Below are 72,089 nucleotides of genomic sequence, written 5' to 3'. Positions count from 1 at the left end.
TACATATTTTTTAAAACAATGTTTAACTAAAGCATATTTAGATGCACAACAAAAATTCGGGGAAAAGCTTTGCGTTTTGAAGATAGAGTACATATAGTTTGAATTGGCTAAAAATGCAGACAAAAAAGTATTCGGACAGTTAACTATTAGTTGAAACAAATGTCCTTTCTCGCTCAACTACTACCATTGTTGGACCATTGATGACCTGTTTTAATCTGTTTGGGATAAAATTAACTATTTTTCAAATATCCCTCTGTGAATTGCTGACCATTTTTGTACAAGAGCTCGGTCTAAGTCATTTTAATATGAAATCGAATGATTTCTCATTATAGAAATGAAATTATTTAAAAAGATGTTCAAAAGGGTTCAAATCTAGACAGAATACTGATGTTTTGATAGCGCTATGACAATTGTATGGTGCCTATCGCTTACAATTATCGACAGTATGTTTAGATTCAACATCCCGGTATAATATGTAACCTTTGATGGCTGTCCAGGATAGTGTGCATCTTTCATCTACCTATGTAAAGATACAGACCAGCCCTGGGACCTGATTGCAGTCAAGCAATCCTCAAGATTATGAACGTTCCCAGGGTCGATTCTCAACAGGAGTTAAGTTTCTCGGTTTCACAAAAAAACCGTATCGGTGGCAATTATACAGAGCAATTCGTAACGTTTGATTTGATTGCCTGCAATTAGCGCTTTCATTTGCATTTTTCCAAACCATCACAATGTTGGGGATGTTCGTTTCAGTTTACAATCGTGTCCCTTGTGACAATCCTTCGCACATACAGTCCAACAGCAAAAATATTGTATTAGACCGCAAGTGCGAAATTCGAAAATGTCTCAATTAGTATGATAGAACCTGGCCAGGTGAAAGAGCGTCATTACAGCATAAGGTCCCCAAAGAGACTGATTAAGCAGGCCTACCTAACGGGAATATAATTAAGTCGGAAATGTTGACATCTTCATTAGCTTAATCTGAGAATAGCATTAAAACTATGTTTCCAGCCCGGCAGGTAAGGGCCATCATAAATGGAGTTTGTCCTTGAGCATCCTTTGTATTCAGTAGTTGTCTTAGATGTGATTGAACTAAAATCTCGCACAAAAGTTGCACAATCTGCAACGCCGTTTGTTTGGATTTGAAAAGTAAGTTTCGTTTAAGCTTTTTTGTGGCTGCAGAGGATTCAAACTGCTCATTGTGTCCTTGTCATATTATCATTGGCGGATCCTATGGGCGGCCAATAAACTGGCAGTAATCCTCCCAGTGTCGCTTTGCTTCTCGGTGGAAGGGGAGCACTGTTTAAACTCAAAGCTCACGATCCACACTACGATGCATAATTTCTTGAATGCTAACCGGTCGATTGCCAATAATAGTATTTGTGATCACGCAAATGTTGACAGGTCGGCTGAATTCAAGTCTGAACCGACCAATCCCCCATTAGCATTAGAACTAGATGCAGATGCACCTTTTGCTAGATTTTGACGAATCTTTATTCGAAGTGGGCCAACACATGCTGCCGCAATACATTAATCGGAGGAATGACCAACCGGTCCAATCAGCTCGGATCACGGATTGCATCCACACAGTTCTTACTCATAGGATAAATCGTATTATTTCCGTTCCGCAACAAAAGGACACTTTCCGAACAATCATTGAATAATTTAGAGCGAGTACACCCACGAAAAAAGCTATATGCGGAGAAAAAACGCTATCCTGCTTCTGCCGGCCGGAGTTCAAGTTAAACAGACAATAATGTAATTTATTTCCGGCATTTCCGGTCTTAATAACTGACCGACCTACTTTAATAACTTTCCGACCGACCGATTAATATTGTAAACACGGAAAACTGGCGAAATCGTGCAAATGTCTTACTTCTTTATCGATTAATCGTTAACTAATCACTTTTACTAATCGATTAATAAAACTACTTTGTGTTTTCTTTGTTATTCGATTAGATAAATTAATTGATTAATCAACGTATGGTCTACAGTTTAAATAAACTATCTTCCATTGTAGTTGTAATAATTGATTAGTTAAAGATACATGAAATAATATAACAATACATAATATCAAAGTTTTATTATCTGCGTTAGTCGTTCGATCAGTAAATGGATTTGGGCTTACCTAGTCCAAGTTCAAGTTGCCGTGCGCACGTCCAAATTTTTCTGATCACGGCTTCCGGATCGGGTTCGGTCGCTTCTTCCATGGGCAGATGAATACAATCGTCTTCGCCCTCTCTGTGCTCTAAGTGCGAGTCTAAGTGCTTCCGCCTCCGTCTTTTCGTAGACTACCATTTGTAATTACATCTGATAAAAGACAAAAGTCAGTATCCAAATCCTCCCTAAAACATGAAAAGGTTGTTTTAAGACACTGATGTTCCAAGATGATTTACTGATTTTTTATATTTAATAGTAACATAAAGAAACACAACGTTTTTTCTTGTTAAATGTTTGAAAACTCACCTAATTTTTAAAGAATAATTAGCCGAACTTAAACCTGTAAACATAACACGTGTATTCTGTATTTTCCAAAATGGCGATTTTGATTGACAAAAAAAAGGTAAAACAACTATAAAATTGTCAACGCGACATATTTTCATAGTGAGTTCAAAACCACTAAACTTATCCGATTACGATAACTCCTAAAAATGTTAAAACTACCATGATATTCTTGCAGTTAGCAAATTCACCAATTTCATGGTCCTGTTGAAAATTTAATATTGTTATATCAAGCTGTAAAAATATTGTCATTAGAAGTATGAGAAAAAAGTCTATTTAACCACTGAAATAGTGAGCGGTTTGCTTGTTGTTATAGTAGTTTTAACCACGAAACTTCTCAAGTTGACAAAAATCATGGTAGGCACTACAATATTGCAATATAGTTAAGATAACCATGGGTACATGTTTCGCGTTACCATGGTTTTTTTCTCAGTGTAACCTCAACTCTGGTTTGACGTTTTTGTGTGTTTTGTTTTGATTCCCTTTGTAACCTAATATTATTGCTAGTGGGTTTATTACTTGTAATTCGTACCACTTGTTTGCGGAAACCGGAAATACCCGAATTTTCCGAAGCAGGAAAATGATAACAGTTCTGTACAACATATATTTTTGTCCTTTTTTGCAGTTTTTTGCTTCTGGGTCTTGCGAATAAGTAATCAAAACAAACCCCACAGCACTGTCAAACCTGGGAGGAAAAAAACGCACTGACATCTGCGTGCAATGCTTTAATGCGTACACGTTGAATTATTTTTAGTCATAACCTGCAAAAATATACATGTAATCGCACAAAAATTTAAAAAGCACATTTAAAATATACATTTCAACGACGCAGAAACATATTTTTTGACGTAGGACTACGTCTTACGGCAAGTTTTGAGATAGGGTGTCATTCCAAAAAATCGAAAAATGCGAGCGTCACGAAAAATGAAAGGTTTTGAGCGCTAATAGCTCAGCGGTTTTCCTATCGATTTTCAATATTCTTACACCAATCGATCGGAAAATCTTCTAAGAATTGACCCAAATGAAGAAAAGTATGGATTCTTGATGTTGAACTATTGAAAAATTGAAAATAATGAACCTATGTTTTACCAGAATTCTCGCTTCGTGATTGGTTGGAAGATTCTTTGCGATGATCTAAACCTATACCAATTTGATATCTGTGCTTGGGAAGTAAGCCAAAACAAGTGACCAAGTTTCCTCATTTCAACAAGATTTCTTAACACCGCGGTTCAACCTAGACCATTTTGATGTCCTTGCTTGGGAAGTACACCAGAAAGAGTGACAAAGCCCCCTCGTGCCAACAGATTTCTTACGAACGCGATTAAACCTAGTCCAATTTGATGTCTGTGTTAGGGAAGTGTGCCAGAAAAAATGACACAAGTTCGTTGTCCCAACAGATCGCAAATTCATTACTGCGAGACGATTAAACCTCGGCGAACTTGATATCTGTGTTGGAAAAATGTGCTACAGCTGTAGTGTTCGGTTATAATATGACTCTGTATGAAGGTGAAATTAGTCATCATCGATTCTGCCAATTTTAAAAGCAGTTTTTTTGTTTGAAACAAAAATTCGGTTTATGAAAATATATTCGCTGTGTTCAAATTGCCAAGAAGAATGCAGTATATACATTTTTATAAACACAATCCCGCTTTTGGGCCGAAAAGCTGCTTCCGAAATTGGGCTTTCCGACGAAAAGTCAATGACTGCTAGTTTCCCGTGAATACGCATGCTTACCGTTTCATTAGAAGTGTATTGAAAAGATGTGCTGTTGATAAAATAGGATTGAATTGGTAAAATAAAACAATCTTTAATTTCAGTAAGGTAGCAGGAAAGTAACAGTTTGTGTTCTTGATTTTGGTAAATTGTTTTCAAATGCACAATCTTTTGAGAATTGAACGTATGCAATGTTACTACTTTGATAAATGTTACATAAAACGCATGTAGCATGTATATATGTTGCATATAGCATGTATACATGAAGAATCGAATGATTACAAGCATGGATACATGCTACTATCACTACAAAGAGACTTACGTAGTCCTGCGTCACCTATATATGCGGTCGTGTCTTGCACACAACCCCTCTGATTTTTAGAGCTAGCAATGTAAATACGAATTATTGACATGGAAAAGGTTATAAAAAGCATCCCATTAGAATCAAACATAGAGCTGCTGTGAGCTAGACAGAGTATCTAACTAAATCATGCAGTAGTTTAAAAACCTACTCAACTCGTAGTGAACTACATGTACTTGCTACCCCTATCGGGGCTGGTGACGGTCAGTTTCATCACTGATACTAAATCTAGATAGAATTAACAAAAGGGCGAATGTCGCAAATGTAAACAAAACGGGTGAGAGTTACTTTTTGCTGGACCAGCATAGGAAAAGCAACCCTCATTCGGTTTGTTTACGCTTGCGACATTCGCCCTTTTGTTAATTCTATCTTCAAATGTCATCTTGAAAAATAGTCCCATGCGTTCTTTGTAAGTCTGACGGACTATTGTTTAGCATTTTAGATGGAAACCCTAGCAATTAGACTTTTTTAGAACGGGTCTAACTGCCAGTAGTCGAAAATAGATGTTTGACATTATTTTGAAATCCAAGATGGCGGACTATTATTTAGCATTTTTCATGAAAAACCTTGCAATACAGACTTTTTTAGATCGGAGCTAACTGCCAGTAGTCGAAAATAGATGTTTGACATTATTTTGAAATCAAAGATGGCGGACTATTATTTAGCATTTTTCATGAAAAAACCTTGCAATACAGACTTTTTTAGATCGGAGCTAACTGCTAGTAGTCGAAAATAGATGTTTGACGCCATTTTGAAATCCAAGATGGCGGACTATTATTTAGCATTTTTCATGAAAAACCTTGCAATACAGACTTTTTTAGATCGGAGCTAACTGCCAGTAGTCGAAAATAGATTTGAACCATTTTGAAATCCAAGATGGCAGACTATTATTTAGTAAGCGTTTTATACATTGAATACGGTTTTCTGGATTAACTGACGCGGCTGATCAACGCTACTCTGGAGTAAGTGATGTGCTATGTGCGCGTTTCGGGGACACCCTCGTGTCCTTTTGAATCACGCAGATGGTTGCGGCAAGCGGATGGACTGTCATGTATGTTTTTCAATATCGTTCCACAAAGAAGTAACCTCATACCGCTATTGTTTTCCTTATTCTTTAACGACGTTTGTGCTGTACTTCCACGAGGATCCAGATTGCTATACGCTGATGATCTTAAAATGTTTGTGCCGGTCAAATCAATTGAAGACTGCTGCGAACTACAAAAACTAATCGACATTTTTGCAGACTGGTGTCAAAAGAATGAGCTTTCCACTAGCGTGCGCAAGTGTTCGATCATCTCTTTTAGTCGCATGAAAGAACCTATTATATGAAACTACCGCATCAGCAACGAAATACTGGAAAGGGTAAATGCAATCAAAGAACTCCCAAGTCTTCTTGATACGAGCCTCTGTTTTCGGAAACACTACTCATATGTAATATCTAAAGGTAATCAAAATTTGGGCTTCATATTTAGGGTATCCAAAGAATTTAGATATCCATCTTGCTTACGTTCCCTGTACTTCTCTGTACTTCTATATTGTGTGTTCTATCCTAGAGTATGCTGCTGAAGTTTGGAGCCCCTCACTGGAATTTGGTCCTCCAGGTTGGAAGCAGTACAAACAATTCTTACGGTATGCTTTGAGATTTCGACCCTGGTGAAACCCTTTAGTGCTTCCGCCGTATCAAGACCACTGCAACCTACTCAACATTGAAACTCTCGACAATAGGAGAAAAACTGAAAGAGTTCTGTTAATCAGGAAAGTGGGCGAATTACACTCTCCAAACATCCTCGCTCAAATCAATTTCAATGCCACGTCACGTGCGCTTTGAGACATACAATTTCTACGCCTGGACTTCCGATGAATCCTGATTTCCTACACTAAAACCGGGTTTTCCCATTCCTTCATATTCTTTTCCAGAAGGCGTAGATATTTCTACCTACTAAATTATATCCTGCCTGGCTTCTACACTGTTTATCAGATAATTCTTTCTTAAATCCAAATCTAAAGAAGTACATAATTTTAATCTATACCTATAAAGAAGGATTTCTGTCTGTCTGTCTGTCTGTCTGTCTGTCTGTCTGTCTGTCTGTCTGTCTGTCTGTCTGTCTGTCTGTATTTTGTTCCTTATAGAATCGAAAACTACTGAACCAATCGGCGTGAAAATTTGCATGTAGAGGTTTTTGGGGCCAGGGAAGGTTTTAGTGATGGTTAGAGACCCCTCCCCCCACTAAGAGGGGGGGCTCCCATACAAATGAAACACAAATTTCTGCATAACTCGAGAACTAATCAAGCAAATAGAACCAAATTTGGCATGTGGGTGTTTTCGGTAACAAGAATTTATTCTAGGGTAATTTGAGACCCCTCCCCTCTTTATAAGGGGAATTTTAACTCCTCTCCCCTTTAAGAGGGGGGGCTTCCATACAAATTTCCTCATAACTCGAGAACTAATCAAGCAAATGGAACCAAATTTGGCATGTGTGTGTTTTTGGAGACCAAAATTTTTTCTATGATGAATTGGGACCCATCCCCACTTTAGGAGGGGGGCTCCTATACTAGCAAAATACAAATTTCCTCATAACTCGAGAACTAATCAAGCAAATGGAACCAAATTTGGCATGTGAAGGTTTTCGAAGGCAAGAATATTTTCTATGATGAATTGGGACCCCTCCCTACTTTAGGAGGGGGGGCTCATATACAAGCGAAATACAAATTTCCTCATAACTCGAGAACTAATCAAGCAAATGGAACCAAATTTGGCATGTGAAGGTTTTCGAAGGCAAGAATATTTTCTATGATGAATTAGGCCCCTCCCCACTTTAAGAGGGGGGGCTCCTGTACAAATGAAATACAAATTTCCTCATAACTCGAGAACTAATCAAGCAAATGGAACCAAATTCGGCATGTGTGTGTTTTTGGAGACCAAAATTTTTTCTATGACGAATTGGGACCCCTCCCCACTTTAGGAGGGGGGGCTCCTATACAAACGAAATACAAATTTCCTCATAACTCGAGAACTAATCAAGCAAAGAGAACCAAATTTGGCATGTGTGTGTTTTTGGAGACCAAAATTTTTTCTATGACGAATTGGGACCCCTCCCTACTTTAGGAGGGGGGGCTCCTATACAAGCGAAATACAAATTTCCTCATAACTCGAGAACTAATCAAGCAAATGGAACCAAATTTGGCATGTGAAGGTTTTCGAAGACAAGAATATTTTTTATGATGAATTGGGACACCTCCCCACTTTAGGAGGGGGAAGCTCCTATATAAGCTAAATATAAATTTCCTCATAACTCGAGAACTAATCAAGCAAATGGAACAAACTTTGGCATGTAGGTGTTTTTGGAGGCAAGATTTTTTTCTATGATGAATTAGGACCTCTCCTCACTTTAGTAGGGGGGGCTCCTATACAAATGAAATACAAATTTCCTCATAACTCGAGAACTAATCAAGCAGATAGAACCAAATTTGGCATGTGGGTGTTTTCGGTGACAAGAATTTATTCTATGGTAAATTGAGACCCCTCCCTCTTTATAAGGGGAATTATAACTCCTCTCCCCTTTAAGAGGGGGGGTTTCCATACAAATTTCCTCATAACTCGAGAACTAATCAAGCAAATGGAACCAACTTTGGCATGTGAAGGTTTTCGAGGGCAAGAAAATTTTCTACGGTGAATTAGGACCCCTCCCCACTCTAAGAGGGGGGGCTCCTGTACAAATGAAATACAAATTTCCTCCTAACTCGAGAACTAATCAAGCAAATAGAACAACATTTGGCATGTGGGTGTTTTTTTTGGTGACAAGAATTTATTCTATGGTGAATTGAGACCCCTCCCCTCTTTATAAGAGGAATTATAACTCCTCTCCCCTTTAAGAGGGGGGACTTCCATATAAATTTCCTCATAACTCGAGAACTAATCAAGTAAATGCAACCAAATTTGGCATGTGAAGGTTTTCGAGAGCAAGAAAATTTTCTATGGTGAATTAGGACCCCTCCCCACTTTAAGAGGAGGGGCTCCTGTACAAATGAAATACAAATTTCCTCATAACTCGAGAACTAATCAACCGAATTGAACCAAATTTGGCATGTGTGTGTTTTTGGAGACAATTTTTTTTTCAATGATGAATTGGGACCCCTCCCCACTTTAGGAGGGGGGGTCCTATACAAACGAAATACAAATTTCCTCATAACTCGAGAACTAATCCAGCAAATGGAACCAAATTTGGCGTGTAGGTGTTTTTGGAGGCAAGAATTTTTTCTGTGATGAATTAGGACCTCTTTCCACATTAGGAAGGGGGGCTCCCATACAAATGAAATACAAATTTCCCCATAACTCGAGAACTAATCAAGCAAATAGAACCAAATTCGGCATGTGGAGGTTTTTGGAGGCAAAAATATTTTCTACGGTGAATTAGGATCCTTCCACACTTCAAGAGGGGGGGCTTCTACACAAATGAAATACAAATTTCCTCATAATTCGAGAACTAATCAAGCAAATGGAACCATATTTGGCATGTGGGTGTTTTTGGAGGCAACCATTTTTCCCATGATGAATTAGGACTTCTTACCTTTTTAGGAGGGGGGGGGCTCCCATTCAAACGAAATACAAATTTGCTCCTAACTTTAGAACTAATCAAGCAAATGGAACCAAATTTGGCATGTGAGTTTTAGATGGCAGAATTTTTTTTCTGTGGTGTATTACGACCCCTTTCCCTTTTAAGAGGGTGGGCTCCCATACAAATAAAATACAAATTTCCTTATAATTTGAGTACTAATCAAGCAAATGGAACCAAATTTAGTATGTAGGAGATTTTTGAGTCTTGAATTTATTTTATGATAGTTAGAGACCTCTCACCCCTGTGGTAGGGGGATATGGACTCTCATACAAATAAAACAGAAATTTTTGCGAAACTCAAAAACTAATCCAACTCGAGAAATTCGAGACTCTTCCATAAAACATTAATCAATAACAAGACCACAAAAACTATCTATAGTAACACTAGATCATTCAGGACGAGCCGGTCGCGAGTGTTGCCGGTGACCCGCCGTCGGAAGCGCCGCCCACTGGGGGGCTTGCAAAACTCGAGAAGTGACAAAGATCATCCGAGATTCATGATTTATGTACAACACAGGTTAATTTGTGGCAATACGAAGTTTGTCGGGTCAGCTAGTAAAATATAAATTCAACTTAGAATCTTATTTGTATGACAAAAGTTAAATATCAAAATTTGCCTCTTCTATAGACCTAGGAAAGAAAACGTGCGATGTATTAGGGAAATGTCAAAAATGTTGTTCAAATATTACGAACACGTCTACCAGTATGGCTCGTAAAAAGCTGAATAGGTACGGATTATGGGTAATTTATTTTTGGCTTACACCAAATCCAACATTCACGATTATGGGTAATTCATATTATTCACGCGTATTTTTAATTAGAAGTGTATTTCGTTTTATTGCTTCAGCTTGATATTGTGCTTTGCAGCTGTAGTTGGATTAATCCAGATTATTTTCTCTAATGCCAATGTATATGACGAAACAAAACAGCAACATTGCAGTTGTCACTCTTTCTCTTTCTCACTCACAGCATTCCCACTGTCGCACTTTTTGTGCCAGTCGCACTTTTAGACTGCGGTGTCCAGTAAGGTGCAAAATGCGGGATACTTTCCCTAAAAACTTCATAGGAAAACTTTTCATTTGGAACCAAAATCATTAAAATCGGTTCGGTTGTTTGAATGTTATAAACAAATAAATTTCGACGTGACGTTTTTGCCTTTCTACTATATAAGTATATAGTATAAAGGTATAGAAATCACTTGGAAAACCGGAAATGGAAAGAAGGTCCTGCGGGCCGAATGTTATATACCATTCGACTCAGTTTCGAAAACTGAGCATTTTCTGTGTGTGTGTATGTATGTGTGTGTGTGTGTGTGTGTGTGTGTATGTAACGCTTTTCAATCTCACTCACTTTTCTCGGAGATGGCTGGATCGATTTTAATGTTCTTAGTGTCAAATGAAAGGTCTAGGTGTCCCATTGGTCGCTATTGAATTTCATACTGATCGGACTTTTAGTTCAAAAGTTATGTATAAAAATACGAAAAATATGGGACTTCATTATCTTATAGGTCTCTTAACCGAATTGAACAAAATTGATTGCATATGAAAGAGGAGCCTTGCAAACCCTTAACTTCCAAATTTCATGACGATTGGACTTGTAGTTTGAAAGTTACATAAAGAAATGTGAAAAAATAGTATTTAAAACATGTTTATGTAACATATAAGCATTAATTTAATGAAAAACATCACACATTTTATGATTATTTGAAAATTACTGCTGAGATCTATCAAATGAAACCGAGTTATTTAAAATCGGATGCTTCATTCAAAAGTTATTCAAACTTTAACACTTAAGCACCGTATATTAAACCGTTAAAACGTGTGAAATCAAAACATATCAATCAAATGTTGATTGTATTCAATGTATGAGATATGTGTGATGTATGTGTGTATGTATGTATGTATGTATGTATGTATGTATGTATGTATGTATGTATGTATGTATGTATGTATGTATGTATGTATGTATGTATGTATGTATGTATGTATGTATGTATGTATGTATGTATGTATGTATGTATGTATGTATGTATGTATGTATGTATGTATGTATGTATGTATGTATGTATGTATGTATGTATGTATGTATGTATGTATGTATGTATGTATGTATGTATGTATGTATGTATGTATGTATGTATGTATGTATGTATGTGTATGTATGTGTGTATGTATGTGTGTATGTATGTGATGACAATTTGCAATTTTAAAATTTGCAATGAAATTCAAGAAAAGTGAGAATCATGTCAATTGTCTGAAGTTTTTGAAGCCTCTTAGTGGAATACGAACTCTAAAATTAAAGAAAAGAAAAAACTTTTACCGACTAAATTCCACTATTTAATATTTATTCGCGACAGATACGTATACGCTTTGAAATAAGACACTGATGAAGCCTGCACGTCGTAGGTGAACTACGTATCTGTTGTAAATAAATATTATATTCAATCGATCGAAAAGTTTTTTCTTCTCTTTGATTTCAGATTTCAATTGTCATTTTCTTCACTTGCTGTTACTCACAATTGTACAAGAAAAGCAAAAAGCGAAGAAAAGCAGTTTATTTAAGCATGTAGGTATAGTGGTGTATAGAATCAAAAATACTAGTGAGTTGATTTTTCCAAATAAATTTGTACAAATTCCAAACAAATTCTGCGCATCAATAGATGCTCTTTTCAACCAATAGATACTAGAGCTTAGAAATGTTATATGAAAAATAGGAAGTAAACGTTGCACGGTAGTAACTTTGTAAGATTTATTTTCGTTAGTGACATTTTAAAGGACAGATGTCTTATGTCATGTATCATGTTTTAATAAATAAATCAAAAATGACAAGCACTGGAAATCATATCGATCATATTTCCCATTCTGTTAATGTTAAGCATGTTAATGGAGCAGCTTTTGCACTATTTTTCGACCTCATTTTGTTTTCCTAACCATCTAACATTGTAAAAACGATGCGGTCATGCTAATGACTATCTTTTCATGAAGGTGCATTCAAAAGAAGCTTAAGTTTTGATTTTCATGCAAAAATAATTATGTGAAAGAGCGCCAGCTAAGAAAAAGTTCAATTTCTCTTTTTTATATCTAATGCTCTATTTAGTTATTTTTTCTAATTCAGATATATTGCAAAATTGAGGCCAAGCAAACTTATAGTAAAATTTTGAGATTAATCATTTTGTTGTCGATATCCTTTTTCTTCAAAAGCGAAGTATAATAATAATTTTTCTGAACACTTGTTTTTCAAAGATGCTAACTTTTGAACGCATAGTGTTAATATCAAAATATCAAAAAATTTGCTATGAACACATGTTTCATATTGTCAATTCAAAAAAATTCAAGTTTCGTATATGGCTCTGAAGCCCGAAAGTTAAGGCCGTCCGTAGACCCGTTAGAAGGTTAATTTCTAATTTTCTATATATATTCATTCAAGTCTGTAAAAATTATCTTTTGTGTTTACATTATTTCTCGACAAATCACGTAAATATTATATAACTAAATAAGGTGTTCATCAAGTAACATAAATGACGCTTACAAGTATTTACGCACCCAAGGAAAGAAATATAATTATTCTACGCAATACGTTGTGAATTTTACTGGCAAATAAGGATTTTGAGGAATACGGAACGCATATTTAAAAATATAGTCAAGTTAATTATAGATGTTCCTGAGAAATTAAATAGTGGCAGTAGAAAGGCTAGGTCACGCCGCTAGGTGGATTAATTCGGGTTTTTCAATATGTGAGTAAGTAAAATATGGCAATATGTGACTAGATAAACGTTTTTCTATATTTAAATGAAAAAAAAAAACAGACGTTAGTTTTTCGGAATAAAATTTTTTTGTGACGATTTGCGCGAAAATTTTATTTTTGTGCATTTCCAATTATGAGTGTATCACGTGTTATTCATAACGGCGTTTTTGTTTCAGTGTTTGAGAAGTTTGACAACTGCGAGATTGCTTCTTCGTTTTCGTTCAAAATCGCTCGATGAGAATTTTTCTCTGAACTGACAATAAACGACTGATTTACTGCTTATTTTAATGCTTATTGGTTACCTGGGTTATTTCAAAGCGTATACGTATCTATCGTGAATAAATATTGTGCTTTGCTAGAAATCTTTTCATTCTCGGAAAATTCATAGCAAGCTGTCAAAATAATTCTGTATATTGAGCGAAGCTGACGAATTTTCGTTAATTGAATATCGATATTTTTCACATATCGATACGTATACTCAGCTGAAAGCATAATCGGCAAAATTGCTCGCATCACGTGACGATCTGCATTTTACATTTATTTTATAACACTCCGTATAACGTGTTAACATTTACAGAGCTGTTGTATTTATTTATATGCATGCCGAAATTAACTATTTCGAAAAAATCTCTATCGAGATTTCGTCCACGAATATCGATACCAGTGCCATACTGCCATACTAGAGTGACTGTATACAGAGTGGCGACAATGTCAAAATTGGAATGATAATTATCTGTCAGTGTCATTCCAATCGAGCAGACGACCTATCCAACGCGTATGCAGGAAAGAGAAAGAAAAACCTTGGAAAAACCGCATTGTATACATTTGGGATGACTTGTCGCCACTCTGTTTATAGTCACTCTTTGCCATACAAATAGATTAATTTCTATTGTTTAGATATTGCGGTTATTTACATAAATTTTCATCCTGTTGCGGCGGTAGTCCGCATCGTCAATCACCGCAACGAGAACAAGGAAAGGTGGCCAAATATTTTTTGGTTTATATGTGCAACTGTTACTGATGCTTTAGCAACTAAAACTACCATAAAAAACTTCTTTTAGCCTCTTATATTAAAAAATCTGTTTTATATACATTCATTGAATATCATAAGTATAAAAATTGGTGTAAATAGCAACAAAATTTAAAAAGTATGGAATGGTGATGCAAATATCTAAACAATAGAAATTAATCTATTTGTATGGCAGCTCTGGACAAAAGCACATCCTTCAATATTTGGCGAGCTCAGCATTGGGCGATAATGTATCGATATAACTGGTATCGATATTCGTGGACGAAATCTCGATAGAGATTTTTTCGAAATAGTTAATTTCGGCATGCATATAAATAAATACAACAGCTCTGTAAATGTTAACACGTTATACGGAGTGTTATAAAATAAATGTAAAATGCAGATCGTCACGTGATGCGAGCAATTTTGCCGATTATGCTTTCAGCTGAGTATACGTATCGATATGTGAAAAATATCGATATTCAATTAACGAAAATTCGTCAGCTTCGCTCAATACAGAATTATTTTGACAGCTTGCTATGAATTTTCCGAGAATGAAAAGATTTCTAGCAAAGCACAATATTTGCATCACCATTCCATACTTTTTAAATTTTGTTGCTATTTACACCAATTTTTATACTTATGATATTCAATGAATGTATATAAAACAGATTTTTTAATATAAGAGGCTAAAAGAAGTTTTTTATGGTAGTTTTAGCACAGAGAACAGATTAACAGGCTCGAAGGAAGTAATCGATTTTTTGTGTGTAAAATCTGTCGGTAGCGCCCTCCAGAAATAGTTTGCCAAACGCATCAAAAATATCCATGTACCTTTATCAATATTTCTTTGTGCTGGAATTACATAGCAGCGACGGCAGCGACATCAAGATTTAGTTTGCCACTTACTGCTCGAGGGGTGCTCTATTGAAGGATTTCTCGTAGATTACATAAAAACCTTTTACACACTTTTTGTCAATTACCTGGTAGTCTGTTCTCTGTGGTTTTAGTTGCTAAAGCATCAGTAACAGTTGCACATATAAACCAAAAAATATTTGGCCACCTTTCCTTGTTCTCGTTGCGGTGATTGACGATGCGGACTACCGCCGCAACAGGATGAAAATTTATGTAAATAACCGCAATATTAAATAGTGGAATTTAGTCGGTAAATGTTTTGCCTTTATTACCATTCGACTCAGTTTCGAAAACAGCATTTTCTCTGTGTGTGTGTGTGTGTGTGTGTGTGTGTGTGTGTGTGTGTGTGTGTGTGTGTGTGTGTGTGTGTGTGTGTGTGTGTGTGTGTGTGTGTGTGTGTGTGTGTGTGTGTGTGTGTGTGTGTGTTACGCTTTTAATCTCACTCACTTTTCTCGAAGATGGCTGGACCGATTTTAATGTTCTTAGTGTCAAATGAAAGGTCAGTTCGAGCAAAACTAATAGCAACCGTTCGCTACCTGGCTGTGATTATTGGAACTACAAAAAAAGTGCAATTCCCAAAATGCTTGCTGGTACCTATATGGAACTCGACTTTAAATGTAATATTTTATTGAATTACCAACAGTGGGAATGATGAAAATGGATAATAAAGGTAAGAAAAAGTATTACCTTTCACTTGATATATATTGTTTCTGTTTCGGGAGATTATTAGAGCTTCGCAAGTGTATTTATGTTTACGAACTAATAGGTTATATGTTTGGTTCTTGGTGCAGATTATGCTAATCACGAAAAAAAAAATTGAAAACACTGAAGACTGGAAATAATTGGTGATTCTCTATCCAGGATATGTAAACTTTACAGCTGACTCTATGTACTTTTGTTTCATGCGGTACAAAATCAAACATTAACATTTTTCTGCCATAAAGTTAATTAATTCGAATATTTTCACTACCCAGATAACACAAAATCGTAATAGAAAGTTCACATTAAATCGTTTTCATGTCAATTTCACATTGGAATTGTATAATGATTAGAGTATGTCGAATCGAAGTGTACAATAAGTTGTTTTGCAGTCGTGCGTGCCTTCATATACAATTCATGACTGTGAATTATAAAGCAGTATAGACACATTAACAAATATACAAAGTATATTAACAAATGAACAAAAGGCTCAAAGACGTGCTCAGCAGTTTGAAAATGTTCATAATTTAAATTTGAACGTGGTGAGCTCAGTTGAAAACGATGTCTCTCAAAAATATGATCAAATTTCTACTTATAACGTCTCACCTAATGAAGTATTTGAAACTGACTTGGATGAGGTTCGTTCAATTATCAAGAAATTCAAGAATATGAAAGCTCCTGGTGACGATGGGATATTTTACATTTTAATTAAAAAACTCCCTGAAATCACTTATCAACTTTTGGTTAAAATATTTAATAACTGTTTTAAATTAGCATATTTTCCTAACTTATGGAAAACTGCTAAGATTACACCTATTTTGAAACCAGATAAAAATCCAGCGGAGGCTTCAAGCTATAGGCCAATTAGTTTACTTCCATCCATAAGTAAATTATTTGAGAGAATAATTCTTAACCGAATGATGTCACATATTACTGAACATTCCATTTTTGCAGATGAACAATTTGGTTTTCGACATGGGCATTCCACTACTCATCAATTACTCAGAGTTACTAATATGATACGAGCTAATAAAGCCGACGGCTATTCTACTGGAGTTGCTCTTCTAGACATAGAAAAAGCATTCGACAGTGTGTGGCATAAAGGTTTAATCACGAAATTGCTAAATTTTAACTTTCCAATTTACATTGTAAAAATTTTACAAAATTATTTAACTGATCGATTTTTACAGGTTGTCTATCAGAATTCTAAATCTGATAAATTTCCTGTTAAAGCAGGTGTGCCTCAAGGCTCGATCTTGGGCCCAATCCTGTATAACGTATACACATCTGATCTTCCTGAATTACCGGCTGGCTGCACAAAGTCGTTATTCTGCGACGATACAAGCATTTCCGTAAAAGGAAAAAGTCTTCGTGTCATATGTAGTCGACTGCAGAAAAGCTTGGATATTTTCTCCAAATACTTGCAAAAGTGGAAAATTTCTCCCAATGCTTGTAAAACTCAATTAATTATTTTTCCTCATAAGCCTAGAGCTTCTTCCCTTAAGCCAAATAGCAATCACATTATCAAGATGAATGGAGTTGCTTTGAGTTGGTCTGACCAAGTTAAATATTTGGGATTAATTTATGATAAAAAACTTACTTTTAAAGACCACATCGAAAGTATTCAAGCAAAATGTAATAAATATATGAAATGTTTATATCCTCTTATTAACAGAAATTCTAGACTTTGTCTGAAAAATAAACTATTGATTTACAAACAAATTTTTAGACCGGCGATGTTATATGCCGTTCCGATTTGGTCAAGTTGTTGTATTACAAGGAAGAAGAGTCTTCAGAGGATTCAAAATAAAATTTTGAAAATGATTTTGAAGCGTCCTCCTTGGTTTAGTACATTAGAATTACATAGACTTACTGGTGTTGAAACCCTAGAAACTATGTCAAACAAAATTATTTCAAATTTCCGTCAAAAATCGTTGCAATCCTCTATTGCTATGATTAGGTCTCTTTATAGATCATAAGTTAGCTAGGTTAGATATTAGGTTAAGATTTATATTTTTTTCCCTTACATTTAGGTTGTAATCCCTACTGCTAAATAATCTTAATTGTCGTAACAAATCATAAGAAATCAGAATAATAGTATATATTGCAATTCTAATAGTGTTGAAAAGTCACCACTTGTGATTGAACACACAATATGATATAGGATAGTTACTCTTAAGTATTTTATGTAATCGAATATTTGCCCCAATAAAAAAAAAAAAAAAAAAAAAAATAAAGCAGTATAGACGATTGCAATATTTGATTATATCTTAATCATATAATCAGCAGTATTTAGTTGCGTGTTATAAAAACTACGCAAAATAGAATTACAAATAATTGTCAAAGCTCTCGCACGTATATCGCCTCCACTTTGGTACATATATGTTCTTATATGGCGTGAAATATAACTTTTCCCTTCTGATATGATTTCGTATATCTCAGTTGCAATCGAGATATACAAACCAAATGGTTTACTGGGTTGCCTTAACGTAAATAAACAAATTTCTTCCAATATTTCGCTATCTAAATTCCTGACAATTGAAAGGGTTAATCAAAAACTGCATTTTATTTCAGCTTTTTTCAAAAATGTATGGAGTTTGACAGCGATTTTACTTTTCATCACTTTTTTTATGCAGCGCCTCTAAGCGGGCGATAGCTTGTCAAAAACGCCTATACACTTTATGATTGTAAATTTTAGCTAAATACAGGTAATTTAAAGTTATCCGAAAGCATTCAGGCTTAGAAAAGAATCCAAAGAATATTATTACGATATTAAACTAATCGAATTTTGAGCTGCTAGGTAAAAATGTGGCTGAATATGTTGAAAGGGTCCAATTCATGTAGGGGTCCAAATCAAGTTGGTTACCCTAGTAAATAAAAATGTCTATAGCACATTTTTATCGACAAATAGATGACCCAACAACACTTTGCCATTTAGGTAAGTTGTTCTAAAAGAGAGTCGTGCATGAATTGCATAACAAAAGAAGGTAATAAATATTTTATTTGAATAAATGTAAAATTACTTCCTCTAGGGGTCCAAATTCGGTTGGTTACCCTAGTCCCTATAGAACTACTCACAGTAAGAGATACGCGGAAACTAAAGCCAACGATTTGGCATCAGTGTACAAAAACTGCCAGCACTTGCTGCGGAGCAAAATGCTGTAGCAGTGCAAAGTAAATTGATATATACCAGGTATATGACAATGCGAGCTGTCATATACACTTTGCACTAACACGTCTACACTAGTTCTGAGATTTCGAGCATTTTGTATGGAAAATTAGTTAATTTTTTAAAAAAATCGTTGGATACGCAAGATTTGTTTTTTTTTTCTTACACCTTTTATGTTTATGCTTAGAACATTATTTCTAGTATGTATTTTCATGAATACAATGAAGTGCAACATTCCAAATTGCAAGCGGAAATTTTTTCGCCAAAGCGGTATCAAGATGTCTCAAAGAAATGTCCTTATATCGCTTTCCTACAACTAGTAAAACAAAAAAGAAATTCTTAAAAATGCTCGGACATGATTGTTCAATAAGCAGCATGAGCAACATTGTAATCCGCCCGCGATATTTTTCGTCTGATTTCTGGTAAGCTTTTAAAGTGTTAATTATCATCTAAGACTGTTTTGTAGCAATCTAAGATTACTTTTTATGGTTTTCTACGTAGTGTTGAGACAAGAGCATATATATCAAACAACGTGAGCGAACAAATTTATGATAAAAAGGTATCATCTTGGAACAGTGACTTCAACTTAAGGATTTTCAAGCAGTAGCACAAGCATCTATTCGAATAAAAGTATTTTTAAAAGAAGACATCAGAGGCAGATATTCAAGAGCATCATGCAAGCAAAATGTTGGACGGAACGTGTTTTAATTTAAGCAACCGTATACCGTATTGATCGTGAAGTATTAGAAACATTAATTCATTTTTCAATTGAACATCGAAATAGTTAGTCACCCATGTTCTCAAATTTTTTACGCATAATTCAAGAAGGCTACAAGTGCAAATGACTTTAAAATATATTCCTTACATTTCATTGTAAATGTTCAAATATTTCTCTGGAATAATATAGCTGCATTCATTAATTACAATTAATTTAGTTTTAATTTTCATGCAAGTTCCACCATATTTCAGAACTATTTCTTCTTCTCTCTACACACACTGATGCAACCCTCGATGGTCACATACCTGGTATATATCAATTTACTTTGGTAGCAGTGAAGTATTCCACCACGCACACATATAAAGATTTTTTGACATAAGCTGAGGCCCTCGCTGAGGCTGTTTGCAGTAGGAGTAATATCAACAACATCAAATTCCAAACTCCTGGATCCTCTCCTCCACTCTTTGCTCCCCTCTCACTCCTACATAAGCGATCCTCAGCAAATGTCATTCTCGTTGGTGACGAAACCGCAAATTACTTCGTGTCCAGTGTGACTTGATTGTTTTCAACATGATCCGCTTCTGTATTGTTTACATAAATTTTGGACAATAGAGCGATATACAGTACCGCCCCGCTAATCCGACAAATTTATAGCCGAATTAGCGAATTTTGACTTGATAATCCGACAGTCAAACTGACGTCAGTGTGAGTTTCAAATGTGGTTTTGTTTACATCCATACGTAAACAACACCCGAAATTTTTAAAAATATTTGTCGTAAGTACGCAATAACTATGTTTTATACGCGGTAATACTCAATTTCGTCAACAAAATACTTTGAAATTCTTAGTTAGTGTCGAAATAAGCGCAAGCATATCACCCAAGTAACAATTTCAGGCTGATCAAACGCTTTTATAGCTGATTTTATTCAACCTATGGCTGATCTATGGTTTTGGTTTAGAAATAAAAAATCTTTTTTCAGCTCTTAAACATCTAAATCTGGTGATTTTATCAAGCTTCAGGCTGATTGATAGCTGCTTTCGAAGCTGCAATGAAGCTTAATAGAAACTGTTTTGCGCTTTTTAATAGCCAATTTGCGCAATGCTGTCAATTCTATTTTTAGAACGAGAAATAGTTTTGCAATCTGCTTTGCCAGTCGCTTAATCAACGCTTCATCAACCTTTATGCAGCCAAAAAAATCTATTTTTTAATTTAAAAAAATGGAACGCGGTCTTTTTTATTTTGCTGTAACATGTTTCGAACGCGATATTTTTACTTTCGAATAACTTTAATTCGTATAATTAGCTAGCTAATTAAAAATGCATGTCTTCTTTTTCCGGGAATTGAACCCGCCATCTTTTAATCCATAAAGCACTCACCGTATGATCCGCCCCATTTGCATCTGCAGAACAGACAGTGAGAATGTCTTTACACCTGAAGCCTAGCCCGCCTAGCGTGAAGCAGTCGATAATGTCGATAACTGCCAAACTTTTGCTGTCAGCCGAATTGTGAGATTATACGCTCTGACAGTATGTGTGCTGTGAGCCGAAAGAAAACTTGGAACAAGTTTGTAAAGCCACTTTAACACCCTTAAGCAACCTTAAAGTAGTTTGAAAGCTGTGAGCCTAATGAAAACTTCCACTCTACATTTTAACACCTTTAAGCATTTATTTTGAAACGATGATTCTACAATTGATGAAGGGACGGTAAGGGAAAGTAATGAAGAAGGATTTTTTCCGGGAATGAAGGGGAAGGGTGGAAAGGAAGGGGGGGGGGGGTAATAGGTAGCTATGGTTAACAAGTTGTCGCTGTGACTCCTATCTTTTGTCCAATGCTGGAAGGTGCATGGGTCGAACCAAGCTGTAATCAGAGATTATAACCGGATTTGAACCCACAACACCTGCCAGGGCGTGTCGCTCACTGGTACCCGTGTACCTTTGAACCACAGAGGCGCTGGACAAAAGAAGTCTGCACAACCCCCCTTATTAACCATAGCGCGACATGGGTTGTTCTATTTTTAGACACACAATGTGCCTCTTCCTACACCTACTGTAGAAACCACCGACCGAGAAGTTTTAGTCTAACGTCTTTTTACTTTCAGGACGACGACACTATGCAGGCCCTTACGACTTGCAAGGTACTGCGTGTGACGCTGTTCGTCCGAAAGCGTGTTAGTCCGCGTTTCTCAGCGCGGTTATTCGGAGAAAGGCTCCGTTCCTATGAAAATTGACCAAACTCGTGACTTTAGTCATGACCTTGAAATGCGGTCAGGCATATATAAATATTTATTTTGAAACGATGATTCTACAATTGATGAAGGGACGGTAAGGGAAAGTAATGAAGAAGGATTTTTTCCGGGAATGAAGGGGAAGGGTGGAAAGGAAGGGGGGGGGGGGTAATAGGTAGCTATGGTTAACAAGTTGTCGCTGTGACTCCTATCTTTTGTCCAATGCTGGAAGGTGCATGGGTCGAACCAAGCTGTAATCAGAGATTATAACCGGATTTGAACCCACAACACCTGCCAGGGCGCCGGTAAAATCCGGTTATAATCTCTGATTACAGCTTGGTTCGACCCATGCACCTTCCAGCATTGGACAAAAGATAGGAGTCACAGCGACAACTTGTTAACCATAGCTACCTATTACCCCCCCCCCCCCTTCCTTTCCACCCTTCCCCTTCATTCCCGGAAAAAATCCTTCTTCATTACTTTCCCTTACCGTCCCTTCATCAATTGTAGAATCATCGTTTCAAAATAAATATTTATATATGCCTGACCGCATTTCAAGGTCATGACTAAAGTCACGAGTTTGGTCAATTTTCATAGGAACGGAGCCTTTCTCCGAATAACCGCGCTGAGAAACGCGGACTAACACGCTTTCGGACGAACAGCGTCACACGCAGTACCTTGCAAGTCGTAAGGGCCTGCATAGTGTCGTCGTCCTGAAAGTAAAAAGACGTTAGACTAAAACTTCTCGGTCGGTGGTTTCTACAGTAGGTGTAGGAAGAGGCACATTGTGTGTCTAAAAATAGAACAACCCATGTCGCGCTATGGTTAATAAGGGGGGTTGTGCAGACTTCTTTTGTCCAGCGCCTCTGTGGTTCAAAGGTACACGGGTACCAGTGAGCGACACGCCCTGGCAGGTGTTGTGGGTTCAAATCCGGTTATAATCTCTGATTACAGCTTGGTTCGACCCATGCACCTTCCAGCATTGGACAAAAGATAGGAGTCACAGCGACAACTTGTTAACCATAGCTACCTATTACCCCCCCCCCCCCTTCCTTTCCACCCTTCCCCTTCATTCCCGGAAAAAATCCTTCTTCATTACTTTCCCTTACCGTCCCTTCATCAATTGTAGAATCATCGTTTCAAAATAAATATTTATATATGCCTGACCGCATTTCAAGGTCATGACTAAAGTCACGAGTTTGGTCAACCTTTAAGCAGCCGTAAAACGGTTTGATGTTTATGGCTGTTTAGAAGCAGATGTTTTAGGAGAAAAATCCGCTATTAAGCTTGTTTATCAACTTTTGGGAGAGAACTGGTTTGAAAAACTTAAAGTAGCTTAAACATCGCTTATTTAAACACCATTTAAGTGCTTACTTTATACAGCTTTGATCGCCTTAAACCAACCCGTAAACAGTCATTGCTCTTGCAATTCAGCTACCGTTGTTACTTGGGCAGTCTATTGAGAATAGCAATGAAAATATTATAGCCATGGCAAAAGTGAACGTAGTTAGAAGCAACACCGTGTACCATTTCCATTTAGTTAGAAAGAGTGCCATCTTCTTCGGATTAGCGGGGGATACTGTATTTATTTATATGCATGCCGAAATTAACTATTTTGAAAAAATCTGTCGAGATTTCGTCCCCAAATGTCGATACCAGTTATATCGATACATTATCTCCCAATGCTGAGCTCGCCAAATATTGAAGGATGTGCTTTTGTCCAGAGCTACCATACAAATAGATTAATTTCTATTGTTTAGATATTTGCATCACCGTTCCGTACTTCTTAAATTTTGTTACTATTTACACCAATTTTTATACTTATGATATTCAATGAATTTATATAAAACAGATTTTTGAATGTAAAGAGGCTAAAAGAAGTTTTTTATGGTAGTTTTAGTTGCTAAAGCATCAGTATATAAACCAAAAAATATTTGGCCACCTTTCCTTGTTCTCGTTGCGGTGATTGACGATGGGGACTACTAGAGTGACTATATACAGAGTGGCGACAAGTCATCCCAAATGTATGCAATGCGGCTTTTCCAAGGTTGAAAATTTTTTTGGTGAAGGTGGGGAAGAGCGGAAAGGAAGGGGGGGGGGGTATTGGTAGCTATGCTGGACAAGTAGTCATTTTGACTCCTACCTTTTGTCCAATGCTGGAGGGTGCATGAGTCGAACCAAGCTGTAATCTAAGATTATAACCGGATTCGAACCCACAACACCCGCCAGGGCATGTGGTTCGCTGGTACTTGTACCTTTGAACCATAGAGGCGCTGGACATAGAGGCGCACCCTCCAGCATTGGACAAAAGGTAGGAGTCAAAATGACTACTTGTCAAGCATGGCTACCAAAACCCCCCTCCTTCCTTTCCGCTCTTCCCCACCTTCACCAAAAAAATTTTCATTTCTTTCCCCTACCGTCCCTTCATCAATTGTAGAACCATCGTTTCAAAAAATATTAATATATATGTATGACCGCATTTCAAGGTCAAGACTAAAAACTTGAGATTAGTCTATTAAATATCCCGCATTTTGCACCTTACTGGACACCGCAGTCTAAAAGTGCGACTGGCACAAAAAGTGCGACAATGCGAATGCTGTGAGTGAGAAAGAGAAAGAGTGACAACTGCAATGTTGCTGTTTTCTTTTGTCATATACATTGGCATTAGAGAAAATAATCTGGATTAATCCAGGTACAGCTGCAAAGCACAATATTTGATTAACAAGTATTGAAATAGTTATGAAATCTACGCTGATAAAAATAGACACGGCGTCGATTGCAACTGAGATATACGAAATCATATCTGAACGAAAAAATTATATTTCACGCCATATAAGAACATATATGTACCAAAGTGGAGGCGATATACATGCGAAAATTTTGACAACTATTTGTAATTCTATTTTGCGCAGTTTTTATAACATGCAACTAAATACTCCTGAATATATGATAAAGATATAATCAAATATTGCAATTGTCTATCCTGCTTTATAATTCACAGTCATGAATTGTATATGAAGACACGCACAACTGCAAAACAACTTATTGTTCAGTTCGATTTGACATACTCTAATCATTATACAATTCCAATGTGACATGAAAACGATTTAATGTGAACTTTCTATTACGATTTTGTGTTATCTGGGAAAAGCGTTTCCCTTCGATTTAACGTGAAATGAAATATTTCATATGGGAAACACGTTAAACAACCATGTTTTCCCAACAAACCTTCAATCAACATGGTAGTCACTGCTTTCGCACTGCAAATCCACGTGTTTTACCATTAGATCGTATCCTGTTGCAATCCACATGAAATTAAAGTGTAAGTTTTAATAGATATTTCCCTGGTTTTACACGTTTAATCAAAGGGTAATTCTTATGAAATGTCATTCTATTTGAAATTCACGTGGCTTTCACGATGAGCTGATGTGAATATCAGGTCATCTCAAAGTGTCTTACCCATGGTTTTACCATTGAATATGATTTATGTGTTATTCTTATGAAACTGTAGTGATTAGCACCAGGAGAATATCTATGTGTTCTGCACAATGAACGCACGTGTACAGTTTTTTCGGTGTACTTAAGTTATTGTTACGCACCTTGAATATTATACTCGGACACAGTGTGTATAAAGCTCTGCAATGCATTTAATCAGTGGTTGAAAGATACAGTATCCCCCCGCTAATCCGACGACTCAATAGTCCGGATCTCGCTAATCCGGAAAATTCCGAATTAAAACGTATTGTACTTGACTTCTTTCAATCGAACACTACCTTCGTTTGGCTTCTCCGTTAAAGTCAGAACGGCACTCTTTCTAACTAAATGGAAATGGTACACGGTGCTGCTTCTAACTACGTTCACTTTTGCCATGGCTATAATATTTTCATTGCTATTCTCAATAGGCTGATATGCTTGCGCTTATTTCGACACTAACTAAGAATTTCAAAGTATTTTGTTGACGAAATTGAGTATTACCGGGTATAAAATATAGTTATTGCGTACTTACGACAAATATTTTCAAAAATTTCGGGAGTTGTTTACGTATGGATGTAAACAAAACCACATTTCAAACTCACACTGACGTCAGTTTGACTGTCGGATTATCAAGTCAAAATTCGCTAATCCGGCTATAAATTTGTCGGATTAGCGGGGCGGTACTGTACAACAGCTCTGTAAATGTTAACGCGTTATACGGAGTGTTATATTGTGAATTGGGTCCTAAAATTTGTGATAAAAAGATGATTTTTTTAGAAGGAACGATAAAGCTTCCCATTATGACTACCAGAGTATAGTTTTTTTCTTTTTTAAAAAGATGCAGAGCACTAAAAAATTAAAAAACAAAAATATTGTAATTTATTCTCCCTTGACATTAGAGATCTTCCTTGAGATAACGAAAATAATACGTTTCTGGCAACAATGATAACTTTTTCTCACTGGCAACTCTGGTTTGACATTAAAGCAGCTGATCGTTTTGACAGTTACAGCTTCGCAGTTGTCTCTTGTGCTTGTCTGCGTTTTGCTGGTCGTAAGGAAGTGGAACATCAAATTTGTACTACCCAGGTAACCAATAAGCATTAGTATAAGCAGTAAATCAATCGTTTATTAGCATTCCTGGCGTTTTATACTGCAGGTTGCTGTTTACCAGCCTTTTGACTGCAGAACTGTTGTAAATCGGCATACACAATTCTATTTAAATCCTTCTTGTCGGTAACTAGCTGCAAATAAGCATTGTCAGCACTATAAGAGGGCTAGCAGTAAAGTAGCCGCATATTTTGCCAAAAAAGCATTTAAGTAGCATTTAAGGCAACTTCCGTGCTTATTGGCTTGCATTTAAATTGCATTGGAAATGCTTATTGGTTACCTGGGTAGTTATCGGATAAAAGTTTTGATTCGGGCAATGTATTCCAATCCATCGATTCACGGTGCTAGACTTTGTCCAAATCTAGTTTGCGCTAAGAATGACTAAACGATGTCAAACTGATGGCCAACAGTATAATCTCGGTACAATCGACCCCGCAGAACAGTATGAAAAAAAAAAAAACGCCAACCCAAACTGGCACCGTATTATCAATCAGATTGCCCAGATAACACAAGATCGTAATAGAAAGTTCACATTAAATCGTTTTCATGTAAATTTTACATTGAACTTGTATAATGATTAGAGTATGTCAAAACAAAGTGAACAATAAGTTGTTTTGCAATCGTGCGTGTCGTCATATAGAACTCATGACTGTAAATTATAAAGCGGTATAGATGATTGCAATATTTAGTTATATCTTAATCATATATTCAGGAGTATCAAATTGCGTGTTATAAAAACCGCTATGTAAACTGCAAGATAGAATTACAAATAATTGTCTAAATTTTCGTACGCATATTGCCTCCACTTTGGTACATATATGTTCTTATCTGGCGTGAAATATAACCACAGAGAACAGACTACCAGGTAATTGACAAAAAGTGTGTAAAAGGTTTTTATGTAATCTACGAGTAATCCTTCAATAGAGCACCCCTCGAGCAGTAAGTGGCAAACTAAATCTTGATGTCGCTGCCATCGCTGCTATGTAACTCCAGCACAAAGAAATGTTGATAAAGGTACATGGATATTTTTTGATGCGTTTGGCAAACTATTTCTGGAGGGCGCTACCGGCAGATTTTACACACAAAAAATCGATTACTTCCTTCGAGCCTGTTAATCTGTTCTCTGTGATATATTGTCAATTTCAAGGAAAATTGTACCATACAAAGTGCGATATCGCTCATAAAAGTGCTATTTTGCATTAAATCGTTTCGGTATCTTCGGCGCACTTATTGCTTGGAATATAACGAAAAAGTGCGCCGAAGATACCGAAACGATTTAATGCAAAATAACACTTTTATGAGCGATATCGCACTTTGGATGGTACAATTTTCCTTGCAATTGACAATAACTTTTTCGTTCAGATATGATGTCGTATTTCTCAGTTGCAATCGAGATATACAAACCAAATGGTTTACTGGGTCAGCAGTAGGACGAACGGCAGACCAAAAATTTCTGTGCGTTTCTAACTAAACACGGTCGCATCTCGATGTCGGGGGTTGCATCCGAAAACTGAAGCCATCCACGCTGTGACCAAGTGCAGTCATTACGCTTATTGCTGATTTTGACAAAGGCCTTAATTAAATTGAGATGACCGGAACCGGAAAATGAGCTGTAAACTCAGAAAATGTTTTAGGTCGCGATTGCCAAGCGATTTCCTGACTTTGCAACTTTTGACTTTTTGACACACATGAGCGTGAAGGTAAACAAAATGTTTTCCGTCACATTTCAAGACATACTATGGTTTCTTTTTATAATTCGTGTTGTCTAGACACCGCTTGACACAACCATGCACAACTATAGTTTGTCTATATAAGGTTGCCCAAATGTTTATTTTTTGTTCAAAATTTCACAAAATTAAAAATAAAGATTTTTAACGGCAATAGCCTAAAAATATAAAATTGAATATCAAAATATGTGTTCCTAACCCTAACCTCATCGATTCAAGCTAAAAACGACATAGGGCTTTAGGACCCAATTGCAAGGAAAATTGTACCATCCAAAGTGCGATATCGCTCATAAAAGTGCTATTGTGGATTAAATCGTTTCGATATCTTCGACGCACTTGTTCGTTATCTTCCAAGCAATAAGTGCGCCGAAGAGACCGAAACGATTTAAGCTAAAATAGCACTTTTATGAACGATTGCGCACTTATTGTTTGGACAATTTTTCTTGGAACCAATCGAGCAAAGTAAATAAACCACCCCATCGACATCTCTATAACGCGCTGCAGTGAACGTCAGCGACAGCATGTCCTGGGCTCAAAATTTGACAGCGGGCCCAAATCAGACTGCTGGCAGTTGAGTGAAACGCAGTACTGACATGCTATCTCATTTTCGCACACACGAGATGTTGGCAGCGAAAACATGCTTGCCTGCCTATGGGGTGGTTTCAACCGTCGTGTCCAGTAAGGGAATGGGCGCACAATACCTACTAGATTGCCTAATTAATTCGTAAAATGACTACAAAAGTAATCTCTGATTACTACGCACTTACGCGCCTTGCTGGAACCCCCTTGGTGAATATATCGAAATTATCGATATTATATCTTTTAACTTTAAAGCTTTAAAGCATATCGACAACATATTGTCATAGTCCAAAGTAAATTGATATATACCAGGTATATGACCAAAGTAAATTGATATATACCAGGTATGTGACCATCGAGGGTTGCATTAGTGTGTGTAGAAAGAAGAAGAAATAGTTCGAAATATGATGGAACTTGCATGAAAATTAAAACTAAATTAATTGTAATTAATGAATGCAGCTATATTATTCCAGACAAATATCCCAAGGAACAAAACGGCAGCAGTTAAAAGAGCAGGTGTGGAATAAGAGTTGCGTGGTAGCATCCAGTGCTGAATAAGCGAATTTGCTGAAGTGCGTGTTGTTTAAACGTTATATCCCACATTTTTCCTAGCTTTTAATCAACATCTACATGTTGTTATTTAAGTGTGGAACGAGAGTCGAATAGGCATTGTGCAAACGTATCAGCAGCACAGCTAAGAGCAGGTGTGGAATACCGGTCGCTTAAAAGCTACCGTATCAGCTAAGAGCAATTGTGGAGAAAAAGTGGAATTAGAGTGGAATAAGCATTGTGCAAACGTTTCAGCAGTATTACAGAAAGCACATGTGGAATAGTAGTGGAATAAGGATGGAATAAACGTGGCGCAAACGTATCAGCAGCATTGCTGACAGCACGTGCAGAATAAAAGTGGAATAAGTGTTACGCAAACGAATCAGCAGCATTGCTGAGAGCAACTGTGGAATAGTGATGGAATAAGGGTCGAATGATAGTTGCGCAAACGTATCTGCTGCATTGTTGAGAGCAAGTGTGAAATATGTGTCGATTAATCGTCGTACAAACGTATCAGTAGCACCACCAAGAGCAGGTGTGGAATAAATAGTGCTTGATGGCAGCCAATAACACCAATAACTTGAATGACACTTTATACTTTACACTTTATAATTTATATAAATAAATTTATATTAGGTACACTTTATTTCTTTTTTTTACAGATTAAGAATAGAAAAAATTTTCATCACCACTTTTAGCAGACAAGTCTTTGCTGGTCGTGGCAATCCTTTTATTTGTTGTTGTCTGGACGGTATGTATCTTCTCCCTCGGCGTGTCGTTATCCCTCGTCCAAGGCAACCAGCTCTGCTTGACGCTTTGCGAGTTACTCACAATAGATTTGCTCAGCGAGATGAATTGCGTCGGGCTAAAGCCACCAGAATTGTTATGGTCGGGTGGCATAGTGGCGATACCACCACTGCTGGTAGCGCCGTACCGTAATCGCGTGATCAGCTCCCGCTGCCGGTGCGCAAAAAAACCACTTCTGCTCTTGCCATCAACTGCTGCTTTTTGTTTCTTAGATGAAAAAAACTAAATCCGATCCGATGACAAATATACGTAGCGTTTAGCTCAGGAAGCAGTACTATCTGCGTAAACTAATGACGGGGTGACAAAAGTACTATTCCTCTGCGGTACTGGCACGAACCACTTCTGCTGTTAACTAATCACTACTGCTGCTAACTAATAACATCACTGCTAACTAACTGAACAATCGCACACAATGTTCGCAGCTAGCCGAAAGTTCTGGATTTCCAGTTTCCAGTGAATTTCACTCAGTAGTACCGCTCACCGTCGTCAATATTCAAGAGAAAAAAAACTTTGCGTTGTGAGTGTGTTATGTTGCTGGTATTGCTGGTGGTACAAGCGAAATACTTTAGCACACATAGTTTATTAAATGTTTAACATGTGCAGAATAAATACTTCTAAAGCAATCTTGTACAGCAGATGCCAAACATGATTTAAGAAACTACTTTTCAGCACTTAAATGTATTTTAGCCCATTTTTGTTCCATGCTTGACAAACTTAAACTGGTAAATACACATCGGCTAAAAACTCGGCGCCTGTCATCTGTCAGATTATCTCAGATGTGTTCGTCGATGGCTTCCGATCGTCAGGATGTAAGTTCGAGTCCGGATGAATGAAAAAAGTAAATGGCAGGCTTGATAAATTTTGAGTCAACCAACGATTTCCTACTAAGTCTCTCATTAAATTATAAAAATACGAATACAAAAGTGAACATGAAAATAACGAAACCCACAAAATAAAATAACAGTAGCTACTTCCTGCATATTTTATTCTTTTTGCTTGTCTAAATATTGAACTGCTGTGGAATAAACGTAGCTTCAGTGTCATTAGCAGCAGTTTAATAAACATCTCTATGCGTACTGAATAAACGTTTTACTATACGTTGATTAACAGTCATACAAACGCATCTTCCACGTCCATATTCAGCACTGTGCTGTTTAAATTCTCCAAAACCAACTGTATAAGCATTGAACAGAGGTGTTTAGATATACTTTAAAAGCAGCTATACAGCATGTGCTGAATAAAAGCTGTCGGTGAAACGTTTAATAAGCAAAAATTGTTCCTTGGGATTTGAACATTTACAATGAAATGTAAGGAATATATTTTAAAGTCATTTGCACTTGTAGCCTTCTTTATTATGCGTAAAAAATTTGAGAACATGGGTGACTAACTATTTCGATGTGCAATTGAAAAATGAATTAATGTTAATGTAATACTTCACGATCAATACGGTATACGGTTGCTTGAATTAAAACACGTTCCATCCAACATTTTGCTTGCATGATGCTCTTGAATATCTGCCTTTGATGTCTTCTTTTAAAAAATAGTTTTATTCGAATAGATGCTTGTGCTATTGCTTGAAAAGTCACTGTTCCAAGATGATACCTTTTTATCATAAATTTACCCGTCTCAACACTACGTAGAAAACCATAAAAAGTAATCTTAGATTGCTACAAAACGGTCTTAGAAGATAATTAACACTTTAAAAGCTTACCAGAAATCAGACGAAAAATATCGCGGGCGGATAACAATGTTGCTCATGCTGCTTATTGAACAATCATGTCCGAGCATTTTAAAAAAAAATCTTTTTTGTTTTACTACTTGTAGGAAAGCGATATAACGACATTTCTTTGAGACATCTTGATACCGCTCTGACGAAAAAATTTCCGCTTGCAATTTGGAATGTTGCACTTCATTGTATTCATGAAAATACATACTAGAAATAATGTTCTAAGCATAAACATAAAAGCTGTAAGAAAAAAAAGACAAATCTTGCGTATCCAACGATTTTTTTAAAAAATTAACTAATTTTCCATACAAAATGCTCGAAATCTCAGAACTAGTGTAGATGTGTTAGTACAAAGTGTATATGACAGCTCGCATTGTCATATACCTGGTATATATCAATTTACTTTGGGCGATGCCGATCAATGTAATATATACAGGTGTGGCAATGTTGGTTAAGTGGTGTTAGTACAATGAAAAAAATTCATCATGGTGTGGGTGGAATCGTAAATCGACCAATCACGATGAAGCGTGACGTCAAACTCCAAAAACAAACCCCATTGTCCGACGCGGTTTGTTTATGTAGTTTGACGTCGTTTTCTGATTTTTCGCTACTAATACCTATAGAGTGACTATATACAGAGTGGCGACAATGTCAAAATTGGAATGATAACTATCTGTCAGTGTCATTCCAATCGAGCAAACGACCTATCCAACGCGTATGCAAGAAGAAGAAAGAAAAACCTTGAAAAAACCGCATTGCATACATTTGGGATGACTTGTCGCCACTCTGTATATAGTCACTCTACTAATACCATCAAATCTAGATAGAATTAACAAAAGGGCGAATGTCGCAAATGTAAACAAAACGGGCGAGAGTCATTTTTTGCTGGACCAGCATAGGAAAATCCAAGGGCAAATCAAACCTCACTCGGTTTGTTTACGCTTGCGACATTCGCCCTTTTGTTAATTCTATCTTCAAATGTCTTCATCTGCCACACCTTTTTAAACGTCATTGGATGCCGATGCCCGATGATCAGGGATACCAGACTTGCAGATTTGTCTGCAAATTCCAGATTTTTGGAACGGTCTTGCAGATCATTATAAATTTGCAGATATTTGCAGTTTTTCTGACTTTTATTGTTTTGGTGCAGATTTTTGTTTGAAGCTCTTTAAACTTTCACAGACTTCCTAAAAAAGTGTGCAGATTTTCGCAGATTATTTTCAAACCAGAAAATTCGAGTAGCCGGAAAACTGCTCGATTTTTTCGGTTATCGAGCAGTTGCAGCCATTTTTTTAGAAAATATGGCATCTCTGCCGATGATTCATTTTTGCAAAGTATACCGCACTTCTCGCATATTTAACATCAAATTTAAATTGAACGTATAAAGGTTTAACTGCTTGTTAGATATACAATAAACATATTTCAATCGTGAATATGACCGAATTACTAAGCGTCCCTTTAAAAAAACCAGTTGATATAGATATTGTGAAACCACTAAACAATGTAATAAAAAGTTCTTACAGTAATTTGAAACACGATAAATTACTGGAAATTGAAGATGCAATAGAAAAATTCAGTCAGCAAAGAAATACTGCAATTTGGAAAGTTTATGAAAAATACGAAAGTTCGTTGGAAGTTGTGTACAGGTAAGCTTTGCTTAACGAAATTCATATATGATATAATTTTTGTTTTGCTTTAAAATCTTCCAGTTACTATGATCAGTTGACTGCCTTAGAAACGAAGATTGTGGTTCAAGATTTACAAGTTCCATTCAAATGGAAAGATGCCTTTGACAAAGGGTCTATATTTGGTGGAAAAGCAAGTCTTAGTAAGTATGCTTTCAGAGTAATTATAAAATGTTTCGAGCGTCTTAGCAGAATTCTCGAATTAACGAGAAAGTTAAGAGAAAATTTCATTTATTTCTACTACAACTGATCTTCGCAGACAATCGTATTTTAGTTACTAAATGCTCGTAACCTAGATTGTTACTTTTTCCAGTCCATTACGATCCATATTGGTGATGATTACGAGTTGTAGATTGCTTTGTGTAGTAGAATTAATCGATAATTTTCCTAATCTCGTTGAAGTACCTATGTTTTATTTTCAGTTAATTATTTTACATGTCTTCATTTTTATTTTAGCTCTTGCTTCATTAAGCTATGAAAAGATTTGCGTGCTTTTTAATATAGCAGCTTTGCAAAGTAGTGTTGCTGCTTCGCAAAATTTGGATAGCGATGAAGGCCTTAAAGTTGCTGCCAAATTATTTCAACAAAGTGCAGGAATATTCACATATATGAAAAGCGCTGTTCCTGCAATCAGTACAACAGAGCTAACAACAGATTTATCACCAGAAACGTTAAATGCTCTGGCCTGTCTTATGTTGGCCCAAGCACAAGAAATATTTGTGTTCAAGGCAATCAAGGATAACATGAAAGATATGGTAGTAGCAAAATTATGCTGCCAGGGCGAGGAAATGTATTCAGAGGCTTTGCGTCTTCTTCAGAGAGATTCTATCCGTACACTTTGGGATAAAGATTGGATACCCGTTGTTGCTGGAAAGCAGGCTGGCTTCCACGCGCTTACAATGTTTTATCATAGTCTAGTGTCCAAAAATAATAAATCAATTGGAGAAGAAATTTCCCGATTGCAAAAGTCAATAGAACTTTTCAAAATTGCGCAATCACGATCTGGAAAGCTGAGCTTCTTAGAAGAATATATAATCAAAGCACAAAGGAACCTAACCGAAGCCAAAAAAGACAATGATTTTATATACAATGAAATGATTCCGGATATTAATACGCTTGCCAACCCTGGAAAAGCACAATTAGCTAAACACATACCTATTGCAAATGTAATGAGTACCAATTTTAAAGATTTATTTGCTGAGCTTGTTCCCGTTGCATTACATCACGCAATGACCTCGTGCGATTCTCGGAAAAACGAAATTGTTAATGGTAATTCCTAATGACTAACAATACACAGACACACGCACGCACACACCAACTCACACCCACACAGACACATAAACTCACACACACACAGACACACACACAAACTCACACACAGACACACACACACACACACACACACACACACACACACACACACACACACACACACACACACACACACACACACACACACACAACAATATGTATTATTATAACGATATGTTTCTTTCAGGGGAAATAATGAAACTTCGTGAAGCTACACAGATTCTTAATAATCTATTGTCTAACTACAACCTTCCGGCAGCAATTGAAACAACAGAAACTGGATCTGTGCTACCGCCCTCATTGCTAGAAAAAGTTAAAATTGTATGCGAAAAAGGTGGCATTATCAGTTTGAAGAAAATGATAGATGAACTACCCGATTTGCTCAACAGGAACAGAGAAATTTTAGATGAGGTAAATTTATTTGAAATGAAATGAAATTATAACACTAATCACGCTACTTTGACTTATCCTATTAAAACAATAATAATTAGGGGAGGGCTATCGGCATTAGGCGCTGTTGGCAAAAGCCGGGATTTCGGTATTGGTATAGAAAATACGGGTTAGCAACATAAGGCTGAAAATCATGAGGCTGAAACACGAAAGGCTGAAAACTAAAAGTAACGCCTACATAAGGCTGAATGGACAAAAGGCAATTCTCATAAGGCTGAATGTTCGAAAGGCTGAATAGCGAATGGCTGAAACTTAGAATAAACAATGTGTACGTAATCACAGAACAGAAGTGGAAGTTCGAACAATCGTTCGAGCAAAACCTGGCATCTACGCTCTGGTCTAAAACTCTACCAATAAGTAAGATCTTTGACGAGTTTTTGTTTTGAGTGCACTTGTCATTCAAAATCTCGTCTAAACGAAATTCCTCAACTCGTCTAAATATTTCAGCTTTACTTCGCACATAGGAGTATTTGATGCAAAATGTTGGCCATAAGTCCAAAATGGAAAATGCATGATTTTATCAAAATATCGTATCTATTATCACAATAGGGCCTACTAGTCACGTTAGTATTGTTCTATGCAGGATTGATTGATTTTTTTTCATAGAGTATGCTGTTATTTTGGATAGCAGTTTTCAAGAAGCATCCTATCGTTCGTGGGTATATAAACCTGAAAATCTGAATGAAATATTATTTGTTTAACATAAGTGAGCATTTTCTCCGTAAAGAAGGATATTTTTAAATAACTTTATCTAGCTTTTTACGAGCCGTATTGGTGAACCGTATAATCTGTGTTAGTGTTCGTAATATTTGGACAGTATTTTTGACATTTCGTTATTACATCGCACGTTTTCTTTGCGCACGTTCACGTTAAAATTAACGGAACGTGCGGAAAGAAAACGTGCCATGTATTTAGGAAATGTCAAAAATGCTATCCAAATATTACGAACGCCGTCCGCCATTATGGCATGTAAAAAGCTGGATATGCATTTATATATCCATCAGCTTCTTCGAGCCATAATGGCGACTGTCATTCGACTCAATTCGATAAGAACAAAATATATTTGTCATTATGTTTACGTATATATGTATGCACGCATGTACATATGTATATACAAGCATAGGCGTCACACACACAAACCAATTTTGTCACATACACAAACCAGTTAGCACCGCCTAGTTAGCGTCGAGGTACGATGCTGGTCTAACAAGCCAGTCGTCGTATGTTCGAATCTCGGCTACACTGAGAAAACTTTTATGTGCCAAACAGTTATCATTTATGTGCAAGCGATAAATTAGCACATACTATTCATACGCGTATAATTTTTATGTGTATTTCTGGGAGGATTATGTTTATATGTGGCTCATGATAATCATATGGAATTTCATATTGTTGATTGCAAGGAAGATTGTCTAATCAATAAGTGCGCAATCGCTCTTAAAAGTGCTATTTTGGCTTAAATCGTTTCGGTCTCTTAGGTGCACTTATTGCTTGGAATGTAACGAAAAAGTGCGCCGAAGATACCAAAACGATTTAATGCAGGATCGCACTTTGGAGGGTACAATTTTCCTTGCAATCAGCAATATGGAAATTTACTATTAGTTATGTGCAGAATATTTTGAGTTTAGGTGGGGCTTGCTAGTTAGAGTCAGTAGGATCGTTGCACTGGCCCCGTAATTTTCCTGTATTCTAACAGCCAGCTGGGAAGTCGATAAAGAAGGGTAATGCCTAAAGACGGTATAAACCCTTGGCGTTGGCTTTTTACACAAACCAATTTAGATTCAATGGATTCGACCGCAATAAATTTTATGGAAAGCTCTAAGGTAACAAGTTTATATATTTTTGGATAGAACTAAGTGTAAATTCGACTATCTGAAGAACCTTAAGCGAAACTGAAATAAACTTTTTCTCGCCGAATAAGTCAACAAGAATAACATCACAGAACAGAAGTGGAAGTCCGAACGATTCGGCGATCAAAACGGGTAACAAATAGCGTTTTTGTTTTTTTTTAACCTGGGTTTATTGCAACCGACTACTAAATAAATAAACATTCTCGCGAGCATAAACAAACGTTTTCGGGTTGTCAGTGCATTGCTTATTGCGAGGTTCAAACTCTGAAAAAACTCAGTGTGAACCCGTCGTCTAAAAAGTGCAACCCAGAGCGAACCAACCTGAGTGAAAAAACAAACGTTTTGACAGCCGTTCGATTGGAACTAGAGCGAACCTAGATTGGACCTAAGCAAAAACAAAAACGGTAAAAGTCTTTTCTGTTTTTATTTTTCTTTGGGAAGGTTTTCGTATAGAAGCGAATAACAGCAATATAAGCAGAACGCTCGCTGCCAATCGCATAGCAGCTTTCACATGCTTTTGTGTGCATTCGTATACGTTCGTGTGTTTTTGTGGAAAAAAAGTGACTCGCTACCGCCAGGTTCGCTAGTATCTGTAGAAATCTGTAGCATGTACGTGTTTGGATTTTTACTTCCATTTCTGTTCTGTGATAACATATTAACCCCTCTAAGGTCTTTTCTATTTTCATAATGTCTATAGATAATGGCCATATGTCTTATGGCCCCGGAGTTATAACGGAGTTCTTTGGGGGACCGCGACATGGCTTTTTTAGATAGTTGCCAAATATTTAAAATTTGTTTGAAATCTGTTGATTTTTGTAAATGTATCATCGACTGTGGACATATAAGTTACTTTGCCGCAGTTACGAGCCATGGCGCGCACGGTCCGGATCCGGGGGGACACTATGAATCCGGAACCGGTTCCCATAAAGGGACATTTCAGCATCAGTAAAGTATGTCGTGTCGCATATCAAAAAACATCAGCATTCGATAAAACAGCGATTGGCGATCAGTTCATGTCTCAAGAGAAAAATTTGTGCGCTGCCGTCCGAATAGTTTTTTGGCTGATTGTTACGTGTCAGAGCGCAAATCGCGAAAGCGAATTTCTCAAAACTGTATTTCCAAAGTCGATGAGCATGATTTCTCGAAAAAACCTACACCGATCCACTTGAAACTTTTAAACAAGTTATATTTTCGTTTTGTTGATTTAATACAAGTTTTCTGGAAATATTTTCTAGAGATTAATCGAAGAGTAAAATTATTTTTCTTTTTTTTTGGTCTGTTACCGTAACATGTATACAAATTTCCACTTTAATCAGTTAAAAGGTTTAGTCCTCTCAACTGTGTAAAGTATAACCGCTTAACCTTCAATGCATTAGAAAAAAGATTTGAGATTGCTCTCATTCTCATTTTATTTCGTATTTCGTTTTGTATTTTGAAATAATTCATTGCCGCAAGCATCAATTGATGTACCGCAAATCTCTAATCACATCAGCTTGATGAAATAAGACTAATAGAAGTAATGAAGATATTTTGGACCAACATGGCCACTTCACCGGAAAAACATCTGGTACCTGATTCGCGACACATTGTTTAAATTTTAGGATAATTCATCTTACGGCACATCAAATCACATCATCTTGATAAAATGAGACTATTGAAAGTATAATAAAGACATTTTGAAAGCAAATGACCACATCACTATCGGATCTGGAACATCCGGTACCTGGTTCAGGGGAATTCTTTGGATTTTGGGATAATGCATCATGAGGCACATCAAATCATATCGCTTTGATCAAAAGACATTGATGGAAGTACAATGGAGACATTTTGGAACCAAATAGCCACTTCAGTAACCGGGTTTGGGTTCAATTGATGATTTTAGGGTATATAAGCGATTTAACTTATAATGAACCGGTTAACGGGGTAGTTCTGGTTATATTGGGGCGGTTTAAAACAAAATCCTATGGCACTGAGAACTGCAATACATATATCAAACTAATAATGCGTTTTAGAAGCAACCATCACCATTGGAATAAAAACCATCTTATGTGTTGAAGGCATATCTGATATCATAGCTTGTAAGGTATTACACATTTTTGTCCCGAATAATCCCATATGTGCTGAATCATAATCCACCCAGTTAGCTTCGGGGTAAGATGCTAACCTAACAAGCCAGTTGTCGTATATTCGAATCTCGAAGCTAAAATAATAGCTAAAAAATGTTCTATAAACACTTAAATAATAACTGATTTTGCTATTGCAATACCTAAATAATATCAAATGTTTTTGCACACGGGACGTCAATCGAATATCTCAGTTTGGTATTACTATGCTATTCAATACTAATCACTGAAATCGCTTTTTATGCAAATTTCAGAATTTACGTGGCTTTTCGTGATTTTGAAATTTACGCGGTACTTAACGCGAATTTCGGAATTTACGCTGTTTCGATTTACGTGGAACGCATCATTCGCGTGAAAAGTGACTTGAGTGTACCTCATTTAGCCGATACTTAAAAAAATAAATAATACCACAGTTAATTTTGTAAATTTACATATTCTTTCCAGCAGTTTTCTGAGTTTCATGTTTATTTAAAAACATCAATCATAGGCATAGAGACCTGTCCGGTCATACAGGACTTCACCCTATATGATTTACAGTATTATTACAAATTTTAATCAACCTTTGTCGTTCATATGATAATTTTAGAACATTTTAAATGCAAAAATCAGATTCCAAAATTCCAACTACCCTGGGCATGGCATAACCTTGAGGATTGCTTAACTGCAACCAGGTCCCAGGGCTGGTCTGTATCTTTACACAAATGAAAGATGCACACTAGTGATGCCAAATGTGGTGAAGCCTACCAAAAGTATTTTTGAATCAATTTATTTGGCAGAACGTTCAAAATAGTAGCAAGACGTTTGAAGATTCGATTTACGAATCTTAATTTATATACATATACCTATGTTCTATTGATTCAGGGCTTTTGGTAAGGTTAATCACAAAGATATTACCTTTGACTTGGCTTACCCGAATCGCGAATTCTAATCTATCCAGGGCAGTTGCCCAAGGGGTTTTCGTCTTTTTTTCTTCTTTCAGTTTGTTTTCGCTGGAAGACCAAGTAAATGTCGACAAACTAACACTACCTGAACAAGAAAAGAATCTGGAACAACATGATAACAACAATAATATGGACCAATAACTAATTCAGGTGATGTGACGGGCTCCAGAGGATCCAGGTAAAGCTACCAAAGAAAAAGGCAAGAGAAAGGTAAGCGAACCAGTGATATTCAAAATTTATAATGTTTTCTAATAGGTTTAAATATTACTAAGTTTATTATTATTTCTTTAGCGAAAAACATAACATAGTTGCATACTAAATGAAAACTTGCCTAGAATCGGGTGTTAGATTGGTCGACAGTAACTCAAAAATTCAGTAATACATTTGTCAATCAATTGAGTTTTCTTTTCAGTAGTTTTCAGAAGTATTAAGCGAACAAAGTTTAGATTCACGTCAACGCAATGCATTATGCACATGCCATTATGCCATTATGCACATATCAAGTATGTACACTGTTGATGGAAATATGCGCATGATGTTAGTAAAACATTATTTTAGTGGGTGACATTACCTCTAAAGACTCAAAAAGACAAGATTTAGAAATTCTAAAATCCTATAAAGTATCTTAAAATCGATAAAGCATTACCAAATTCAAATTTGCTTCCAATTTGTTTTATTTTGAAAACCTATCTAAAGACAGTACTGGCCAACCAGTGTTCAACCGGCCGACATAGGCTAGTCCGTCTGGAAGTATTGTTGCAAGATAGAAGCTAAAATTTATTATTCTTTTGGGTTGAGCCTTGAAAATCAAGCTGCCAAGCAGCTCCAACTCAACACCCCACAAAAAAAAAAAAAAAAAAAAAAAAAAAAAATCAGATTCCAAAATTCCAACTAAGTGGCATTTTTAGTATCTTCGGACAACTTGTTTATTTGTGTCCAGCTTGTGTATGGAGAGGATCCAAAGTGCGTCGAAGCAGCGCTAGCATCAAACATTAGGCCGTATGAATAAAACAGTTTGCTTTGCTTTTCCCGTGTAAATCTTATGGGAGAGTATGCTCCAACTCTTTTATTCATACGGCCTATTGTTTGTGCGAACGAGAAAAATCGCATTTTGAAATATGCTTACATACTTATACTTATATCTTAAATACTTCTTAAATAACGCTATAAGTTTCCCGAATACACCATTGTGTGTGAAACCCGTACCTGATATGACGTCACTACAGCTGAGTATTCAAAACCATCTAATAAAAACGCACTCTCATTGAATATTTTGCTTAGCCTGCTTTAAGCATTATATTCACGTAAATTGTGAATTGCGTAAAAATAAATCGCATAAGCGACTTCACTTGCCAAACCGCAAGATTGGTTGCCGAAAGTAAAACGCCGTGTCCCGTGTGATATGATACAACAATCCCATCGACTAAACTAACGTCCCGAAAGTAAAGTGAACAGATCTCTGCTCACGCCACAGCACCAATTATTTTCGCACAAATCTTCGGTTTGGTGCAGTGCCTCAGAATTGTATCATGACATTTGGCATACGGGCATAGTTTACGGGCCTATTAAAAAAAAGCAGTATTGAAAAAATCGAGATCTCCAGTTTTCCCTGACAGCTCTAAGGGAAATTTTCCGATTTTCTCGGACATGGCTTATTTCAAAAATTCATAACTCTTGAATCAAGCATTGTAGAACAAAGATTTTTTTGTAAAGATACAAGAAAATTTTCTTAGCAATCTGGGAAAAATACCAGTTTTCACAAAATTTTCTACGGCATTGGTAAAGAAAAGTCGAGAAAACCATGTTCTAATTCAAAGAAATTTTTTTAAAATATTGTTTTCTTATTTTCAAATTCATTATTTTTTAGTGAAAAAACTTTACGATAGTGGTTTTTGTTATTCTAAAGCCGGAATAGGTAATTTTTATAAACATTTATTTAACTCAAATAATCATTTCTCAGGAACTAAGCATCGCTGAGAAAATCCTATTTTATGAAAATATTAGTTATATTTCTTAGTTATCCACAAAAAATACTTTCTGGAAAAAAATTCTATAAAATCTTTCACGGTGGTAGAAAATTTCAAAGAAATGTCGGAAAATCTATGTTCTAATTCTTAAAAATTACGTTTTTCTTATCCGTAGATTCAGAATCTTACGATGATAAACATTTCACGATATCGTCACGATTGGCCATAACTCAGGAAGAAAACTTAACGCTATCGTAAAATTTTTGTCATCAAAAAATAATGAATTAGACTTGATATTGTACTCAAATCAGACTTGAAAAGGAAAGTGAACCTATGCAGGTTGAGCATGCCAGTGATGATGCGTAATATTTTTAGTGGTGGAAGGCATATTGCTCTTTTAAATCTCAGTTACAACTAGCGTCATCCGAGAATACTTGCAATACCTTTGAACTTTGGCTTGGCATAACTTTCGAAGTTTACCGTTTAGGTCAAAGTGTAAGTAGTCATAACTTGTAAAGTGGTTAGTACTTATAAATAATGATTATAAAAAAAATAGCAACTAACGAATCGAAGACCGAAAAATAGGAGTGTTTTGCAAATTAACTTGTGCACGGTATTTCTTGCAACACTATTCTGATTTAGCCTTCATTATGAAAATAAATGTGATTTCAAACCATGAATGCATCTATCGCTTTTTTAAAGATATCCTGTGAAAATGCAGTATATATGCGAGATTCGATCTGCCTTTTTGAAGGCACGTGGAATTTTTCACAATTTTTAATTTTTTATGGAATAGCAGAAGAGAAAATAACATCATACAGATGCAAATTTACTTTGCATGTACTGTCTACTATAATAATTATTTATTGTACAAGTGCTGTTAGTCGCGCTATATTGGAAGTCACAATAGGAATTCATCATTTCTTCTCCATGTTCAAAAAATAAACAAAAATTACAAGGTATACAGCCCTAAGGGTTGTACGAAAGGGTGACGTAGGACTATGTCAGATCATTAGATCAAAGACTAATGTAAACTGCATTTCTGGTATATGTATGTTTATAAGAATCTGTGAGTGCCATTGTTTAAGTGAATGTTTAAAAGAAAAGAGTGAAATATTCAGATTCAATTCTTCAATTCTTAATGCAATGGTGGCTTTGAAAATACGTGGACGGGGGTTCATAAGTACAACGCCTGCAACCATTGAGACAGAGATTTTTGTTAAAATCACTTGTGTGCACATTAAGGTTGAAATAGTAATAAATGACCAGCCCACAGATTATTGTCTTACTCTCGCTTGTGGCCTTTAAAAGGGTCATTGGTTATAAATAACATTAAAGCCAAAGCACGTTCATCGCAAATAGGATGAGCCATTCGAATGTCCTTCTCTTTTGACATGTATGGCAACAGGCACGTAAGTTAGCGACGTCGATTCACCGTCTTTTGCTCCGAGAAGGTTTTACTAGTTTACTTTCACAGCTTACCACTTGTTACATAGCAGGAAATATGACAAATACGCAAAAATTTCTATTTCATTTGTATGAGAGTCCTTATCCTCCTGCCACAGGGGTAAAGGGTCTCAAACCATCATAAAATAAATTCATGCCTCTAAAAACCCCATCTGCCAAATTTGGTTCCATTTGCTTGATTAGTTCTCGAGTTATATGGAAGTATGTGTATTATTTGTATGGGAGCCCCCCTCCTAAAGAGGGGAGTTCTTGTCTTCTGAAACTCCCACATGTTAAATTTGGTTCCATTTGCATGATTAATTGAATAATTGTGGAAATTTGTGTGTTATTTGTATGGGAGCCCCACCCACTTACGTTCTTCATAAAATTGCTCTCTATCCCCCTTCATAAAATTGCTGGTCATTTTATCTATCCAACGACATATAAATTGTTCTGTTTCGTTCAATAGTTTAGTAGTTATTAGCATTTGAAATCTTTCATGCAAACGTTACACTCGTATTTTCGTAGCACAAAGTGCTACCCAATCCCAGTATAGTAAACAAAGACGTAGTCCTACGTCAAAAAGTTGCTATTTGTTAGCCTATATGATGAACTAATGTTTTAAAATGGCATTCAGTACAAATGGTTATATAAATAAACAAATGCGTTGTTTGTAAAAGGAAACCACATTAATAGATGGTGTGGTTAACTGTTTTCCCTGCTTGTGAAGCAAGGTAATCACGAAGAAAATGTATGGGGAAATTTGAAGTTGAAAATTTTCGTTAATTTTAACTGTATTTAGTGATTGATAATGAAAATGGTAATGAAAACCACATAATTATTACATGTATTCTGAATCGTTTGGTATTCAAACCATCGAAATCAATTCATAATTGGCAGAGCTATTAGTGTTCTAAATCTTTCATTTTTACGCGACGCTCACATTTTTTTATTTTTTGGAATTACCCCCAGTACCAGCTATCTTTCTGGGAGACGTAGTCCGACGTCAAAAAAGAAAATTTAATTTGCTTAGTGAGTTATTCATTTGACATAACATAAAACAGCACAATAATTAATTAATAACAAATTGAGGTGTTATACCTCAATGAGGCATTTGTAAGTCATTCTTTGTAACTTCATAACTGATTCAGTAATTCATTTAGTATAGTACAAAAATGTAAAATAACTTATTAATAGCATATTTATGAGCTATTTTTTATAAAAATACGATTACTAATGAATATCAAATTTAGATATGATAGCTGAGTTTGATATTCATTAGGTATGGATGAGGTATTGGCTCCTGCTCGGGTAGGATCGTTGCACTAGCCCCGTAATTATCCTGTACTCTAATAACCGGCTGCGAAGTCTGTCTGTCTGCCCAAGCACCGGGAAGTTCCATTAGTGTTATTTTGCTAAGCCGATGTGATTTGATGTGCCGCAAAATGAATTATCTCAAAATACAATAATGTCCCCGGAGACAGGTGGTTGATGTTCCGGAGCCGACGCAGAAGCGGCCATTAGTACAAAATACTCCGAAATTTACCTTGGGTGTCAGTTTTGGGTCATACCTTTCAAGCGAGGCAAGGAAAACGAAGTTCGGATTGAAAATGGATGAAAAAGAGCAAGCTCAAAATTTGGGTCCTTTTTGATGATGCTTTCGTTTAGATGGACCGATGATACAAATTAATTGGGGAGTCAAACGACATGCACTGTACAACGGGAGCAAATCGTTTGAATTTATAAGAAGCAATAAATTGAAATAACTTACAGGAGATAACTATACAAAAACTTTTTAAATTAGGAATATCGTAAAAAAAAAGAATTCATAACTACATATTTCATCACTTTACCCACTGTCCAGGCAGATTAGACTAGACACAGGGGGATTAAAATACCCAACTTTTGTTTTTGTTTTGGTTTCACTGAGCGAACTGACAGATTCAGTTGGTTCGACTAGTTGAATTTCATAACAGAGACAACAGCTAATAATAGTAAAATTGTAATAAAAATACACTGTTTAATTGCTTCCTGTTTAATACTTTCAACCAGCAAGTGGGAGCAAAACCAAAACTGATAAATGCTATACGGAAAATATGTAGAATTTGACAGCCTCACCAGTCCCTAGTGGCGAGACTGGAGCATTTAGACGAGTTGGCAAGGATGCCAGAAAGAAAAGTGTTATGAATTTTCAAAATGTATCATCGAGACGAGAATCGAAATCAACATGCGGCTTGTGATCTTAAACAAATTTTATATTGCGAATTGCATCAAAAACGTGAAATGCAAGAAACTTGCAGACATGTTACAAGTAAAAGCCCCGCAACGAGCTGTCAATTACATATGTCAATTTATTGGGATTGACACTCGCAATAAGTTGACATAAATATTTGACAGCTCGCCGCTGGAATTTTACTTGCAAACTGTTTACAAGATTTTTGCATTTCATGTTTTAATGCAATTTGCAATATAAGAATTGTTGATGTGCGACTGTATTGGTGGTTTGTATGCATCGGGAAACACTTTGCAATGAAAAAAAACTCTAGATGCAAACAAATCGCGTATACGTATACGCGGCGATGTGTGCGTAATATTCTTGTCAGCAATCTCTATGCTAAACTTCCAACGACATGCGTAACCGGTGTAACGTATAAAATAGGAGTAAAATCAAAAAGTCGCGTAGGTATAGATTTTGATTTTTATTATTGATCACCTGCGGTTAGCGGCAACTACATTAGCATGTTTGAGAGATGAAAAAACACCTATGCTAGTTTTAATCACACGGTGGCAACTTTGACGTTTTCGAACAAAATAGGTGAAGCCAACACATCTGGATCACTGGATCACTTTTATGCTAGTGCGCGGCTAGTGTGCGTGTAAAAAAACGATTAATACGATATTTCCGCAGCAGCAAACTTAACTTTTGTAGCGGCGTCATCTGTTTCTCGCCCGAAAAGTGAAGTTTTATGTTAGACGAATGTAAATTATTGTTACCAATGCACTGTTTTTGAGATTCCTAGAAAATTCTTCACTTCTATATAACTAAATTGATACATGCATGATTGAGTTTTTATTGGTTTGGTCGCGTGAGCATAAAGATTATTAACACCTTTTTGCCATTTCCGTACAGGAATTCCATAGAATAGTTCTGGCAACTTTGCTTTGGGTCAGCTAGTCTAAATTGGGAAAACAGTATAGTAAATTTTCCGTGTAAAAAGCCACTTTCCACCGCCAGGTTCGCTAGTATCTGTAAAAGGTTAGAGTTACGAGTTTTGATTTTAACTTCCACTTCTGTTCTGTGACGTAATGCTAAAGGCAGAAATTTCAGAAGTTTTCACAATTTTAACTTAAATCGAAGAAAACTTAATGAATTTTTGATAATTTTTTATAAATTATGAAAAATAATTACACTACATTTTGTAGGGTCCAACGGGGCAAAGCGTGTCATTTAAGCTTAACCTGTGCACTGAGAAGGCATTGCATGCTTTTCATCTCGCTTCAATGTGTTCCAGTATATTTTCATAATGATCCCATGTTTATGTATCAAACACATATCTTTTTATACGCACAAATTTGCACATAATCAAAAGCGAATAATTTACATGTGTACTTCTGAGCAGCTGTTGATTATATGAGGCACGTGAAGATCATATGGAACTTTGCCCTTAATCATGTACACAATATCTTGAGTGCGCTTGATTGCAAAATATTTAACAGTAGGTATTTTAACCGCAATGTGCCTGACATTATCGGTTATTTTCTAAGGAATCGTGGCAATATTGTGCATTAGAAAAGTTTTTTAACCTTTTCAAGGACTTTGAGAAAAAAAATTCAGGTAGTAAAAATCGAATTTTTCCCCGGCAGTGAAATTATTCGATGCGGCAAAATATGATTGTTTAAAGTTTAGCAAAACCATTGAAAACAATTGAATCGTTTGTTTGAGAAGCCCCACAAGCGTCATTTGATATGAGTCAATTTTCATGAGTTTTTGGCAGTTTTGAATTCTCGGGTATTCCTACATATTCTCTCAAATACTGCAAAAAGGTTAATTCCATAGATGCCTTTTAGTTGGGGTTGAGAACATTTTGAAAAAATCAGGTTATTGTTATTTTCCTATACCTACATTTGTATCAAAACCACATGTGGGGTTTCTCAAACAAATGAATCAGTTGTAATTATAGGTTTACTAGTTACAGTTTTCGGCAAAATGTATTCTTTATGATGTGATCTCATACGGATCACCGATAGAATGCGTGTAGACGGTTTGCTGGTACAATCTAAACTAACTTTATTAACGATAATGATCACATATACATTTGTATGATTAAGGCTACAACTACATATATAACATCTTCCTCCTTCAAGTATTTCTTCTTCTAATAAATCTAGAGTTTTGCCTGTAATCTGCCGAATTGGTTCTCACAACATACGATCTAGGTTCAGTCAATTTCCTTAATATTTCTCCTCTCATCCATCTTTTTGTCGTTTGATCCTGCGCTAGCACCAAATCCCCTTCCTTAAAATCTGCTCTTGGATATGCTGTCCTATCGTAGTTTTGCTTGTAATTATGCTGATTATTTTGCAGCTGCACTTTGACGATGTCATCCTTAGCACCTTTCAGTCGTTTTACCGTAACAGGCAGCTTTGACCTTAAACTTCTACCCAGCAGAATCTCTGCAGGTGATAAACTCAGGCCCGCTGCTGGAGTATTGTTATATTCCAATAACGCGTAATAAAAATCCACATCATCTGCAGTACATTTCCGCATCATCCGTTTTACAGTTTGTACACACCGTTCACTGAATCCGTTGGATTGCGGGTAATTCGGGCTGCTTGTCACTATCTGGCATCCCCATTCCGAACAAAAATTTGTAACTGCTCCAGCATTAAATGGGTTGTTGTCGCATATAATTCTCGTAGGTACGCCGTAGATGCAAAATGCATGTTTGAACACTTCACATACTTCTTTTGCTGATTTACTCTTGGTTTCCACAACATGAATCCACTTGGAAAAATAATCGGCCATCACTAAAAATGTTTTTCCTCCAAAATCAAGAAAATCACTTCCTAGCTGCTCAAAACATCGCTCAGGAACCGGGTGTGGAATTAGCGGCTCCTTAACATTCGATTTATGGAATTTTTCACAAACAGTGCACTTTAAGATTATATCCTCTATATCACGGTTCATTCTTGGCCAGAAATTTCAAATTTCAAATTTCAAATTTATTACCAACAGGCAAGACTTGCCCTAATGGACCTTAATAACTAATACATAAAACGTCGAAACATAGAGACAAAACTCGAACGTAACACTCGTTGTGATAAATTAAAATCAAATACTGCCGAAACTCGGTTGAAAGAACGCTGTAGACCAGAGATAGCGCTGTTGGCACTGTAATTCGTCCGTCGGAAAGGTAAATTTAGTAGAGATAGCCTCCGCAATGATCTAGTTGGTGCATTCAAGTTGACTTGACGAAGGATGGTAGGGCAGTCGATGTTGGATGTCAAGATATCCGAAACAACCATGGCGCGCGCTGTTTCTCGGCGAAGTTCGAGAGTATCGATTCGGATGAGTTGGCAACGATCCTCGTATCGAGTATTCCTCATTGGCTGTCGCCATGGAAGCAATCGAAGAGCGTAGCGTACGAAGCGACGCTGGATACTTTCGATGCGGTAGATAGCGTTATTGTAGTGAGGGATCCATACTACGGAACAGTATTCTAAGGAAGCTCGAACCAGTGACCCGTAGAGCGCTACCAAACATTCAATGCTGTTAAAGTCACGTGTCAAACGCATAATTAAGCCTAGTTGTCTAGAGGCTTTGGCAACAATCAATGAAACGTGTTGTTTGAAAGTTAACTTAACATCCAGTAACACGCCGAGATCCTTGACTTGTTCCACTCGCTGAATTGGAAGTCCATTGAGTTTGTAGTTGAAGTGAATCGGTTGATTTTTTCTCGTAAAAGTGATTACAGAACATTTGATCGGATTTAGTAGCATACGATTCGTCTCGCACCAACTGGCAAATGCATTTAACTGTTGTTGAAGAAACAAAGCATCGTCAATGTTTCGGACAGCGTTGAACAATTTCAAATCATCCGCGAAAGCTAGACGTGGGCAATCTAGCGAATGGATTCCGTCGTTAAAATATAGGACAAACACCAGCGGACCCAGATGGCTGCCTAGTGCAATCCCGGAAGTAGCAGGGAACGAAGCGGAAGTCACATCACCAATTTTCACACTCAGGATTCGTCCAGTTAAGTACGATTCGAACCAGTTCAACATATTGCCGCTAAAACCATACCTATCCAATTTAGCGACAGCGATGCGATGATTAACTTTATCGAAAGCAGCGGAGAGGTCTGTGTAAATCGCGTCGGTTTGCGCTCGTCCAATGAAGCTGTCAGTTACATAGCTAGTGAAGCAGAGTAGATTCGTAGCACACGAACGTTTTGGGAGAAATCCGTGTTGCTCATCTGCAATCGCTTGTTGGCAATGTGAAAAAAGTGGTTTAATGACCACTAGCTCGAATAATTTCGACGTGGCACACAGCGCAGAAATTCCTCGATAGTTATCGACCTTCGACCGATCGCCTTTTTTGTGAACCGGAAACAAAAATGCCTGCTTCCAAGCTGCAGGGAATTTTCCAGTAGAGATGGACAGACGAAACAGGAGAATGAGAGGCTGAAGCAAACCAGCAATGCACTTCTTGAGCAGCGTAGCTGGAATCCCATCCGGGCCTGGAGAGTACGAATGTTTGAGCTTTGCAGAAGCGGCCAGAATCATGTTGGCATCAATGTTCATCGATGCGAAAGGGTGATCAAAGCGAGGAACGATACTTGCGGCATCCGATACTTGGTTTGTTGTAAGTACTTCGTTGCAAAACACGCTGGAGAACTTTGCTGCAAATAAGCTGCAAACATCGGCAGCATTATTGGCCATTTCGCCATCTAATTCCATAATGGAGGGCAGGCCTGACTGCTTCCGCTGATCATTAACAAAATTCCAGAACCGCTTAGGGTCAGACTTCAACTTTCTCTGCATATGCCGTTTATAATTCGAAAAACAGCGTCGTCTAAGTCTTTTGTAATCGTAGTTGATTCGTCGATAATATTCACGCAGCTGTAGTGAACCGCACGCAGAAAACCTCCTGAATGCAGCATTTTTTTTTGTTTTCAAGCGTCGAAGCTCCGCTGATTGCCAAGGAAGAAAATTCTGCGAACGCCTTTGCAGTTTAGGAACGAAGAAGATTGTAGCAGCTCGTTTTTTCGTTTTTGATATACCTCCATGCGTCTCGTGAAGCAAATTCAGCATTTGACGTCTCATGCTACTGGGAATAAATATTCTATCTTCCATGAACAGCAATCCATTGTCGTCATATAGCTTGTCCTTGAACTGCCAGTAGTACCGAAGATCTTCCGAAAGTTTTGACCGATCACTAGGCCAGCCGTTTCGGTAAAGCTGCAGCAATCTGAAGAGAATTGGTTCCTGACTGGTTTCCTTTCGAAATTCTTCTGCCTTGTCTTCCGAAGCGCTGATAGTATGAACCACATAATCAAGACTGCTCGATACCTCCTCTTCTGATGGGATGTACGCTCTAGAAAGAAAACCTGCTAAGTACATGTATTTGCCCGGAACGTAACACAGTTTCAGGTTGTACTTCAAAAGTTTCATTTTAATCTGCTGTAACCTCGATGCGTGGATTTTAGATACAGGCTTCTCCATCAGAGCAACTAAAAGCTTATGGTCAGTTTGCACCTTAACTTCTCGTCCATAGATGTAGTAGTGGTACTTTTTACATGCAAATAATACGGCTAGGAATTCTTTTTCCACCTGCGCATAGTTTTGCTCACATTTTGACAGACTTCTCGAACTATACGCGATCGGTTTCCCTTCTTGCAGCAGGCAAGCCCCGAGTCCACACTTCGAGGCATAAACTTGAATAACGATCTCCTTGCTTTCGTCAAAAATGCTCAACACTGGTGATGTGGTGATTAATTTTTTGATATTATTGACTGCATCTGATTGAACTGGCAACCATTTAAAGACCGTAGCTTTTTTCATTAGCTCCCTCAACGGTGCAGTCATCTCTGCTAAACGTGGAAGAAAACTGCGAAGGTAGTTCACCGTTCCCAAAAATCACTGCAAACCTTTGGTGTTGTTTGGCATGTCCATTTTCATAATCGCTTTTGTGCGCTCTGGATCCGGCTCCACTCCGTTAGCCGAGAACAAATGCCCCATGTACTTAACTTTCCGTGCTCTCAACTGAATTTTCTTAGGGTTAAATTTAGCATTTATCTCCACAGCTCGACGTAAAACGGCATTTAATCGATGGTCGTGTTCCTCACGAGTTCGTCCGAAAATCAATATATCGTCGATGTAGATTTTAACGCCATCAAGATCTCCAAAAAAATATTCGTTCCATTTTTGAAACATTTCCGCTGACACGTTCAATCGAAAAGGCGATCGCCGGAATTTAAATATCCCAAAAGGTGTACTGAAACTGCATATGTCACTCGATTCTTCATCCAATTCCATGTGGTAAAATCCATCCTTCAGGTCTAGCACAGTATAGTATTCAGCGCCACTTAATGCTGAGGCCAAATCATCCAGAGAAGGAATTTGATAGAAATCTCTCCTCAACGCTGCATTCAATTCAGAAGGGTCCAAACACACTCTTATTGTTCCGTTCGGCTTCTCGACAATCGTGACGTGGTTCACCCAACCTTTCGGTGAATCTACTCAGCTGATGATCTGTGAGTTTTCCATCTCTTGCAATTTGTCTTTCAACTTCCTCTTTAAGGTTAGCGCCACGCGCCGGGGTGGATGTTGGACAGGAACGGCATCCGGTTTCAGCGAAAGGTGACATTGTTTATTAAACTTTCCAACGCCTTCAAATACGATGCGATACTTTTCGACGAGCTCCTGGCTATTTTCACAGGTAATGGTATCAATGCAGGGGGAGCAACGTTTTAATAATCCTGACTGAACGCATGCTGTGAGTCCCAATATCGGCTGTTTACTTACATCTGTAATCCAAAATTCATCAATTAGTTCGTTTCCATTGTATTAGAATTTCAATTCGACAATTGCTTTTGGTTTATAAGCTACACCTCCATATGCACGAAATTCAATTAACGGTTTAGATTTAGCATTTAAATACATTTTTTTTGAAAACAGCACACGGAATAAAATTTACATCAGATCCGGTATCTAACTTAAACCTCAAAACAGTATTTTCTACCTTTATATCTGCATACCACCTTTCTTTTCGAATATTTACCAAATTGAGTGACGGCAGCTCACGCACTATTGAACTAACGATGACGTCATCACACTCGTCGGCTGCATCACTCCAATCTCTCGTCCTCGTTGAATGGTCGGAACTATTAACACGAACCTCTTGACTCTGCACAGGTCGACTTCGGCAAGCTTTTTCGAAGTGGTGCATTTTTTTACATCTCCTACACTGCCGTCCATATGCCGGGCATCTCCCTTTCGTATGGGTTGATAAACAGTAGTCGCATTGGGTGAGGTTCCTATTGCCACGATCAGCTCTCTGCGGTGTACGATTGTGCATTGTGTGATTTGCTGCCCCATTTCTGCTTATTGCCTCTACTATAACGTTGCTCGAAGATCCATTGTTGATGAGCTTTAGTTGTTTCTTCTTCACTTCATCCACCCTTGCCGCATCCAATGTGACGTCCTTTGTTCTGTCTTTGGTAATTAAATTGTCTCTCACATCAGTGCTACAGCAGCCAAAAATTATACGATCTCGAATCATTTTGTCTTCCTCCAGAGAATTACAATCTTTTACCAACATACGCAGATCGGTCAGAAAATGTTCAAATGGTTCATTTTCTGCCTGATGGCGGTCGTAAAACTTCCAACGCGAATAAATTTCATTGTTTCGCGGGTTACAATAGCTATCAAATTTTTGCACAACTTTTACAAACGTATCTCTTTCTTCTTCTTGAAACACAAAGGTATTATATACTTCGACCGCGTCATCTCCGATCAGGTTCAGAAGAGTCGCAATTTTCACCTTATCGGGTTTTGTATCATACCCAATACACGGTGCTCCAAATAGCGTTATTATCAAAAAAATTCTCCATGAAATCTGAATACACCAGCCGATTTGTAGCACTTACCACTATATTTGGGTGAAATTTTAAAAAAATCGTAGGCACGGTTTTGGAGATATGCCCTTTTAAAATGAAAAGAGCATAAATCATAAGAAAATTGACGCAATAGCTATACAAATACGCTTGTTTAGTGCGCACAAGAGTACCAAATATCGGTAGAAGTATTTTAATATTTTTGAGATGTGCTGCATGCAATATAACGGAAATATGAATGACTTAATGAGTTTTGAATAATAAAAATAAATTATTATGTAAAGTCGCTTGCCAGTCACTAAAGAAGGCTACAAGCCGTTTTGGCTAGGACATGTAGCCTTCTTTAGTGAGTGGCAAGCTTTAGACATAAAATATTGTAGTACTAAAAGAAGTTTTCCAATTTTTTCTCGTATATTAATGAATTTTGCTTTAATTAACTGCATATTTGTGAATATGTATAGAGTAAAGAGGGGCAAAAGTGTGATTCAATGGTTTATCAGTGCAGATTGCGCGTAATTTGACAACATTAGTATGAATAGTCGAATACTGCAGTAGCTATCTCATGAGATAGCTTGAATTTATCGTAAACATTTGTTGTTTATGAAGCATAATTGCTGAATTAACTGTAAATGTTACTTTGGAGCGGTTTTGATGTAATATTTTGTTATATGGCAAATACGGCTCCTGTTGATATGGAGGCTATTGCTTGTTGAAACATTGCAGCAGCGTTTCGTATCACTCAAACACCTTTTTTAAAAATGCGGTGAGAGAAATTCTCAAAATATATTTCTATTTCCATAATTTGATCAAACCCCTTAAAACGTCTTGTAGGGCAAAAATGAGATTCATGGACAAGTTTTTTACAAGTTAGATTACAGTCACTTTAACCAGCTTGGGTCATTCGTGACTTCTGCGGAGTTGGGATTTGAACCCAGGTCCTCGGCGTGAATGCTAACCACTGCGTCGGGACTAACCGCTCATGGACAAGTAAATAATGCGTTGGTAATTATGAATTGGATTCGAACGAACTTTTGCCATGCTAGTGGGCATTTTTATTTTTCGTAAAACTTTCCTACGATTTTCTTCATGATTATCCATTAGAGTAAGGTGGGGCATAAGTGCGACATTTGAAGTTGTCTTCAATTTTCATGAAATGAAGCACAACAGTAAACTATATTTAATATTGATGTAACAACTCAACGTCTTCACATTCAGCTATAAATCATCTGGAGCAATAGTATTAAAATTCATCATTTTTCTGATCAGGTGACGAATCGCACTTTTGCCTAATTAGCACGGAAAAAGTGCGTTGACCGCGAGGCAAAAGTTCGAAGTTTGAATTTATGAAATTAGTGCACTTGCTAATACACTTATTGAATTGCACTTTTGTCCCATTTGGTGCTTGGCGGGATTTGATTAAATTATGTAAAATAGAAATATATTTTGTAAATTTTTCTCACCGCATTTTCAAAAGAGTTGCTTGAGTAATGTGAAATGTTGCTTCAACTATGTTTATATTGCGTTTCCCGTATTACGAAATAAAACATCCAAACCGCACTAATTGAACATTTCCATTTAACTCTGCAATTTTGATTCGTAAATAGTAAATGTATATGATGGACTTTAAGCTGTCAAAGCACGTCAAGTCCATATTAATGTTGTCAAAGTATGCGGAATCGGCACTGATAAATCCTTGAATCGGACTTTTGCCCCACCTTACTCTACCTCAAAAAAATAAATCTTACATTAACTTTTGTTGTAGTGCGGAACAAGGCCTACTATGTTCTTTTTATGATAATGACAGCAGTATGATTATTTCAAATCATTGTGTGATAAAATAAGCACAATTGTATATGTATTTTGTCTTTTGCTACGAGATTTATGCCTTTTTGACATTAAATGGCCGTTTCTCCAAAACTGTGCCTACGGTTTTTTTTAAATTTTGACTGAAGATGGTGGAAAGTAATACAAATCGACTGGTATACTCGGATTTTATGGAGAATTTTTTTTGATAATAACGCTATTTGGAGCACCGTGCAATACCGATCATGAAAAATTACAGCTGCTGTTTAAACTTTTTCCAGTGTTCGGCCAAATTTCCTGATAAATCCAAAGTGTCCGGTCGCTTAAAGCTATCCATCCTGAATTCCGCGTGCTCTCGAGTCGGTGGAAGCACCGTTTCACGACGTCTTCCGATTGGCCGCAACGTAGCTATTCGCGCACTGTGTTTTGGCAAACTCATGTAAATAGCTGATCGGCTGCAACTTGTTCCGCTTTAACGTAATCCGAAAGTTAGGTTTATCCGGGGTCGTTATCGGTTGCTTTTTAATTTTCATTACTTTATACCGGCTGCGCCATGATGTGATCTCATACGGATCACCGATAGAATGCGTGTAGACGGTTTGCTGGTACAATCTAAACTAACTTTATTAACGATAATGATCACATATACATTTGTATGATTAAGGCTACAACTACATATATAGCACTTTATTTACGATTCGTTGTAATCATTTTATTGCTTGATCTCCTTAGCATCTCATGTGTTCTTGTTCTTGCCAAATCACATAGATAATTTAGATGAAATGGTATAAATTTCAAACGTGTTTAAAGCAATATTTTTCTGTGAAAGCGGTTATGCACCGTGGTTCGACGTCAGTTTTCTGGTCATATCACTTTTCCCCAAAAACTTTTTTCACGAAAACGATTTTCCCGAATAAATTACCCTAATAAAGTCTTTCCCTAATAGACTACTTCATCGAATTTTTCCCCGAACTCACTGTTTTTGCCGAAGTTGTACCTCGAATAATATTGCTAAGAATAATTTAACCCCCTTTACTGAATAAGTTCAGTATTTAGCTGGGTGAGCTGTCATCAAAATAATCAAAAGTTATTTTCGTGCGTTTCCGTAAGCTAATGAAATGAAATGAAACATTTTGTAAAATTCTGCACCTTAGTCCCAGAAAAACGAGATACACATACACTTCACCTTATTTTTATTTTGCTTTTGTTTTGTGTAGTATACAAACAGTGGAGTATAGATGAATAAGACTTCTTTTATTCCCTTAAGCGTAAATGAGCGTAACTCAGGGTGCGAGACCTATTTGCCGGTTCAGTAGTAAACGTTTCCTAGATGATTCAGGGCGAGTGTTCGCCGGCGACCCGTCGTCGGAAGCGCCGGCCACTGCGCGGTGGCAGCCCTTTCGCAGAAACCACCTCTATTTAGGTGCAAGCATTTTCCTAGGTTTACTGACTAGTTGGGGTTATCCCTTAGTTGAGTCCGAAAGAGCGGTAGCGAGTAAGGACAGCATATAACGAACACTTAAGCAGGCAGAAAGCCACGAAAGTTTTATAAGACACTCGCCCGTTTGAATAAAACAGTTTACTTTGCTTTCCCCTAGCAAACATTCTAGACGAAGTAAAGCATACTCATTCACTCATACGGGAAATTTTTACTGCTATAGTTAAATCCAATGACTCGAACTATTCCATTCTATAAATCACTAATTAATGTTTTGCCACTGCTTAACTGATTTTTGGGACGCTGTTGATCAATAAATATTTTCAAAGAAATTTTGCACGAAAAAGCGAGGTTTAGAGAACTGTAATGCAATACGTCAAGTTATATGATCCGAGAACGATTTTTTCTTAAACATTTGAAAGTATAAGTATTAAGGGACTCAAGAAAGCCAAGTGTATTTTAACAGAAAATTATCTTAAAGTACTCAAACACGAAAAAGCACTACCTTGGCGGATATTGTATACTCGTAACGAATTGCAATATTATAATCTTACTGATAATATATATTTAACGGTTTATGGGGTTTTGAAGCGAATTTCAGGAATTGTGCGATTTTTTACGCGAATTCCGGAATTTACGCATCTTTTTACGCGAATTTCGGGATTTTCGCAGAACGCACCCTTTGCGTAAAAAGTGACTTGACTATACAATATTGCCGCGTAGTGCCACTTATATTGCTTACTGTTGCATGGAAGCATGGAATTGCTATTTCCTAGCAAAGTAGAATGTCGCTTCCAAGCCTAGAAGGAAAACTTATCCGTTTTAAAATGGTGTTCTATGAAAGTAGTCACTCATTTTCAACAACCTGCTTTCCGGGGAACTGGCATTCGAGAAACTTATACTTAAAATATTTTTCGGGGATATTGTTTTCGAGAAAAAGCGTTTTGAAAAATATTCGCGCATACGAAACTGCCGGACACGAATTTCCTATGGACGGGTATGTCGTTTCTCGTTTGTCGCTACGTCTGCAGAGTGCTTTAATTTTAATTCTATAATGAATAAGGACAACACGTACTGGGTTATTGAAAAGGTGGCGAATACCACGCTGTCCATATCAACCGGATCGAACGAATCCAGCGTCACTTCGTTCGGTACGCTCTGCGGTTGCTGCCCTGGGATGACCCAATTCGACTGCCTCCTTACGAACATCGATGCGCTTTGATACGTCTGCTAACGTTGGCGAATAGGAGAACTTTGCTGCAACGACTATTCATCTTTGATCTTCTTGGAGGTAATATCGACAGCCCGGAGCTCCTAAGTCGAGTCCGATTTAACGTTCCACCAAGGCATACTCGACGAGCTGATTTCTTTAGGCTTCCAATGCACCGTACTCAATTCGCTCAAAACAATCCATTTGACGTATGTTGTCGTGTATTTAATACTGTTTCTGACGATTATGATTTTAATGTTACTCGGACTACTTTCAAACTTAGAATAAGTAATTACTAAGAACTGTCTGTACGAAATTTCGAAGACTAGTATAAATAAATAAATATTTTCGGTGAGATCAGTGGTGCCCAGGGAAAGGCATGGTGTGGGTCAAATCAGATCGCCCATGAGTGCCGCGGGCCGCTATAATCTCTGGTCATTTTTGTGCATAACAAAATGTAAAATATGCGACAACAAAAACCATTTTCCAGGAACCACCACAAGATTTAAACCGGAAAGCATTCAGATTCACAACATGCACGAGGCATTACGACTAAACGGAGGGACGGTGTCATCAAAAAAATTTCTCATAAGTGCACCATCTTTCAAATCAGTCCACGGGCCACACGATTCATTTCGAAGGGCCACATGCGGCTCGCGGGCCGCAGTTTGGCCATCACTGGGTTAGATTGTTGAAATTTGGTAGAAACAGCAACCATACTGCATACTGATTACAAGTATTACTTCGGGCATTGACGGCTTATTACCGGGAGAGAGGGGGTGGGGCTAGCTAATCCCCCGCAATCATTTTAACAGTTTTTCGACAGCATATTCAAATTAAATGCTAAACAAGTAATCGAGTCTTATTACAACGACGCAAATAAAAATTGCACTTAAGTTTTCATTTAAAATAATTAGCTAAACTTATTCTTATGTCTTAAGTTTTAGCCCAAATTTTTCTATGGGGAGCAAGAAATTTTTCAACTGTTGCAAAAACTTAACGTTAAATTTTTTGGATATTTGTGTGCACTTCATCCAACTATAAATGGCAAATAATAACTGCAGCAAAAGAATTTGACGCAGAAATAATCTTTATGTTAATAAAGCTGTAATATTTGGCAAAAACCTGTAAAACAGTGCGCTTCTTTTCAGTCTTATATATTTTTCAGCATTATCATGTTTCAGCCTTACGTAATATTCAGCCTTTTGATTTTTAGCCTTTCGTAGCTTTCAGTCTTTTGAAATTTCAGCCTTTCGGTTTTCAGCCTTTCGAGATTTCAGCCTCTCGTAGGAGACCCGAAAATACTGGTACACTCTACCCCCGCTAATATGAAAAACAGCTCGTTCAGATTGGGCGAGTTCATTTTTAATCTGAATATTTAGTAACTCTATTCATTTTCACATATGCGCAAGACGCTCACCCTATGAACTTGTTGTTTTGATTTGACGAAAACAAACGGTTTGAAAACATTTCAAACATGCGCGAATTCTAAACATTCGGTTTGTAGAAGACGAAATGGGCTCGGCAGTTTCGACTAAAATGGTCTATTTTGAGTGCTGGAGAGAGGTAAGTTGCATATGAGCTATATTGCCAAAGCTCCTGAGCAAGAGGAAACGCATTAAATTTTTTTGCTTTTTTTTAATTTACCGGTCAACTTTAACCGATTATGACCCGGGTATACCTGAATTTGGACCAAATGAAGTGAAACTCTGTAATCTATTATATTATGGCTCGAATGTGTCGGGAAACGCAAAATCGTCATTTGGAATGCTTTCAAGGCCAAAATATCGCAGGTTAAATATTTTATAGGTTCAGTTTCAAACCAACAAATCACAAAGTTTTTTACAGATTTCTTATCGAATTTTGTGATAGATTTTACATATAAACAGGGACGTAAAATGTACTGGTTGGTGACCAAAATATGAAGACATTTGACATTATTTCTTGCGACCAATCATTCGGCAGATTTCTAGTACACACGCACCGAGAAGAAATACCAGAATAACGATAACATCGCTTGCTCGTCCTTTCGCACACATTTCGGAGCGGCAGAGACACGCTTCAACATTCTAGCACCATGTATGACAAAAGGTGTAGTGGTTTTTGGTATTTTCGTTTGCTGCTTCATTCGTATGCCTACAGCTTTTCCCCAAATAATGCGGATTCAAAGGAGAACGTTCCCAAAATTGAAAACGAACTCTACTGCATCTATTCTTACCAGATCTTTAAAGTAGTGATCAACTATAAAACTGTGCAAAAATTCAACAATTTTTATTATATAAATTTCAGGTGAAAAACGCATCAATAATTACACCTTATTCTCTATCACTTGTCCATACTATTCCAGCTACAACTGTAAGCATAAAGCGGCGAATGCCTGTCACTTCTATACTGTGACATGTTTTTCGACATGTCACAGTGAAATAAGAATGTTTGCTTATTATCATGTACGTATTCCAGCTAGTTTCAACACATCAAGAGATAGGCTCTCTCGATACAGAAACAATACGAAGCGACGGTATTGGCTGAGATTATGACATGGCACTGCATACTGGCAAATGTACAGAAAAAATGTAACCGTTTCAGTCCCTGCATATAAATACTAATTTACATGTCAGGTAATGTTTCGTCACTAAATGTAGACTTATTCATGCGTTTTGGAGACAAAAATTTTTTCGCTATTTTTTCAACTTTTTTTCCGCCATTTGTCACAACTTTGCACTGTTGAAAATACAGATGAAATGACAAAAACTGACAAATTATATCACACACACATCAGATTGATGTCTTATCTCTCTTGTAGTGATATATTAACAATGCTAACTGTTGAAATTCAGCAGTAAACAGGTTTTGAAGACGAGGTATGATATATCATACGCTGGGTCATAATGGGTTAACGTCAATTGTATGTGACGCTTGATCGGTTTTTAATGTGAACGCATTCATACCACCGGGGTACAGATTAAAAATGTTCAGATTAAAGAAGGTCATACCAACGGGGGTACACGGTATTGGCAGATTATGAAGTATTCCACCACGCACACATATAAAGATTTTTTGACATTAGCTGAGGCCCACGCTGAGGCTGTTTGCAGTAGGAGTAATATCAACAACATCAAATTCCAAACTCCCGGATCCTCTCCTCCACTCTTTGCTCCCCTCTCACTCCTATATAAGCGATCCTCAGCAAATGTCATTCTCGTTGGTGACGAAACCGCAAATTACTTCATTCGGAATCGATAGAAATTTTTATGTTTCTCAGCAGATTACTTTATTTTTCAAACTTTTACTTTAGTTTTATTGCTTAGCAAAGTAGAACTTAACAGATATAATACCAGTAAGCACCAGAAAGCCATTGACCAGAAAGCATTAATCCGAAGAAAATTATTGCTATGTATGTATGTATGAAGGTAGCCACCATCACCTCAAGGGTTTCCCATTGTTTGCAAGTAGAATTACTGCAGAATCGAATTTATCTACCTTGCAACTGTCATGTCAATGCTGTTCGTGAAGGACCAAAAGTAGAGATTCTAATGCCGGGGGTATTTCGAAAACCGGTTTTCGGTATTGTTAAATGCAATACCGGTAAAATCGGTAAAAGTTAACACTTCAAAACAACATTTACAAATTACAGTAGACTCTCAGAAAAGTTAACTCTCTGAAAAGTTACTTGTTCAGAAAAGTTAAGCGTATATCAGCTCTCATGCAACGCTCTAAAAAGTTAATTTTTGCCTTAACTTTTCTGAGAGTTTGAATTTATTGGTTGTTCAGGCGTTTCTTCACACACGTGTGTTTACCTTTTATCTTTATTTCTCATTTTTCGGTTTATTGTCACCTTTCCACAGTTTCATACAGAGTCGCATCATAACTGGGATTAAATTAAACTCTTGTATCGGACAGTTGCAACATTAGTTCAATACGGGCATATATAGTTACTTCAGGATTTTTGGAAATATACTGGAAAAGCGCAAAATCAGATTGAATATTAAATGCAAAAGAAGGAACAGCAAGGAACTAAAAATTAGCGCGAACGCTTATTTTTAATCAAAACGTAAACTACGAAAAAACAAAAGTAAACTAGTGTAGCCGACTGTTTTAAACTTAGTGAAAGGTATTATTTTATAAAAAACTATGAAACTAAGTATTATTTCATAAAGATATTGCTACATATTTCTTTCCATTACAACTTCCAGGTACATAAAAATATGTATCCTATATCCCGGAATGCATTTTTAGCTTTTGTATCATTAATTTTCAATGACTTTTAGGACTACTCAGAAAAGTTAATAGTTCGGAGAAGTTAATCGACCGATTCCCCAATCGATTAACTTTTCCGAGAGTCTACTGTATATGATTTGAAGAAGATCTCTCCATAATCAATGGTACTCAATTTCTTTTGGCATAATTAGTTATTAAAGTTAATTCATTAAAAAAATAACGCGAAGAGAATTTATCGTGTCATCTTAACCCTCTCTGTCCCATGGTAGCACAGGTGCTCCATGACTTCCGATACTAAAATCGACCGATAAAATTTTTGAGGCATTCAAATATGGATATTTTGATTTTGTAACGTAGTAAAAACATTATTTTACAAGGTGTATAGTTGCGTTTGACGAATTGTTAATTAATAGCTTTTTTTACATGATCAAAAACTGTAAACCACCAAAACACCCCTGGGACAGAGAGGGTTAAATGAATGAAAAAACTTCCTGAAGCAGAGAATTTTTATTCGGTGTCCACAGAAAAAGGAAGTGCAATTCCCAGTGGTAAATATGATATGTGACATGAAAACCATTGTTCCAGAACTTTAAATAGGCGGCTTGGATACTGACACTTATGATAAATTAATACTGAAAGTCCAGTCATCGCTTAACCCTTTATAAGGCCGTGGCAATAAAATTGCCACCAACGAAAAATATTTGTTTTGCGTCTATAATGACATCAATATAATTATAGAAGCAAAATAAAAAAATTTTGTTGGTGGCAATATAGTTGCCACTGCCTTATAAAGGGTTAAGTAAAGCGTATGCTTGTTTCTTAGATCGGACAGAGACGTTCGAAGCGATGATTAGAGCCCGTATAATTGGCTCAGCCCTGCCAGTAGACCTTTTGCGGCATGTGACTCAATTCGCAGAACATTGAACGTCTCCGCGATATAACGTTTTATAGAATAATTATAAATCGTGTGTCTTGGGTCGTGTGTGTTTTGGGATGAGATCTAGTTTAGACAAGGAGAAATAAACCCCGATCAATCCATGCAAAGTGAAATAAGTCGCGTTGGTTAGAAAGTTAGAAGAACGGCCGACGGTGGTATAAAGAAACAAACATTTCTATAGATGCACTGCCCAGTTTGCCAAGGGTGCGTCGAGCCCTGATAAATTTATAAATACTGATATTCCGAGATTTGTCTTCCCATTGGTTCGTTTGTGATTGTTTGTGTTGGAAGATTGATGGGGTGCGTGGTTGAGGACAATCGGTGTTAGACGGGTCACTTCTTCACTATACTACATTTTATAACTCAAGCAGTACAAAATGTCCAGGGCACAGCACATTTACATCTATCAATTTTCCTCTCATCATCATTATCATCATCATCATCATTATTTTCATCATTATATTTAAAATATGACATTCCGGCCTTTGGCAGGAAGATCTCAGAGTCCGCACAGGGTCGGAATGCCTCCGCCTGCGGGCGTAGGCGTGTCGGCTGTGCTTGGGGCTCTATCTATATTTTAGTGGGTGACACTGCCTGTTTCGTCTGGCAGAACTGGTGTTTGAGGTTTCCTCGATACTCTAATGATGACAACACAAAAGGGCCCGGGATAGAGTTTTATACGCTGTTAAGAGACCAGCTGGATAAAACGAAAAAAGGACAAAAGGGAAACTTCGGCTCAAACCTGTACGATAATTTAGAAAAACTTCTATGATTAGATAATAGATAAAACAATTCTTACTGTATGTAACCCTAATCACAAAACTAATTTCAGGCTGAACGTATGCTGAACGATGAGCGAGATTCGGATCAACAGCTCAGAGAAAAATTTAAACAGCAGTGGACACGGACACCTTCTAGTAAACTGACTTCAACATTTCGAGAAAATTGCGAAACTTATCGTAAAATTATTGACAATGCTATCACTGCGGACAAAACAGTGCGACAGAAGTTTGAAGAAAATCAGCTAGGTATCCATATTCTATCGATGAACCAAGAACAGTTGGCAAATGAAATACCATGTGGTACTATTAAGAATAACGTAGGTAATTCCGCTGCTGCACAAAAACTGCGCGATTTGATGGAGTCAGTTGAGACTATAAAAGTAGAAAGGGATGTAATTGAATCAGACTTGCGATCTGTTACAATCAACTTGAAAGATCAATTTTTATCGGTTCTTATGACTCACGGTGTTATCAACGAACCGGCTATTTCAATTGCGGAGATTGGTAAAGTTTTAACACCGTTACAGAATCAAGTTCAAGAAAATCTGTTACGCCAGAGGACTTTAATTGAAGATATAAATAAGACTCACCAAGAATTTATAACTGAATCAGGAGCGGGGTCAAATAAACTGCATGACGAGAAGTTAACGCAACTAGCAAAAGCTTTTGATGTTTTTTCGGAATTACAACACAATTTGGAAGATGGGGTTAAGTTCTACAATGATTTGACGCAACTTTTGATAACATTCCAAAATAAAATATCAGATTATTGTTTCGCGCGTAAAACTGAGAAAGATGAATTAATGAAAGATCTTACACAACAAGCCAGTCGTCATGTACAGTCGGCAAATCCGGATGTACCAGCGCATATGACTTCTACTTCTCCACCAAACAAAACAACGGAGCAGTCTCCCCCAGCTGTCCCTCTAATGGCTGCTCCATATCCTATTCAATCTCAGGGAATGCCATTACCATATGGTGTTTCCTCTAACGTGCAGTTCCCGGCCTACGTACCGCCACCTATGCCACAGGGATTCAATCCATATGCAACGCTTCCATACCCAAGTAAAGATAATAATATGCATTTAAATATCAATATTTCTCTGATTTATGTATTACAGATGTTTATCAAGGATTTCCGCAGGCCCCAAATACAGCGTACTATGGAACGTACCCTGGTGCTTATGCTAATCAGCAAACACAACAGCAGAACGCTAATAAACCGTTTGGTTGGTGATTTGGTGTGTTATCTGAACACTGTTCAAAACTAATACAGTTGCCTGATTGTAACATTATGAAAAAGATAACAGAATACGAATTGTTTACGCTAAAGATGAAATAAATATATCCATTCTTTTGTTAAAAAATCAGAGGGGTTGCGTAAGACATGACCGCATATATGGGTGACGCAGGACTACGTAAGTTTCTTTGTAGTGACAGTAGCATATATCCATGCTTGTAATCATTCGATTCTTCATGCATACACGCTATATGCTACATATATACATGCTACATGCGTTGTATGTAACATTTATCAAAGTAGTAACATTGCATACATTCAATCCTCAAAAGACTTCAGAGTTATTTCTATGTGCATTTGTAAACAATTTAACAAAATGAAGAACACAAACTATTGCTTTCCTGCTACCTTGCAGAAATTAAAGATTGTTGTTATTACCCATGGTTCCCCACGTTGAAGGGATTTTACCAATTCAATCCTATTTTATCAACAGCACATCTTTTCACTACACTTCTAATGAAACGGCAAGCATGCGTATTCATACAGAGTCACCGAACACTACAGCTGTACCACATTTTTCCAACATAGATATCAAATTCGCCTAGGTTTAATCATCTCGCAGTAAAGAATTTGCGATCTGTTGGGATAACGAACTTGTCATTTTTTTCTGGCACACTTCCCTAATACAGACATCAAATTGGACTTCCCAAGCAAGGACATCAAAATGGTCTAGGTTCAATCGCGGTGTTAAGAAATCTTGTTGAAATGAGGGAACTTGGTCACTTGTTTTGTTTTGGCTTACTTCCCAAGCACAGATATCAAATTGGTATAGGTTTAGATCATCGTAAAGAATCTTCCAACCAATCACGAAGCGAGAATTCTGGTAAAACAGGTTCATTATTTTCAATAGTTCAACATCAAGAATCCATACTTTTCTTCATTTTGGGCCAATTCTTAGAAGATTTTCCAATCGATTGGTGTAAGAATATTGAAAATCGTTCGGGAAACCACTAAGCTATTAGCGTTAAAACCTGACCACTTTTCGAGAAAGATTTTTTGGAATTACGCCCTATACCAGCTACCTTCCTGAAAGACGTAGTCCTACGTCAAAAAGGATGTTCGTGATCGTCTTTACCTTACCTAACGGGACTGTGATCTTCACTGGCAATAATGAAACACAGGATTGTCTTACGGCAAACATCCACCAACGGCGGTGGCTGCTAGTGCACTGAACAATGATTGCTATTTATTATCGCCTTTTATACACTTGTAGTAAATAGATTTCTTCCACGTTCAGAATAGCTCCTGCGTATCATGTTCGGCCGAACGGACAATAGTTTTTTGTGACTAGATCAACCCGGTAACAATGTGACAGCTCCCATACTAATCAAACGTACCTAAAACTGCTGGTTCATGGTTCACGACAGATGTTTGAAAGCGGCGTAAATATCGAAGAAAGAGTTTATTATCATTTGTTTTGGCAAAAAATCTCTTGTGCATATAAGATCTGAATTGGTTTATTATTTCAATAGAGTATTTTACGAACTGACAACATTATGTCAAGCATCAAAACGTTTCCGTGGTAATGACAATAGCAGCATAACTGGTTCTTCTGTCATAACATGCTCTATTTGGTTCTGTCATGTAACAGAGTGTTTTTTGTACAACTGCAATGATCTCTATTGCTTGGATTTACTCTTGAATTTTGCTTAACTTGTTCTGTTAACGACAAAATCGATCCAGCAATCATAAAAGAGCATTTCATTTTGAATTGCGCAGCGGATAACTTTCAATGAAACAGGTTATATTTAAATACTTTAGAGCAGACAACTCGTACACAAGAGTGACAATCTTGTAATAAATACCGCTTTTTATCTTGTAAACAAATCAAACAACCCACCAAGAATTCAAACAGTTTTACCGAAAACATGAAACAATGCTAAAAATAATCAATACGCACTTTTCAAATCGTTGTCCAGACAGCTTTTTGCGTTCACATTTAACGTAACAAAAATTAACATTTCCTTTGGAAATCGAAGGTGCGTCAATTTTGGCCAGCACGTAGAAACGATCGTCGCGACATTTTTGACACTGGCGGGTGTTATGGGAAACTATTAATATCTGTCACTATGTTACGGGGTAGGACTAGATACGGCTGGACAATAGAAGCTTACTGAGAGAGAATATTAGTACAATGCGGCTTTCTGCCGCAACAAAGGGATTTTACATATTAGAATGTAAAATGAATTGGTATCATTATTTTGATTAAGTACCTACGTTTAATTACAAATTATTTTTATTAACATACTAGCTGACCCGAGAAACTTCGTATTGCCACAAATTATACTGTGTTGTACATTAAGGTTCAACTTCAAACACAGGCAATTATTTTTTATGATGATCATGATTACCGCTGAGTGTGTACATACGCATGTAATGCACACACCACTAAAGCACTTTTTCTTCCTAATTTTGAATAGCCCTACCGTAATTTCTACAACTTGTTTCTGAAAAAAGAAACAGTTTATACAACAAATATACCCCACTTTTGTTGAAAAATATCTTATATCTTCCAATAATCCTCTCAATGAAAAACAGTAGTGAAAATTAAAAAGCTTGCTGTTCACCGCGATTGTGTTGTTTACATATACACGAATACGTTGTACTCTTTCTACTCTACTTGAGCGGAATTATCATTAAACCAGCGATGCCAACTTTAGAGCCAATACTTTTGTGACAGTTTTTATCAAATCGCTGTTTTTTCGAATTACTCTCCATTTGAGTAATTACAATCTAGTATTTTACTATTGAAAAATCATAAAATCAAAATTGATTAAAAAACCCATGCAAAACACTATCGTTAAACCGTTATTTTTTGATCCAAAATAGATGTGGATGTATAAAAGCCATCAACTTGGCTCCAATGTTGGATTGGTTTCTCCCTGAGAGAGATTCGCGCAGCCAGTACGATCTGTCAAATGCAGCCAGCCGTTATCGTTGGCCAAAAATGGAAAAGTATCGATAACCCACAAAAGTTTTCTGTTGGTGATTTTTGAAAAACACACATTTAAAATTGATTTAGACTTGTTTTTTTCCACTGGAAATTGACTTTTTTGTAAAATGTGAAATACCCATGGACCAACTAGCACCAAAATATATTATTCTAAAACGCACAGTTTACATGCACAATGAGGATTTCACGCACGAGTTTGATTTGTCAACCCGAAAATGAAACCAAACGTTATAGGAAGAAGAAGACAGCCAAAGCATGAGAAAAAGAGGGCCGTCTTCGCAACTCTCTCTCAGGGTTTTCTCGCAAGAGTAAGCTACACAGAAAGAAATTTCGTGGTAGGGTATACCATATTAGAATGTGTGAATGGTCAATTATGCAGGTTCCACGTCGGAACGCCGCACTGTAGAATCACTCGACACGAAGGACTGCTGAGCGAACAAACTACGTCTTACCTGTCCGAGCGTCTGCTGAAATAATGGGGGACGATACTGCGCAATGTTGCCAGTGACAATTGCACATCGTACAAGTCTCGCATGACAGTGTTGCTAACACTATTATCGTTAAGGGGAAGGAATCCTCAAATATAGAATCCTGCATACACATCATATGTATGCACCTCACAGAATGTAAAAACAGTTGAATCAATATATATAGAATGCCAGTGTCGCTGCAGTGCTCGTGGTAAACATCACACATTTGAAAATTACGTATTTACACTGTATGCGCATATGTGTGAGTGATCGATTCGAAACGGGAATTTGATTGTCAAACTAAAAAGGCAACCCAATAAAAAATCCTTCTGCTTTTCCGTAAATCACGTAGAATAAATCACCCGATTTGGTCGTTTTGGGGTATTTCGTCGGTAGGAAAATTTTCTATTGGGCAATTTGACAATGTACTTCCCGTATCCAAGACACGAACCAGCAACATGTTTGCCACCAAAATATCCATGAAACACCAGCGACACTGGCATTCTATATATATTGATTATACTGTAAAAACGCAGCAGTAAATATTGGCTAAAAAGATATAACCCAAGGAACAAAACGGCAGCAGTTAAAAGAGCAGGTGTGGAATAAGAGTTGCGTGGTAGCATCCAGTGCTGAATAAGCGAATTTGCTGAAGTGCGTGTTGTTTAAACGTTATATCCCACATTTTTCCTAGCTTTTAATCAACATCTACATGTTGTTATTTAAGTGTGGAACGAGAGTCGAATAGGCATTGTGCAAACGTATCAGCAGCACAGCTAAGAGCAGGTGTGGAATACCGGTCGCTTAAAAGCTACCGTATCAGCTAAGAGCAATTGTGGAGAAAAAGTGGAATTAGAGTGGAATAAGCATTGTGCAAACGTTTCAGCAGTATTACAGAAAGCACATGTGGAATAGTAGTGGAATAAGGATGGAATAAACGTGGCGCAAACGTATCAGCAGCATTGCTGACAGCACGTGCAGAATAAAAGTGGAATAAATGTTACGCAAACGAATCAGCAGCATTGCTGAGAGCAACTGTGGAATAGTGATGGAATAAGGGTCGAATGATAGTTGCGCAAACGTATCTGCTGCATTGTTGAGAGCAAGTGTGAAATATGTGTCGATTAATCGTCGTACAAACGTATCAGTAGCACCACCAAGAGCAGGTGTGGAATAAATAGTGCTTGATGGCAGCCAATAACACCAATAACTTGAATGACACTTTATACTTTACACTTTATAATTTATATAAATAAATTTATATTAGGTACACTTTATTTCTTTTTTTTACAGATTAAGAATAGAAAAAATTTTCATCACCACTTTTAGCAGACAAGTCTTTGCTGGTCGTGGCAATCCTTTTATTTGTTGTTGTCTGGACGGTATGTATCTTCTCCCTCGGCGTGTCGTTATCCCTCGTCCAAGGCAACCAGCTCTGCTTGACGCTTTGCGAGTTACTCACAATAGATTTGCTCAGCGAGATGAATTGCGTCGGGCTAAAGCCACCAGAATTGTTATGGTCGGGTGGCATAGTGGCGATACCACCACTGCTGGTAGCGCCGTACCGTAATCGCGTGATCAGCTCCCGCTGCCGGTGCGCAAAAAAACCACTTCTGCTCTTGCCATCAACTGCTGCTTTTTGTTTCTTAGATGAAAAAAACTAAATCCGATCCGATGACAAATATACGTAGCGTTTAGCTCAGGAAGCAGTACTATCTGCGTAAACTAATGACGGGGTGACAAAAGTACTATTCCTCTGCGGTACTGGCACGAACCACTTCTGCTGTTAACTAATCACTACTGCTGCTAACTAATAACATCACTGCTAACTAACTGAACAATCGCACACAATGTTCGCAGCTAGCCGAAAGTTCTGGATTTCCAGTTTCCAGTGAATTTCACTCAGTAGTACCGCTCACCGTCGTCAATATTCAAGAGAAAAAATACTTTGCGTTGTGAGTGTGTTATGTTGCTGGTATTGCTGGTGGTACAAGCGAAATACTTTAGCACAGATAGTTTATTAAATGTTTAACATGTGCAGAATAAATACTTCTAAAGCAATCTTGTACAGCAGATGCCAAACATGATTTAAGAAACTACTTTTCAGCACTTAAATGTATTTTAGCCCATTTTTGTTCCATGCTTGACAAACTTAAACTGGTAAATACACATCGTCTAAAAATTCGGCGCCTGTCATCTGTCAGATTATCTCAGATGTGTTCGTCGATGGCTTCCGATCGTCAGGATGTAAGTTCGAGTCCGGATGAATGAAAAAAGTAAATGGCAGGCTTGATAAATTTTGAGTCAACCAACGATTTCCTACTAAGTCTCTCATTAAATTATAAAAATACGAATACAAAAGTGAACATGAAAATAACGAAACCCACAAAATAAAATAACAGTAGCTACTTCCTGCATATTTTATTCTTTTTGCTTGTCTAAATATTGAACTGCTGTGGAATAAACGTAGCTTCAGTGTCATTAGCAGCAGTTTAATAAACATCTCTATGCGTACTGAATAAACGTTTTACTATACGTTGATTAACAGTCATACAAACGCATCTTCCACGTCCATATTCAGCACTGTGCTGTTTAAATTCTCCAAAACCAACTGTATAAGCATTGAACAGAGGTGTTTAGATATACTTTAAAAGCAGCTATACAGCATGTGCTGAATAAAAGCTGTCGGTGAAACGTTTAATAAGCAAAAATTGTTCCTTGGGAAGGCTATACCCAGGTGACCAATAAGCATTAAAATAAGCAGTAAATCAGTTGTTTATTAGCATCCCTGGCGTTTTATACTGCAGGTTGTTGTTTATCAGCTTTTTGACTGCATAACTGTTGTAAATTGGCATCCAAAATTCTATTTAAATTCTTCTTGTTGGTAACTACCCAAGGAACAATTTTTGCTTATTAAACGTTTCACCGACAGCTTTTATTCAGCACATGCTGTATAGCTGCTTTTAAAGTATATCTAAACACCTCTGTTCAATGCTTATACAGTTGGTTTTGGAGAATTTAAACAGCACAGTGCTGAATATGGGCGTGGAATATGCGTTTGTATGACTGTTATGCAACGTATAGTAAAACGTTTATTCAGTACGCATAGAGATGTTTATTAAACTGCTGCTAATGATACTGAAGTTACGTTTATTCCACAGCAGTTCAACATTTAGACAAGCAAAAAGAATAAAATATGCAGGAACTATTTTTATTTTATTTTGTGGGTTTCGTTATTTTTATGTTCATTTTTGTATTCGTATTTTTATAATTTAATGAGAGACTTAGTAGGAAATCGTTGGTTGACTCAAAATTTATCAAGCCTGCCATTATACTTTTTTTATTCATCCGGATTCGAACTTACATACTGACGGTCGGAAGCCATCGACGAACACATCTGAGATAATCTGACATATGACAGGCGCCGAGTTTTTAGCCGATGTGGATTTAC

At 37.0% G+C, this 72,089-nt stretch overlaps 1 protein-coding gene across 1 annotated transcript; it reads left to right on the top strand.

The window, feature by feature from the left end:
- The first annotated feature begins 32,988 nt into the window (after positions 1-32,988).
- Positions 32,989-65,258, top strand: LOC128733934 (programmed cell death 6-interacting protein). The gene is made up of 6 exons (XM_053827809.1): positions 32,989-33,282; positions 33,346-33,464; positions 33,778-34,590; positions 34,820-35,043; positions 63,966-64,980; positions 65,037-65,258. Exons 1-6 carry the CDS (start codon positions 33,071-33,073, stop codon positions 65,150-65,152), a joined length of 2,499 nt encoding a protein of 832 aa, XP_053683784.1. The 5' UTR covers positions 32,989-33,070; the 3' UTR covers positions 65,153-65,258.
- The last annotated feature ends 6,831 nt before the right edge of the window (positions 65,259-72,089 follow it).

This window comes from Sabethes cyaneus, chromosome 2 (genome assembly GCF_943734655.1).
Source record: "Sabethes cyaneus chromosome 2, idSabCyanKW18_F2, whole genome shotgun sequence".
In the NCBI taxonomy this organism is placed as follows: Eukaryota; Metazoa; Arthropoda; class Insecta; order Diptera; family Culicidae; genus Sabethes; species Sabethes cyaneus.
This window is presented reverse-complemented; position numbering and strand designations above follow the sequence as displayed.

Coding starts and splice junctions, on each gene's coding strand:
- LOC128733934 (XM_053827809.1), top strand. CDS start 33,071: ATGACCGAATTACTAAGCGTCCCTTTAAAAAAACCAGTTGATATAGAT. Junction 33,283..33,345: donor TCGTTGGAAGTTGTGTACAG/GTAAGCTTTGCT, acceptor AAAATCTTCCAG/TTACTATGATCAGTTGACTG. Junction 34,591..34,819: donor GAAAAACGAAATTGTTAATG/GTAATTCCTAAT, acceptor TGTTTCTTTCAG/GGGAAATAATGAAACTTCGT.